At 43.2% G+C, this 72,089-nt stretch overlaps 2 protein-coding genes and 2 pseudogenes across 2 annotated transcripts; all 4 read left to right on the plus strand.

Annotated features, from left to right (window-relative positions):
* Positions 1-21,794: 21,794 nt before the first annotated feature.
* On the plus strand, positions 21,795-37,475 carry LOC123171480 (beta-glucuronosyltransferase GlcAT14A-like; annotated as a pseudogene).
* On the plus strand, positions 23,563-25,320 carry LOC123167420 (zinc finger BED domain-containing protein RICESLEEPER 1). Its single transcript, XM_044585258.1, has 5 exons — positions 23,563-24,038; positions 24,194-24,621; positions 24,708-24,802; positions 24,897-24,970; positions 25,051-25,320. Coding segments are annotated over exons 1-5 (714 nt in total). The 5' UTR covers positions 23,563-23,922; the 3' UTR covers positions 25,052-25,320.
* Positions 37,476-38,986: 1,511 nt separating the features above from the next.
* On the plus strand, positions 38,987-51,147 carry LOC123171481 (beta-glucuronosyltransferase GlcAT14A-like; annotated as a pseudogene).
* A 13,633-nt stretch (positions 51,148-64,780) lies between these two features.
* LOC123171482 (xyloglucan galactosyltransferase KATAMARI1 homolog) lies at positions 64,781-66,356 on the plus strand. The gene is made up of 2 exons (XM_044588966.1): positions 64,781-65,175; positions 65,294-66,356. The coding sequence occupies exons 1-2, from the start codon at positions 64,781-64,783 to the stop codon at positions 66,354-66,356; spliced, it is 1,458 nt and encodes a 485-aa protein (XP_044444901.1).
* Positions 66,357-72,089: the final 5,733 nt, after the last annotated feature.

The following is a 72,089-nucleotide window of genomic DNA, read 5'->3' on the forward strand; positions in this document are numbered from 1 at the left end:
TAGTAGATGCAGGCAGGAGTCGGTCTACTTGTCTCGAACGTGATGCATATATACATGACCATACCTAGATATTCTCATAACTATGCTCAATTTTGTCAATTGCTCAACAGTAATTTGTTCACCCACCGTAAACTACTTATGCTCTCGAGAGAAGCCACTAGTGAAACCTATGGCCCCTGGGTCTATCTTCATCATATTAATCTTCCAATACTTAGTTATTTCCTTTGCTTTTTATTTTTGCTTTTATTTTACTTTGCATCTTTATCACAAAAATACCAAAAATATTATCCTATCAGATCTCACTCTCGTAAGTGACCGTGAAGGGATTGACAACCCCTTATCGCGTTGGTTGCGAGGATTTATTTGTTTTGTGTAGGTGCGAGGGACTCGCGCGTAGCCTCCTACTGGATTGATACCTTGGTTCTCAAAAACTGAGGGAAATACTTACTTTACTTTGCTGCATCACCCTTTCCTCTTCGAGGGAAAACCAACACAGTGCTCAAGAGGTAGCAGTCCGCCACTGATGCCATGTTAGCAGTGGCAGGAGGTCAGTGGCGGGCGCCCATGAGAGTCTTGCCTGCCACTGCTATGCTTTTTTTGCACATGTCACTGCTAGGCATTCTGACCATAGTGTAACATTAGGCAAACAGTTAATATACGATCGAGTGTCAGATTGTACTAATTTTTTCCGTCACACTTGACAAGAGGTGTATTTGTTGAGTGGTCGGTAAAATATACATGGCATAAATTTTCACAAGACAAGATATCAATAAAATTCTACTCTATTTATTATCTAGTTTCCTTTATTTGGAGAGGTGTTTTGTCGGCATATTTGACATGATTTTTATATTGAGTGGAAATTGTTGTAAATTCACACTCCCTCCTTTGTGGTTAAAAAGGCCTACATTTTTTCAGAAAAGGAGGACTAATCCTGGCCTCTGCATTAAAATAATGCATGCAGTCATCTTATTAACCATAGAATCCAGCAACTAGGTTGGAAAAACTAAAAATATGTTAAAAATAGATGAATCAAAGTCACAACCCGCAAAAATAGGACGATACAACTGTACAACATGACCCGCGCTACTGCTAATCCAGCATTATCCTCCCTACAGCCCCGTTCGTCACTGTCCCTATGCTCACTCTCTCACCGTCGTGATCGTCCTCCTTCTGTCGTCGCCGCTATCCCTCGGCCTCGGTAAGCCTCCTCCTCCTCCCTTCTCCCTCCTCTAGCCGCCCCTCCTCCTCCCTCCCCCTCCCCCCTCCTCCATCCCGCTTCTCCATCCACATCTCATCCTCCCTCCTACATTTTGATAGTCTGTAGTTGATAGTTAGTAGTTCCTAGTTGATAGTTTTTAGTTCATAAATAACACTTTGATTTCGTATGGTTAACTGAATCAGTAAAAATTTAGACATAGTTCATAGATTTAGTTGATATATACCACTTTGATTTAGTATGCTTCTAGGGTTTAGTTGATAGCTTATAGAGTTTCACTAATTCCTAACATCAGCGTGATAATGTTTTTGTTTATATTTTGTTTCAGCAGAAATCAAGTATTTGCCCCTACATTGTCCCCACCGTCGTCCCCGTCACCGGCCGGACGAGCCAAATCCCCATGTCGTTGATGTCGATGATGATGTGTTGTGAATGTCAATGATGAACATGCATAGAGTCCTGCTATATGCAACTTCTCATAAATGTTTTTATAGACGTAGTATTAGTAGATGAGTAGTTGTGACAATGTGAAGCTAGTTTTTCTTTTTGAAATGATTATTGTATTGCATGGAAAATCTGAGTGGCCTATGTTTTGCCGGAGTATCGATTTATTTCCGTTCTGGCAAATTCTGGGCGCTCGACATGTCCTGTTTTGAGCAAAGGTCATGCCAAAAAATTTCTGTAAATTTTAGCATTACTTGTGCTAGAATATAGGAAATATCGAGTGCCCTTGATTTCTCGGAAAGAGAAATAAATGTCATTTTGGTTGACTTTCAGTCTGTCGGTGCTCCATACATGACGGTCAAAAAATCAGTGAGCGATAGTGTCCACCATATATGGGAGATGAAGAATGCCGACTGTTGTTGTGGGGGTTGCTCTTCCTCTACTTTCTCGTGATAGACCTTCTAGCAATGCACCGGAAGGAAGAGAAGAGCGACCCTCACCGATGATTGAAAAATTAGTGAGAGAGTGTCCACCATATACGGCCGATATATCAGAGGAAGCATCCCAACTATTGTCGTGGGGGTAGCTTCTTCTTCTTTCCCATGTGCTAGAAATTTTGGTGTAATGCACTTTGGAAAGAAAGGAGGAGCGACCATGACCGATGGTCGAAATATTTGTGAGGGAGTGTCCACCATATACTATCAAAATATCAGAGAGGAAGAATCCCGACTATTGTAATGGGGGTAATTTCCTCTCCTTATTCTCGAGATATACCTTGTTAATGCATGAGAGAAGGAGGGGAAGTGACCATCACCGATGGTCGAAATATCTGTGAGGGAGTGTCCACCATATACTATCAAAATATCAGAGAGGAAGAATCTCGACTATTGTAATGGGAGTCATTGCCTCTCCTTATTCTCGAGATATACCTTGTTAATGCACGAGAGAAGGAGGGGAAGTGACCATCACCGACGGTCGAAATATCTGTGAGGTAGTGTCCGCCATATACTGTCGAAATATCAGAGAGGAAGAATCCCGACTGTTGTTGTGGGGGTCGCTTCTCCTTAGTTCCTGTGTGCTAGACATTTTTGGTGTAATGCACTCGGGGACAAGGGAGGAGCTACCATCACCGACAGTGGAATATATCAGAGAGGGAGTTCCCATCATATACACCATGTGAGATGAGAGTTTTCAAGGAAGACTCGACAAACGAAAAGTCAACCCATGCTGAATAGTGATCTGTGTGTTGAGTTTCTGATAATTCCCGTCAATTTATAATCTTTCAATTATGAACATAGGAAATGTGTGACGATGATAGGATCCGTAAGTGTGATTACTGCGGCGACGACCGGGGTATGTGTGACAGGCCTCACCTATAAAGTGGCAGGTTCTTCAAGATCAATCTGGACGAGACCTTCAATATTTTTATGGTACACAATGATGACAAGTATTTTTTTTGTAATTAGTCATGATCATGACTTGTGCTTCTTTGCATGAACATGTAATTTCTATTTTCTACAACTCTACTAGTGCATCCCATACCATGCAAGACGGTATAGCTTGGAGAAGCTCGGTTTCCAAGATAATGATAATATGGAGACGAGGAAAGCTCAATTTAGGACTCAACATGGTTACAATTTTGGGGTTAAGCTCTACAATGCAGTTAATCACTCACATTTTGGTTGCTCAAATTGGAGAGCTCTATGCAATGTGTATGGATTTCTGGAGGATAAGAAAATAACCTTTGATATTCGTCCTGAAGATGATATTGAAGATAATGTCGACATTTGAGTGGATGTGCATATGCTTCCAGTTCTACCTGTTGGAAATATGCCCTAGAGGCAATAATAAAATGGTTATTATTATATTTCCTTGTTCATGATAATTGTCTATTGTTCATGCTTTAATTGTGTTATCCGGAAATCATAATACATGTGTGAATGCATAGACTATAACATGTCCCTAGTGAGCCTCTAGTTGACTAGCTCGTTGATCAATAGATGGTTACGGTTTCCTGACCATGGACATTGGATGTCACTGATAACGGGATCACATCATTAGGAGAATGATGTGATGGACAAGACCCAATCCTAAGCATAGCACTAGATCGTGTAGTTCGTTTGCTAAAGCTTTTCTAATGTCAAGTATCATTTCCTTAGACCATGAGATCGTGCAACTCCCGGATACCGTAGGAATGCTTTGGGTGTACCAAACGTCACAACGTAACTGGGTGGCCATAAAGGTGCACTACAGGTATCTCCGAAAGTGTCTGTTGGGTTGGCACAGATCGAGACTGGGATTTGTCACTCCGTATGACGGAGAGGTAACTCTGGGCCCACTCAGTAATGCATCATCATAATGAGCTCAATGTGACCAAGTGGTTTGTCACGGGATCATGCATTACGGTACGAGTAAAGTGACTTGTCGGTAACGAGATTGAACGAGGTATTGGGATACCGACGATCGAATCTCGGGCAAGTAACGTACCGATTGACAAAGGGAATTGTATACGGGATTGATTGAATCCTCGACATCGTGGTTCATCCGATGAGATCATCGTGGAACATGTGGGAGCCAACATGGGTATCCAGATCCCGCTGTTGGTTATTGACCGGAGAAGCGTCTCGGTCATGTCTGCATGTCTCCCGAACCCGTAGGGTCTACACACTTAAGGTTCGGTGACGCTAGGGTTGTAGAGATATTAGTATGCGGAAATCCGAAAGTTGTTCGGAGTCCCGGATGAGATCCCGGACGTCACGAGAAGTTCCGGAATGGTCCGGAGGTGAAGAATTATATATAGGAAGTCCAGTTTCGGCCACCGGGAAAGTTTCGGGGGTTATCGGTATTGTACCGGGACCACCGGAAGGGTCCCGGGGGTCCACCGGGTGGGGCCACCTATCCCGGAGGGCCCCATGGGCTGAAGTGGGAAGGGATCCAGCCCCTGGTAGGCTTGTCCGCTCCCCATGGGCCTCCCCCTGCGCTTAGGGTTGGAAACCCTGGGGGGTGGGGGGCGCCCCACCTGACTTGGGTGGCAAGTTTCCCACCTGGCCGCCCCCCCCCCCCCTTGAGATTGGATCTCTAGGGGCCGGCCCCCCCCCCCAGGGCCCCTTTATAAAGAGGGGGGAGGGAGGGCTGCGCACCCAAGCCCATGGCGCCTCCCTCTCCCCCCGTAACACCTCTCCCTCTCGCTGAGCTTGGCGAAGCCCTGCGAAGATCCCCGCTGCTTCCACCCCCACGCCGTCGTGCTGCTGGATCTCCATCAACCTCTCCTCCCCCCTTGCTGGATCAAGAAGGAGGAGACGTCTCTCCCAACCGTACGTGTGTTGAACGCGGAGGTGCCATCCGTTCGGCGCTAGGATCATCGGTGATTTGGATCACGACGAGTACGACTCCATCAACCCCGTTCTCTTGAACGCTTCCGCTCGCGATCTACAAGGGTATGTAGATGCACTCATCTCTCTCGTTGCTAGATTACTCCATAGATTGATCTTGGTGATGCGTAGAAAATTTTAAATTTCTGCTACGATCCCCAACAGTGGCATCATGAGCTAGGTCTATGTTTAGTTTCTATGCGCGAGTAGAACACAAGTTGTTGTGGGCGTCGACTTTGTCAATTTACTTGCCGTTACTAGTCTTATCTTGATTCGGCGACATCGTGGGATGAAGCGGCCCGGACCGACCTTACACGTACGCTTACGTGAGACAGGTTCCACCGACTGACATGCACTAGTTGCATAAGGTGGCTAGCGGGTGTCTGTCTCTCCCACTTTAGTCGGATCGGATTCGATGAAAAGGGTCCTTATGAAGGGTAAATAGAAATTGGCATATCATGTTGTGGTTTTGGCATAGGTAAGAATCGTTCTTGCTAGAAACCTATAGCAGCCATGTAAAAGTTTGCAACAACAATTAGAGGACGTCTAACTTGTTTTTGCAGCAAGTGTCATGTGATGTGATATGGCCAGAAGGATGTGATGAATGATATATGTGATGTATGAGATTGATCATGTTCTTGTAATAGGAATCACGACTTGCATGTCGATGAGTATGACAACCGGCAGGAGCCATAGGAGTTGTCTTAATTTATTTATGACATGCGTGTCAACTGGAACGTCATGTAATTACTTTACTTTATTGCTAACCGTTAGCCATAGTAGTAGAAGTAATAGTTGGCGAGACAACTTCATGAAGACACGATGATGGAGATCATGGTGTCATGCCGGTGACGATGATGAACATGGCGCCCCGAAGATGGAGATCAAAAGGAGCAAAATGATATTGGCCATATCATGTCACTATTTGATTGCATGTGATGTTTATCATGTTTTACATCTTATTTGCTTAGAACGACGGTAGCATAAATAAGATGATCCCTCGCTAAAATTTCAAGAAAGTGTTCCCCCTAACTGTGCACCGTTGCGAAAGTTCGTTGTTCCGAAGCACCACGTGATGATCGGGTGTGATAGGTTCTAACATTCGCATACAACGGGTGTAAGCCAGATTTACACACGCAATACACTTAGGTTTACTTGACGAGCCTAGCATGTACAGACATGGCCTCGGAACACAAGAGACCGAAAGGTCGAACATGAGTCGTATAGCAGATACGATCAACATGAAGATGTTCACCGAGGATGACTAGTCCATCTCACGTGATGATTGGACACGGCCTAGTTGACTCGGATCATGTATCACTTAGATGACTAGAGAGATGTCTGTCTGAGTTGGAGTTCATTAATAATTTGATTAAATGAACTTAATTATCATGAACTTAGTCTAAAATCTTTACAATATGTCTTGTAGATCAAATGGCCCACGCTAATGTCAACCTCAACTTCAACGCGTTCCTAGAGAAAACCAAGCTGAAAGACGATGCTAGCAACTATACGGACTGGGTCTGGAACTTGAGAATCAACGTGACAGGAAAATAAAGTTCCTACGATCAGATTGTGGAGGGGAATATTTGAGTCACGCAACTCACGCCGCCTGGAACACCTCAGCGTAATGGTGTGTCCGAACGTCGTAATCGCACTCTATTGGATATGGTGCGATCTATGATGTCTCTTACCGATCTACCGCTATCATTCTGGGGTTATGCTTTAGAGACTGCCGCATTCACTTTAAATAGGGCTCCGTCAAAATCCGTTGAGACGACACCGTATGAATTATGGTTTGGAAAGAAACCTAAGCTGTCGTTTCTTAAAGTTTGGGGATGCGATGCTTATGTCAAGAAACTTCAACCTGAAAAGCTCGAACCCAAGTCGGAAAAATGCGTCTTCATAGGATACCCTAAGGAAACCATTGGGTATACCTTCTACCTCAGATCCGAAGGCAAGATCTTCGTTGCCAAGAACGGGTCCTTTCTGGAGAAAGAGTTTCTCTCGAAAGAAGTAAGTGGGAGGAAAGTGGAACTTGATGAGATGACCCCTCTCGAACCAGAAAGTAGCGCGGCACACGAAAATGTTTCTATGGTGCCTGCACCGACTAGAGAGGAAGTTAATGATGACGATCATGATCAAGTTACCGCTGAACTTCGTAGGTCCACAAGGACACGTTCCGCACCAGAGTGGTACGGCAACCCTGTCCTGGAAATCATGTTGTTGGACAACGGTGAACCTTCGAACTATGAAGAAGCAATGGCGGGTCCAGATTCCAACAAATGGCTTGAAGCCATGCAGTCTGAGATAGGATCCATGTATGAAAATGAAGTATGGACTTTGACTAACTTGCCCGATGATCGGCGAGCGATAGAAAATAAATGGATCTTTAAGAAGAAGACGGACGCGGATGGAAATGTTACCATCTATAAAGCTCGACTTGTCGCTAAGGGTTATCGACATGTTCAAGGTGTTGACTACGAGGAGACCTTCTCACCCGTAGCGAAGCTGAAGTCCGTCCGAATCATGTTAGCAATTGCCGCATTCTACGATTATGAAATATGGCAAATGGACGTCATAACGGCTTCCTTAAGGAAGAATTGTATATGATGCAGCCGGAAGGTTTTGTCGATCCTAAGAATGCTGACAAAGTATGCAAGCTCCAGCGCTCAATCTATGGGCTGGTGCAAGCATCTCGGAGTTGGAACATTCGCTTTGATGAGATGATCAAAGCGTTTGGGTTTACGCAGACTTATGGAGAAGCCTGTGTTTACAAGAAAGTGAGTGGGAGCTCTGTAGCATTTCTCTTATTGTATGTGGATGACATACTATTGATGGGAAATGATATAGAATTCTTAGAAAGAATAAAGGCCTACTTGAATAAGTGTTTTTCAATGAAGGACCTTGGAGAAGCTGCTTACATATTAGGCATCAAGATCTATAGAGATAGATCGAGACGCCTCATAGGTCTTTCACAAAGCACATACCTTGACAAGATATTGAAGAAGTTCAATATGGATCAGTCCAAGAAGGGGTTCTTGCCTGTATTGCAAGGTGTGAGATTGAGCACGGCTCAATGCCCGACCACGGCAGAAGATAGAGAAAAGATGAGTGTCGTCCCCTATGCCTCGGCCATAGGGTCTATTATGTATGCCATGCTGTGTACCAGACCTGATGTAAACCTTGCCGTAAGTTTGGTAGGAAGGTACCAAAGTAATCCCGGCATGGAACACTGGACAGCGGTCAAGAATATCCTGAAGTACCTGAAAAGGACTAAGGATATGTTTCTTGTTTATGGAGGTGACGAAGAGCTCGTCGTAAAGGCTTACGTCGATGCTAGCTTCGACACAGATCTGGATGACTCTAAGTCACAAACCGGATACGTGTATATTTTGAATGGTGGGCAGTCAGCTGGTGCAGTTGCAAGCAAAGCGTCGTGGCGGGATCTACATGTGAAGCGGAGTACATGGAAGCCTCGGAGGCCGCACATGAAGAAATCTGGATGAAGGAGTTCATTGCCCACCTAGGAGTTATTCCCAATGCATCGGGGCCGATGACTCTCTTCTGTGACAACACTAGAGCTATTGCCCTTGCCAAGGAGCCCAGGTTTCACAAGAAGACCAGGCACATCAAGCGTCGCTTCAACTCCATTCGTGAAAATGTTCAAAATGGAGACATAGATATTTGTAAAGTGCATACGGCTTTGAATGTCGCAGATCCGTTGACTAATCCTCTTCCACGAGCGAAACATGATCAACACCAGAACTCTATGGGTGTACAATTCATCACAATGTAACTAGATTATTGACTCCAGTGCAAGTGGGAGACTGTTGGAAATATGCCCTAGAGGCAATAATAAAATGGTTATTATTATATTTCCTTGTTCATGATAATTGTCTATTGTTCATGCTTTAATTGTGTTATCCGGAAATCGTAATACATGTGTGAATGCATAGACTATAACATGTCCCTAGTGAGCCTCTAGTTGACTAGCTCGTTGATCAATAGATGGTTACGGTTTCCTGACCATGGACATTGGATGTCACTGATAACGGGATCACATCATTAGGAGAATGATGTGATGGACAAGACCCAATCCTAAGCATAGCACTAGATCGTGTAGTTCGTTTGCTAAAGCTTTTCTAATGTCAAGTATCATTTCCTTAGACCATGAGATCGTGCAACTCCCGAATACCGTAGGAATGCTTTGGGTGTACCAAACGTCACAACGTAACTGGGTGGCCATAAAGGTGCACTACAGGTATCTCCGAAAGTGTCTGTTGGGTTGGCACAGATCGAGACCGGGATTTGTCACTCCGTATGACGGAGAGGTATCTCTGGGCCCACTCGGTAATGCATCATCATAATGAGCTCAATGTGACCAAGTGGTTTGTCACGGGATCATGCATTATGGTACGAGTAAAGTGACTTGTCGGTAACGAGATTGAACGAGGTATTGGGATACCGACGATCGAATCTCGGGCAAGTAACGTACCGATTGACAAAGGGAATTGTATACAGGATTACTTGAATCCTCGACATCTTGGTTCATCCGATGAGATCATCGAGGAGCATGTGGGAGCCAACATGGGTATCTAGATCCCACTGTTGGTTATTGACAGGAGAGTCGTCTCGGTCATGTCTGCGTTGTTGGGGATCGTAGCAGAATTTTAAAATTTCCTACGCATCACCAAGATCCATCTATGGAGTATACTAGCAACGAGGGGAAAGGAGTGCATCTACATACCCTTGTAGATCGCGAGCGGAAGCGTTCAAGTGAACGGGGTTGATGGAGTCGTACTCGCCGTGATCCAAATCACCGATGACCGAGTGCCGAACGGACGGCACCTCCGCGTTCAACACACGTAGGGAGCAGCGACGTCTCCTCCTTCTTGATCCAGCAAGGGGGAAGGAGAGGTTAATGGAGATCCAGCAGCACGACGGCGTGGTGGTGGATGTAGCGGGATCCCGGCAGGGCTTCGCCAAGCACTAGCGGGAGGGAGAGGTGTTGCAGGGGGAGAGGGAGGCGCCAAGGGCTAGGGTACAGCAGCCCTCCCTCCCCCCCTTTATATAGGCCCCCTGGGGGGGCGCCGGCCCTGGGATCCCATCTATGGGGGGGCGGCGGCCAAGGGGGGGAAACTTCCCCCCCAAGCCAGGTGGGGCGCCCCCCACCCCCAGGGTTTCCAACCCTAGGCGCATGGGGGGCCCATGGGGGGCGCACCAGCCCACTAGGGGCTGGTTCCCCTCCCACTTCAGCCCATGGGGCCCTCCGGGATAGGTGGCCCCACTCGATGGACCCCCGGGACCCTTCCGGTGGTCCCGGTACAATACTGATAACCCCCGAAACTTTCCCGGTGGCCGAAACTGGACTTCCTATATATAATTCTTCACCTCCGGACCATTCCGGAACTTCTCGTGACGTCCGGGATCTCATCCGGGACTCCAAACAACTTTCGGATTTCCGCATACTAATATATCTACAACCCTAGCGTCACCGAACCTTAAGTGTGTAGACCCTACGGGTTCGGGAGACATGCAGACATGACCGAGACACTTCTCCGGTCAATAACCAACAGCGGGATCTGGATACCCATGTTGGCTCCCACATGTTCCACGATGATCTCATCGGATGAACCAAGATGTCGAGGATTCAATCAATCCCGTATACAATTCCCTTTGTCAATCGGTATGTTACTTGCCCGAGATTCGATCGTCGGTATCCCAATACCTTGTTCAATCTCGTTACCGGCAAGTCTATTTACTCGTACCGTAATGCATGATCCCATGGCTAACTCCTTAGTCACATTGAGCTCATTATGATGATGCATTACCGAGTGGGCCCAGAGATACTTCTCCGTCATACGGAGTGACAAATCCCAGTCTCGATCCGTGTCAACCCAACAGACACTTTCAGAGATACCCATAGTGCACCTTTATAGTCACCCAGTTACGTTGTGACATTTGGCACACCCAAAGCACTCCTACGGCATCCGGGAGTTACACGATCTCATGGTCTAAGGAAAAGATACTTGACATTGGAAAAGCTCTAGCAAACGAACTACACAATCTTTGAGCTATGCTTAGGATTGGGTCTTGTCCATCACCTCATTCTCCTAATGATGTGATCCTGTTATCAATGACATCCAATGTCCATAGTCAGGAAACCATGACTATCTGTTGATCAACGAGCTAGTCAACTAGAGGCTCACTAGGGACATGTTGTGGTCTATGTATTCACACATGTATTACGATTTCCGGATAACACAATTATAGCATGAACAATAGACAATTATCATGAACAAAGAAATATAATAATAACCATTTATTATTGCCTCTAGGGCATATTTCCAATAGTCTCCCACTTGCACTAGAGTCAATAATCTAGTTACATTGTGATGAATCGAACACCCATAGAGTTCTGGTGTTGATCATGTTTTGCTCTAGGGAGAGGTTTAGTCAACGGATCTGGTACATTCAGGTCTGTATGTACTTTACAAATATCTATGTCTCCATTTTGAACACTTTCACGAATGGAGTTGAAGCGACGCTTGATATGCCTGGTCTTCCTGTGAAACCTGGGCTCCTTGGCAAGGGCAATAGCTCCAGTGTTGTCACAGAAGAGAGTCATCGGGCCCGACGCATTGGGAATCACCCCTAGTTCGGTAATGAACTCCTTCATCCAGATTGCTTCTTGCGCTGCCTCTGAGGCTGCCATGTACTCCGCTTCACATGTAGATCCTGCCACGACACTTTGCTTGCAACTGCACCAGCTTACTGCCCCTCCATTCAAAATATATACGTATCCGGTTTGTGACTTCGAGTCATCCAGATCTGTGTCGAAGCTAGCGTCGACGTAACCCTTTAAGACGAGCTCTTCGTCACCTCCATAAACGAGAAACATATCCTTAGTCCTCTTAAGGTACTTCAGGATATTCTTGACCGCTGCCCAGTGTTCCATGCCGGGATTACTTTGGTACCTTCCTACCAAACTTACGGCAAGGTTTACATCAGGTCTGGTACACAGCATGGCATACATAATAGACCCTATGGCCGAGGCATAGAGGATGACACTCATCTTTTCTCTATCTTCTGCTGTGGTCGGGCATTGAGCCGTGCTCAATTGCACACCTTGCAATACAGGCAAGAACCCCTTCTTGCACTGATCCATATTGAACTTCTTCAATATCTTGTCAAGGTACGTACTCTGTTAAATACCAATGAGGCGTCTTGATCTATCTCTATAGATCTTGATGCCTGATATATAAGCAGCTTCTCCAAGGTCCTTCATTGAAAAACACTTATTCAAGTAGGCCTTTATACTTTCCAAGAATTCTATATCATTTCCCATCAATAGTATGTCATCCACATATAATAAGAGAAATGCTACAGAGCTCCCACTCACTTTCTTGTAAACAGAGGCTTCTCCATAAGTCTGTGTAAACCCAAACGCTTTGATCATCTCATCAAAACGAATGTTCCAACTCCGAGATGCTTGCACCAGCCCATAGATGGAGCGCTGGAGCTTGCATACCTTGTTAGCATTCTTAGGATCGACAAAACCTTCCGGCTGCATCATATACAATTCTTCCTTAAGAAAGCCGTTAAGGAATGCTGTTTTGACGTCCATTTGCCATATCTCATAATCATAGAATGCGGCAATTGCTAACATGATTCAGACGGACTTCAGCTTCGCTACGGGTGAGAAAGTCTCATCGTAGTCAACCCCTTGAACTTGTCGATAACCCTTAGCGACAAGTCGAGCCTTATAGATGGTCACATTACCATCCGCGTCTGTCATCTTCTTAAAGATCCATTTATTTTCTATGGCTCGCCGATCATCGGGCAAGTCAGTCAAAGTCCATACTTCGTTTTCATACATGGATCCTATCTCGGATTGCATGGTTTCAAGCCATTTGTTGGAATCCGGGCCCGCCATCGCTTCTTCATAGTTCGAAGGTTCACCATTGTCTAACAACATGATATCCAGGACAGGGTTGCCGTACCACTCTGGTGGGGAACGTGTCCTTGTGGACCTACGAAGTTCAGCAGTAACTTGATCCGAAGCTTCATGATCATCATCATTAACTTCCTCCCCAGTTGGTGTAGGCACCACAGGAACATCTTCCCGCGCTGCGCTACTTTCCGGTTCGGAAGGGGTGACTATCACCTCATCAAGTTCCACTTTCCTCCCACTTATTTCTTTCGAGAGAAACTCTTTCTCCAGAAAGGACCCGTTCTTGGCAACAAAGATCTTGCCTTCGGATCTGAGGTAGAAGGTATACCCAATGGTTTCCTTGGGGTATCCTATGAAGACGCATTTTTCTGACTTGGGTTCGAGCTTTTCAGGTTGAAGTTTCTTGACATAAGCATCGCATCCCCAAACTTTTAGAAAAGACAGCTTAGGTTTCTTCCCAAACCATAATTCATACGGGGTCGTTTCAACGGATTTCGACGGAGCCCTATTTAAAGTGAATGCGGCAGTCTCTAAAGCATAGCCCCAAAACGAGAGCGGTAGATCGGTAAGAGACATCATAGATCGCACCATATCCAATAGAGTGCGATTACGACGTTCGGACACACCATTTCGCTGAGGTGTTCCAGGCAGCGTGAGTTGTGAAACTATTCCACATTTCCTTAAGTGTGTACCAAATTCGTGACTTAAATATTCTCCTCCACGATCTGATCGTAGGAACTTTATTTTCCTGTCACGTTGATTCTCAACCTCACTCTGAAATTCCTTGAATTTTCAAAGGTTTCAGACTTGTGTTTCATCAGGTAGACATACCCATATCTACTTAAGTCATCAGTGAGAGTGAGAACATAACGATATCCTCCGCGAGCCTCAACACTCATTGGACCGCACACATCGGTATGTATGATTTCCAATAAATTGGTTGCTCGCTCCATTGTTCCGGAGAACGGAGTCTTGGTCATCTTACCCATGAGGCATGGTTCGCACGTGTCAAATGATTCGTAATCAAGAGACTCCAAAAGTCCATCTGCATGGAGCTTCTTCATGCGTTTGACACCAATGTGACCAAGGCGGCAGTGCCACAAGTATGTGGGACTATCATTATCAACTTTACATCTTTTGGTATTCACACTATGAATATGCGTAACATCACGTTCGAGATTCATCAAGAATAAACCATTGACCAGCGGGGCATGACCATAAAACATATCTCTCATATAAATAGAACAACCATTATTCTCGGATTTAAATGAGTAGCCATCTCGAATTAAACGAGATCCAGATACAATGTTCATGCTCAAAGCTGGCACTAAATTAATAACAATTATTGAGGTTTAAAACTAATCCCGTAGGTAAATGCAGAGGTAGCGTGCCGACGGCGATCACATCGACCTTGGAACCATTCCCGACGCGCATCGTCACCTCGTCCTTCGCCAGTCTCCGCTTATTCCGCAGCTCCTGTTTTGAGTTACAAATATGAGCAACCGCACCGGTATCAAATACCCAGGAGCTACTACGAGTACTGGTGAGGTACACATCAATTACATGTATATCACATATACCTTTGGTGTTGCCGGCCTTCTTGTCCGCTAAGTATTTGGGGCAGTTCCGCTTCCAGTGACCACTTCCCTTGCAATAAAAGCACTCAGTCTCAGGCTTGGGTCCATTCTTTGACTTCTTCCCGGCAACTGGCTTACCGGGCGCAGCAACTCCCTTGCCGTCCTTCTTGAAGTTCTTCTTGCCCTTGCCTTTCTTGAACTTAGTGGTTTTATTCACCAGCAACACTTGATGTTCCTTTTTGATCTCCACCTCCGCTGATTTCAGCATTGAATATACCTCAGGAATGGTCTTTTCCATCCCCTGCATATTGAAGTTCATCACAAAGCACTTGTAGCTTGGTGGAAGCGACTGAAGGATTCTGTCAATGACCGCGTCATCCGGGAGATTAACTCCCAGCTGAGACAAGCGGTTGTGTAACCCAGACATTCTGAGTATGTGCTCACTGACAGAACTATTTTCCTCCATTTTACAACTGAAGAACTTGTCGGAGACTTCATATCTCTCGACCCGGGCATGAGCTTGGAAAACCATTTTCAGCTCTTCGAACATCTCATATGCTCCATGTTTCTCAAAACGCTTTTGGAGCCCCGGTTCTAAGCTGTAAAGCATGCCGCACTGAACGAGGGAGTAATCATCAGCACGTGATTGCCAAGCGTTCATAACGTCTTGGTTCTCTGGGATGGGTGCTTCACCTAGCGGTGCTTCTAGGACATAATCTTTCTTGGCAGCTATGAGGATGATCCTCAGGTTCCGGACCCAGTCCGTATAGTTGCTGCCATCATCTTTCAGCTTGGTTTTCTCTAGGAACGCGTTGAAGTTGAGGACAACGTGGGCCATTTGATCTACAAGACACATTGTAAAGATTTTAGACTAAGTTCATGATAATTAAGTTCATCTAATCAAATTATTCAATGAACTCCCACTCAGATAGACATCCCTCTAGTCATCTAAGTGAAACATGATCCGAGTTTAACTAGGTCGTGTCCGATCATCACGTGAGACGGACTAGTCAAGATCGGTGAACATCTCCATGTTGATCGTATCTTCTATACGACTCATGCTCGACCTTTCGGTCTTCCGTGTTCCGAGGCCATGTCTGTACATGCTAGGCTCGTCAAGTCAACCTAAGTGTATTGCGTGTGTTCCAAGGCCATGTTTGTACATGCTAGGCTCGTCAACACCCGTTGTATTCAGACGTTAGAATCTATCACACCCGATCATCACGTGGTGCTTCGAAACAACGAACCTTCGCAACGGTGCACAGTTAGGGGGAACACTTTTCTTGAAATTATTATAAGGGATCATCTTACTTACTACCGTCGTTCTAAGCAAATAAGATGTAAAACATGATAAACATCACATGCAATCAAATAGTGACATGATATGGCCAATATCATTTTGCTCCTTTGATCTCCATCTTCGGGGCGCCATGATCATCTTCGTCACCGGCATGACACCATGATCTCCATCATCGTGCCTTCATGAAGTTGTCACGCCAACGATTACTTCTACTTCTATGGCTAACGTGTTTAGCAATAAAGTAAAGTAATTTACATGGCGTTATTCAATGACACGCAGGTCATACAAAAAAAAAAGACAACTCCTATGGCTCCTGCCGGTTGTCATACTCATCGACATGCAAGTCGTGATTCCTATTACAAGAATATGATCAATCTCATACATCACATATATCATTCATGACATCTTCTGGCCATATCACATCACAAGGCACATGCTGCAAAAACAAGTTAGACGTCCTCTAATTGTTGTTACAAGTTTTTTTATGTGGCTTCTATAGGTTTCTAGCAAGAACGTTTCTTACCTACGTAAAACCACAACGTGATATGCCAATTTCTATTTACCCTTCATAAGGACCCTTTTCATCGAATCCGTTCTGACTAAAGTGGGAGAGACAGACACCCGCTAGCCACCTTATGCAACTAGTGCATGTCAGTCGGTGGAACCTGTCTCACGTAAGTGTACGTGTAAGGTCGGTCCGGGCCGCTTCATCCCACATTACTGCCGAAACAAGATAAGACTAGTAGTGGCAAGAAAAATTGACAATATCTACGCCCACAACTGCTTTGTGTTCTACTCGTGCATAGTAACTACGCATAGGCCTGGCTCATGATGCCACTGTTGGGGATCGTAGCAGAATTTTAAAATTTCCTACGCATCACCAAGATCCATCTATGGAGTATACTAGCAACGAGGGGAAAGGAGTGCATCTACATACCCTTGTAGATCGCGAGCGGAAGCATTCAAGTGAACGGGGTTGATGGAGTCGTACTCGCCGTGATCCAAATCACCGATGACCGAGTGCCGAACGGACGGCACCTCCGCGTTCAACACACGTACGGAGCAGTGACGTCTCCTCCTTCTTGATCCAGCAAGGGGGAAGGAGAGGTTGATGGAGATCCAGCAGCACGACGGCGTGGTGGTGGATGTAGCGGGATCCGGCAGGACTTCGCCAAGCACTAGCGGGAGGGAGAGGTGTTGCAGGGGGAGACGGAGGCGCCAAGGGCTAGGGTACAGCAGCCCTCCCTCCCCCCCTTTATATAGGCCCCCTGGGGGGGCGCCGGCCCTGGGATCCCATCTATGGGGGGCGGCGTCCAAGGGGGGGAAACTTCCCCCCCCCCCAAGCCAGGTGGGGCGCCCCCACCCCCAGGGTTTCCAACCCTAGGCGCATGGGGGCCCATGGGGGGCGCACCAGCCCACTAGGGGCTGGTTCCCCTCCCACTTCAGCCCATGGGGCCCTCCGGGATAGGTGGCCCCACTCGGTGGACCCCCGGGAACCTTCTGGTGGTCCCGGTACAATACCGATAACCCCCAAAACTTTCCCGGTGGCCGAAACTGGACTTCCTATATATAATTCTTCACCTCCGGACCATTCCGGAACTTCTCGTGACGTCCGGGATCTCATCCGGGACTCCGAACAACTTTCGGATTTCCGCATACTAATATCTCTACAACCCTAGCGTCACCGAACCTTAAGTGTGTAGACCCTACGGGTTCGGGAGACATGCAGACATGACCGAGACACTTCTCCGGTCAATAACCAACAGCGGGATCTGGATACCCATGTTGGCTCCCACATGTTCCACGATGATCTCATCGGATGAACCACGATGTCGAGGATTCAATCAATCCCGTATACAATTCCCTTTGTCAATCGGTATGTTACTTGCCCGAGATTCGATCGTCGGTATCCCAATACCTTGTTCAATCTCGTTACCGGCAAGTCTCTTTACTTGTACCGTAATGCATGATCCCATGGCTAACTCCTTAGTCACATTGAGCTCATTATGATGATGCATTACCGAGTGGGCCCAGAGATACTTCTCCGTCATACCGAGTGACAAATCCCAGTCTCGATCCGTGTCAACCCAACAGACACTTTCAGAGATACCCATAGTGCACCTTTATAGTCACCCAGTTACGTTGTGACGTTTGGCACACCCAAAGCACTCCTACGGCATCCGGGAGTTACACGATCTCATGGTCTAAGGAAAAGATACTTGACATTGGAAAAGCTCTAGCAAACGAACTACACAATCTTTGAGCTATGCTTAGGATTGGGTCTTGTCCATCACCTCATTCTCCTAATGATGTGATCCCGTTATCAATGACATCCAATGTCCATAGTCAGGAAACCATGACTATCTGTTGATCAACGAGCTAGTCAACTAGAGGCTCACTAGGGACATGTTGTGGTCTATGTATTCACACATGTATTACGATTTCCGGATAACACAATTATAGCATGAACAATAGACAATTATCATGAACAAAGAAATATAATAATAACCATTTATTATTGCCTCTAGGGCATATTTCCAACATGCGTGTCTCCCGAACCCGTAGGGTCTACACACTTAAGGTTCGGTGACGCTAGGGTTGTAGAGATATTAGTATGCGGTAACCCGAAAGTTGTTCGGAGTCCCGGATGAGATCCCGGACATCACGAGGAGTTCCGGAATGGTCCGGAGGTAAAGATTTATATATAGGAAGTCCAGTTTCGGCCACCGGGAAAGTTTCGGGGGTCACCGGTATTGTACAGGGACCACCGGAAGGGTCCCGGGGGTCAACCGGGTGGGGCCACCTATCCCGGAGGGCCCCATGGGCTGAAGTGGGAAGGGAACCAGCCCCTGGTGGGCTGGTGCGCCCCCCATGGGCCTCCCCCTGCGCCTAGGGTTGGAAACCCTGGGGGTGGGGGCGCCCCACCTGACTTGGGGGGCAAGTTTCCCCCATGGCTGCCGCCCCCCTTGAGATTGGATCTCTAGGGGCCGCCCCCCCAGGGCCCCTATATAAAGAGGGGGGAGGGGGGCTGCGCACCCAAGCCCCTGGCGCCTCCCTCTCCCCCCGTAACACCTCTCCCTCTCGCTGAGCTTGGCGAAGCCCTGCCGAGATCCCCGCTGCTTCCACCACCACGCCGTCGTGTTGCTGGATCTCCATCAACCTCTCCTCCCCCCTTGCTGGATCAAGAAGGAGACGACGTCTCTCCCAACCGTACGTGTGTTGAACGCAGAGGTGCCGTCCGTTCGGCGCTAGGATCATCGGTGATTTGGATCACGACGAGTACGACTCCATCAACCCCGTTCTCTTGAATGCTTCCGCTCGCGATCTACAAGGGTATGTAGATGCACTCCTCTCTCTCGTTGCTAGATGACTCCATAGATTGATCTTGGTGATGCGTAGAAAATTTTAAATTTCTGCTACGATCCCCAACACTACCTCTATGTGAGTTGGTCAAATAAATGTACGGAAGGTAGTAGACAATACCTACTACAGTAATGGCTGTGAACTAATTAACTTGCAAGGAGAAAAACCATCTTGTCTCATTTATGAAGGATGTTGAGACTTTCAAGAATAATTATGAAATTCCTCCAAATTATGCTCAATGCGTGCCAGTAGTCACCTTGTCACTACAGTAACATCCATGGAAATAACATGGTAATTTTTTTAACTATTATGTCACCGGTGCATATTTTGCATACATTATTCTTAAGCTAAACTTCATTGCTAAGTATGTTATTATGATATTCTTCAACAGAAACTCTCGAAGGATTGTGTGCCTCACTGGTGCATATGAAAAGTGACATGGATATTATTAGCTTGGGGCCAAGTCTGCCTATGGTTCACCGCAGTGCATGCACGATTTCTCGAAAATATGAAGCCCTCACAATCAAAGGATGGAGAAAAGTTATGAATGATCGCAAGGAACTACTTGGAGGCAACATGGTGCGCAACCAACAAACTGGAGACATGTGGGTCTCTATTCTCCATAATGGAGATTCACGAGCTATCCTCTTTAATGCTATTTTACCTTAGAGAGAGTAGCATGTCGTAGCTAGCTCTTATCATGTGCTAAGAACAATTAGTTCGTGTGGGTTATGACTATGATGATGATGAATTGTTGTTATGATGATGATGAGTTATGTGCTAGAATTTCCTAGAATGATAGGTTGTTATATGACTATGAGGATGAGGATGATGACTTGTTATTACGATGATGATGATGACGATGACTAGTTGATGTTATGATGTTGATGAGGATTTCTTATGATCATGCTGAGTTATTATCTCATTAGGTGGAAAAAACATGGATTAGATTAAAGTGGATGGATCCAAAGTGACCAGGTTGGATTAGTATGAAAATCATCGACCTACTAATCCAAACTTGGTCACTTTGGATCGAGCCACTTGAATCTAATCCGTTTTTCTTCCACCCAATGATATAATAACTTATCATGATCATAATGATATAAAAATCTCTTAATTGCTATCGTATCAAAAAATTATAATGGTGTATAAATAAAATGTAAAACAAAAGAAATGAAATACGGACTAATAGTAGTAGCGCGGGGTAAGAGCCCACACTGCTAGTACTTAGCAGTATCGCAGGCCTGCACCTATGCTACTGATAACAGACTTAGTAGTAGCGCGGGCTCAGAACACACGCTACTGCCAAAAGTTAGCTGTAGCGCCATAGGAGTGGCTCCCTAGTAGTGAGACTTCAAATAGCAATGGCAAGAGGACCATGACTTGGGCGAGGAATCCGTGGTGGTCGTTCTCGTCCACCACGGCGGTTCTCCCCTTTGCTCGGCCATGGCGCAGTGCCCCTCCCTGTCTTCTGACCGCGCCGTCACACATGTCCAATGCCACATCACTGTCGCCCCTGCCAACCCCTCTAATATTGGAAAAATTGTGAGGGATGCAGCGGATCTTGTCGATCTTGTGTGGATTCAGCGACCAGGGAGCGAGGACGGCCGGGTACCCAAGAGCAGGGCGTGGGGACGCGGCGGCGGTGGAATCCTCGTTCTAGTGTGGGGCTGCAATTTTAATTACGGAGTCGGGTCTGCGTTCGAAACGTCTTTTTGACTACAGTGGACTGTTGGTTGATTACTACAAAATTGTGGGGCTTTTCTACAAAATTGATGATGACGTACTGCGAGAAGCAATCCGCCTTTATTATTAGGTAAATATAAAGATGTGTAGAAGTGAGTGCGGCGTTTCTGCACCCGAGCTTATCTGCACCCTTTCTGATGAAAAAAATGAAAACAAATACTACAAAAATTCAAAAAATCCCATTTTTTGTGTGGTAGATAAGTTTATGCGTGAGGTGCGCTCCAAATTTCACATCATTTGGACATCTGAGCAACTCTGAGAAGAAAAAGACAAATTCAGGGTTTGTAAAAATGTTTACTGTTCACACATCTGATCCAATTTTTTTTTCTGAGAGCTGCTCAGAGGTCCAAATAAGTTGAAATTTGAAGCGCTCCTCACGCATACAATTTTATATCACGCAAAAAGATTAGATTTTTTGAATTTTTTAATATTTGTTTTGATTTTTTTTCTGATCAGATGCAGATGACCCTGGGCACCAAATTGGATTTTCGTGTAGAAGTATAGATTATAGATAGAGATAAGGTAAAGAAAAAACAAAAATACCTGGGGTCTTGCAAGGAAGATTCGTTTGGTACGAACGGTTTTCTGTTCGTCTCTCCCACCTGCTTCCTCCCACCGAAGTCAATCATGGACAGACCACAAAGCTTAGTGCTTAAGGCAAAGTATCTGTGCTTCTTCGCTCGGGCTGTCACCTTCGTGCTCCTCTCCTCGCACATATATGTGACAAAAAATGAACTCTCACCGCCGTCGGCTTCCAACTTGTTTACTGCCTGTCTGCCGGCCATTGACGCTGGGGCTCTCTTTCAGTTCGTATCTCGTATGTGCTAATGAACACGAGTCTCCTGTATTCTTCTTCCACAGCCCTGCTTTGCCACCAAGGATATCGACACCCACTCCTCCCCACGCGGACGCTCCTTCACCCGCATGGACCTGCGGTGCGTGCTCTGCGTGGCCGCCGGGGCCCTCTTCGCCGTGTTCCTCCTCGGGGCCTCCTGGATCGCATTCCCCTCCGCCTCATTCTTCCTCCTCCAATATTCCCCTGCCAGCCAGCGCGCACCCCCGCGCTTCGCCTACCTCATCTCCGGCTCGGCCGGGGACGCTGGCAGGCTCCGCCGCTGCCTCCTCGCGCTCTACCACCCACGGAACCACTACATCCTCCACCTGGATGCGGAGGCGCCCGACTCGGACCGCACGGGGCTGGCGGCGTTCGTGGCCGCGTATCAGCCTGGACGACACGAGCAAGGTTTGCGGCCCGCTCGTGGCCCGTTCAGGACCGGACCGTACGGTCCAGGCCCGGTAGAAAAACATGACGGTCCGGGCCCAGAAATACAGACCGCGAAAAGTTCGGTCCGGTCCGGTCTATAACCGGGCCGACCGAGCGGACCGATGGTGCAAGGCCCATGAAAAGGCCATCTGGCTAGACAGAGCGAGCGACCCCCCTCCCCTCGTTCCATTCCCCCTCCTCCTGGGTCGATTCCCTTCTCGTTCTCCTCACAGCGCCTCCTCCTCTCCAATCCCTAACCCTAACCCTAAGGCGACGGCGCCGTCGCCCGCGGCCTCTCCCCTTCACCGACGGCGCCATCTCGTCCGAGTCCGAGCTGGAGGAGCAAGTGTACGTCGGGGACGCAGCAAGGCCAGCACGCCATCGGTCCCGCCTTCCCTGGTTCCTCGCCGAGCGCCACGAAGAGGAAGAGGTAATGTTTGAACAAGAAACTTTTGTCCCACTAAGAGTTTCTGAATTTTCTGAAGATGAATCTAAGTCTCCCTCGCCGAACTGAGATGATTCAGTGCTAGAGACTTAGATAGGAGATCTGGAGATGTAGTGTTTGAACAAGAAACTTTTGTCCCACTAAGAGTTTCTGAATTTTCTGAACTAATGTAAGAGTTTCAGGAGATGTAGTGTTTCAACAGCAAACTTTAGTCAGGAGATGTTGTGTTTCAACAAGGTTTTCTATGCTATAATAATTAAATAGTGTGCAGCATATTTCTGTGCATTATACATTGTGCATGACATATTAGAGACCAGCGGTAGATTTCACCAAAGAAGAACAACTAGGAAAGCTCCGCTGATACACTAGTAATTTGAGAGGCAACATCACTGTACAAACACATACAAACATGAATTTTCAGATGGCGTTTGCTACTATGGTGACTGACAGTGAATCGTATGGTTATGGTTGATGGCAATGGTATGCCTGAATGCATTTTAGCAAGATCAAGAGAATGCCAGTATATGCATATGTAGTGTTTCAACAGCAAACTTTAGGCAGGAGATTATACTGACAACTGACAATAGTTTCTGAAAAATGCTTGATTGCGCACTATTGCTAGATGACCATATGTTTGTTTGCACTAGTACAAGATGATTTAACATGTTTGGTCAGGAGATGTAGTTCTAGAGAGTAGACAGTATGTGCCGAACAAGGTTTTCTATGCTACAACAAGAAGAAGATGAATTATTTGCACTTGATGGTTGATGTACTGACTGTGGATATTATGTGCTGTTTTTTTGTAGAGAATGGTGAAGGAGAAGGGGAATGAGAAGGGAAAGGGTGCTGGTAAGGAGAATGGGAAGGCGAAGGGTGCTGGTAAGGAGAATGGGAAGGCGAAGGCAAAGGAAAAGAGCTTGAATTACCTAATTAGGCAAGATTCGCCGCTGCCTCTGCCAGTTCCGAGGAAGAAGAGCAAACCTAAGGTGCAGATTAGGAAGGAGAAAGACTTTCCCAATGCCCCAATGGGAGAGTTGATTTGTAGCTTAAAAAAACACCCTCCACCTCCTCCGCGTCTCCCTGACCGCACCGGTGCCGGCGTGCGTGCCGCGGAAGCCGCTGCCTCCGGCTCCGCAACCGGCTCCGAGCTGCCTCATGCATCTACTATTGTATGATTGCTTTACTTGATACATCTTCTACCCATACATTGTTGGCGTCAAGCTTGCAATCAAACATGCAATGACTAGTGATAGTGACCACTACAAGGAAATGGGTGAAGCAATGTTGGAGAAGTTTGACAAATATTGGGAAGAAAAGAACAATGCCATGGTGATCGCAACCATCTTTGATCCACGGTACAAATGCTTGCTGTTTTTACTCCAATGGTTGTTGTTTTTTACTCATATGGTTGCTGTTTTTACTCCAATGGTTGCTGTTTTTTACTCATATGCTTGTTGTTTTTACTCGTATGCTTTCTAATTCACTCCAATGCTATCATCTTTGATCCTAGGTACAAGATGGGTTACATAGAGTGGGCCTTTGGAGAACTATATGGAGAAGGAAGTACGAGGTTTAGGACTGAGATCAAAATCGTGGAGAAAGAGTTGGCGGCCTTGTATGACAAATGTGTTGCTCAAGATAAGCGAGCTGGAAATGGAGAAAGTTCATCTTCCTCTGCAAACATTCCTAGTATCCCGGTTCAAGATGGGTACGAGTCCTTCTTATCGTCCCGTTCAACAAGAATATCAAAGGGTGAGTTGAGGAACTACTTAGAGGATGAGGTTGCCCCTCGCAACAAGGCTCTTGATCTTCTTGGTTGGTGGAAAGACAATGCTCCTAGGTACCCAATTATGGCCAAGATAGCCAGGAGGTTCCTTACTATCCCGGCTACCTCCGTGTCTTCGGAATCTACCTTCAGCACGACCGGAAGGATTTTAGGTATGTCAACTCGTACTATTGAACTTTGGATATAAACTTGTCAACTTCTCATCCTCAAACTAGTTTGTCAACTTGTGTCGTATTAGATGACTATAGGAGTTCGTTAAAACCGGTTATGGTGGAGGCATTAGTTTGTGGTGCAAGTTATATCAAGGGTGCTCACGTTGACTTGAATCTGGTGGTATGTTTGCCATCTTTTCCTTACCTTTTTCTTTCTTTCTTTTTTGGTCTTGTTGTATGTGATGTGAGCATTTTTCTAACTTCCACACTTGTAGCCGAGGGATGAGAATGAAGAGGAAGATGTTGAGAACATCAAGTTACCCATTGTGGTGGAGGAGATCAACGATTGGTAACCATTCTTCCTACATGTTTCACTTGTCATATGATACCAAATATTATTTATGTGAATGTTGCTTATCTTACTTGTAGACGTTTATCATGTGGATGTTGATCGCTATTTTGGAGATGAATGTCAAAGTGATCTTTCTCATGTGAAGGCTACTTTTGCATTTCTGTTTTGTTGGAACCTTTCAAGTCATGAACTATGAATTGTCACTGCTAGCTTGGAGATGAACCTCTCATTTGTGTTATGTTCAACTTGTCAATTGACATGGACTTGGAATTGTCATTGCAAGTTTGTAATCGTGTCGTTCTATGATGATAAGACCTTATGCTTGTGGATGTGATATTTGTGCTTAACCTGATTTGTGCCATCTTTCCTGTCAAAATGAGTTTGTGGATGTCCAAAAAACAAAGAAAATGTTGTCCAAATTTAGTTATTCTTGCTGTCCAAATTTAGTCCAGTGCTTGCTGTCCAAATTAGTTGTTTGTGGCTGTGATATTTCTGCTGTTTCGGTCCAAGCTTATCTGAAAACTGTAGTGATCACTGATGACTTGTCATATTACATTCATTAGTAAGCTTATCACTATGTAATGCCTAAACAGTAGAACATAGCCTAGGTAGTAGCTAACAGTAGTGTTGTTGTTGTACTTTTGCTTAATTTACTCTCCAAAACCAGCAGATGCCTAAACATACACTGCCTGGCAACAAATAGGACCTAAAAGCAGCAAATATACACTGCGTGGCAACAAATAGGACCTAAAAGCTGGCCGGTCCATTCGGTCCTCTCGGGCCTGACCGAGCGGGCACCCCAACGGTCCAGTCCCAGAATACCAGCTCGTTGTACAGCTCGGTCCGGTCCGGACCGGACCGCCAGCGGCCGGTCCAAACGCCGGCTCGGACCGGAACCGGACCGGCCCGGACCGTGTCCAGGCTGAGCCGCGTACCCCGTCGTCGCCGCCGTGGGGAATGTGCGAGTGGTGGAGAAGGCCAACCTTGTTACCTACCGAGGCATCACCATGGTCACCACCACACTGCACGCCGCCGCCATCTTCCTGCGGGGGCCCGGTGCGGACTGGGACTGGTTCATCAACCTCTCCGCCTCCGACTACCCGCTCGTCACTCAGGACGGTCGGTTCCGATTCTCGACGGGCAAACATAGCTGCTTCCATCACTGGTAAATGACACCGCTGATGATTCCGGTGGGCTATTGACAAATCGCTGCAGATCTGATGGACGTCTTTTCGCGGCTGCCGCGTGACCTCAACTTCATCGAGCACACGGGCGACCTGGGTTGGAAAGCGTATGTGCCTGTGTTGTAATCATAAGACCAGAGAGTCGATGATGGATGCAGCATTGTCGGGATCGCGACTGAGTCCGCCCTGATTGTTCTTGCCAGGCCTGCGAGGGCGATGCCGGTCGTCGTTGACCGTGGCCTCTACATGAAGACGAAGCAAGATCTGCTGTGGATGAATGAGACCGAGAAGCGGGAGCTGCCCACTGCTTTCACACTCTTCACTGGTATGTATGCTGCGCAAATATGTCCATTGATCAAAGCTCTTAGTTTGTTCATGAAATTTAGTGCTTGTGCGGATATTCGAAATTCGATTAAGCTTTATTCTTAGCTAGTCAGCTAGTCATGCAATTCAGATCTATGTTAGAAACAAAATTTCCGAAACAGATCAGGTGCTGGTAGCTGCAGGGATATAAATCTAGGACGCCGATAAGTGCCACACGTGTGGGCGTTAGGAGGGCTGCCCACACATTTTGTGTGGTGTATAAGAGGAACAGCCCACACACCCATGTGTGGGCAAAAAAAGTAATGCCCACACACCTATTTTTTTCCCTACCGATCCCTTTCACACGCGTGCGTGTGGGCGAAATAGATAACGCCCACACGCCCCGTACGTCAGGCCTCGTACCTTGTGGTACCGCACGCCCGCGTGACAGTCACCGCGCGTCCCGCAGTTGCCATGGTCCAGACCCTCGTCCATGTTCGTTTAACTGCAGTTGCCATGTCGCTGAACTTCGGTTGCCATGTCGGACAACTACAGTTGCCATGGTCGCTCAACTGCAGTTGCCATGTATGGTCTGATCTATTGCAATTGCCATGATTTCAAAACTTTAGAAGTTGCCACCCACTAAACACTAGGCAGTTGCCATGTAGCACTACAAGAAGGCATGGCAAAACATGTTCGGGTAAAAGAGAGAGTTGCCATGTAAAAGAAAGAGTTGCCATCTGCTTACGTGCACGCTACGGCAGTTGCCATGTACCATGCAAAAACACATGGCAACTCGGGTAAAAAAGAGTTGCCATATGCTTACAAGCAAAGCTAGGGCAGTTGCCATATACCTGCAGAAACACATGGCAACTGCCAGCTTTGGGTGTGGGCTAGGAGACGGGCGTGTGGGCGAAGTGATAAACGCCCACACACACCAGCCCCCTCTGCATGCGTGAAACTAGTGTGTAGGCGAATTGCTAAACACCCGCACACCAGCCCCCTGTGTGGTGAAAAAAGGACGTGTGGGCGACCGGACGAATGCCCACACACCAGCTTAGTCCTACGTGACACACAAAAACAGTTAGAATGCGCCAAGATTCGTGCAGAATTGGTTGGACGAGGATCCATGCATGTGGGCGAGTTGCCAGACGCCCACACGTGTGGACGTTAGACTTTTCGTAAATCTAAGTGCCCTCATTCGACTCTAAAGCGAAGATGGGGGCGGCTTCTAATTCCCCTCCCGTTACCGATTCTGTACCTCAACTAAGAGAGGTGCAGGACACACACCGTACCCGTTGGATGCATCTTCGTTCAGCATCCCATAATATTTCATTCGTAGTGGGTGGAGCCGTGCAGGAAGCCACTTTTCTATCCAAAATAGCTATCATCGCTCCTACTCCTGTGGTGGAACCAGGATTCGAATCGAGCTAGTCCATGCAACCTTAAGTATTCTTTCTTTTGTTGCAAATAAACTAATTAAGCCGGCGGTGTGACCGATGAAACCCTAAACTGACAGGCTCATTTTAGTCCGTATATAACATTTGTCTGAAGTCAAACTTCGTAAAGTTGATCAAATCTCTACTACTTAAAAAGAATGTAAGGTTCTATGTTTCACTATTTTTCCCACCGTCCTTTCGTTCAACCATCCCCTATCATAATCAATCACCTTAATTTACTTGTCTTCTGAATCAATTCAATTTTAATTTACACAATCACTTTAATATGGGCGGGTAAATCACAAGCTAACGTGGTAGAATATTTAAATCCGGTTGAAACGCATGGGCATTGTCCTGGTTTATATTAAAAATATCAATATCTGCAATATTAAAGTTATGTAATATGAAAATTCATACCATGCTGTATCTATAACGATATTGATTTGGTATTGTGAATGTTGATATTTTTTATATAAACATGATCAAATTTTATGAGCTTTAACTTCAAACAAATCCTATACGTGGAGTAACAAGAAACAGATGGAGTTGTTGTAGCAATCCAGGTTCTGCCATAAAACATGAAAAGGGTGTCAATTGCATATTTATTTTTGCTTGAAATTAATAACAAATAATTTATCAGAACATGTGAAAACTACAAATAAGGTGAAACTTTGTGGCCTATTCTAGTTCATTTTGGGTCTTTCAAAATATATCATAATTCATTTTCCCTATGAGACTTTGTAAGTTTACAGTAGATGTCTTCAAGTGAAACAGAGTACAAACCCGACTAGAATAGAAAAGAGAAAAAAGTGTATACCTGCACACATACAAATGCAAATATTCCCACACACAAGTGTACACAATGGGTTGTCTCAACTAAGTCAACCTACTTTAGTTTGAAGAAATTTATCAAAATCAACACTAACATCCATATTGCTGAAACTTTATCACTAGATATTTTATAATTTCTGTTGGCCGCATCTTTTTTGTTGTAAACCTTACTGATGGTGGTACTAATTTTGATGCGCGAAATATGTAGCTTTCATTAGATACCAGGTCGATTACGGACGCTTTTTTTTCCTGAAACGGAAGCAAAATATTTGCATAACTATTAATTAAGAAGAAGAGAATTGCCTAGTTAATTAGTGGAAACCGGGTGAAAATCATCACAAACAGCTCAGAGGCACACATAGAATACCCCACAAACACCTTTCCAAAGAGGTTCTTGTCGAGACCGTTTTCGTTCTACCAACTCATAAGTGAGCTTTAAAAACCACACAAACATGGGACCCAAAATGACTTTTGATTGGTGAACTTCTCCATGTCATATATCCTATGTAACAAAGTTAAGGCCCCATTTGGATGTTTTCTTTTGATGTTTTGGGAATACTATGGTTTTAGGAACAATGAGGAATGTTGTGGTTTCGGGGAAAAACCGTCTGCACATGTGGGGTTTTTAGATTCAATAAATATCGTACATTTAATGAGCACAATACTAAATTCTACATTTCATTGGAGTATTAAAATATACTCTAGGCTTTTCTTTGTTAATTGAGTTTCTGTCGTTTTCTTTTGCTAGTTCAGGGTACTACCGTCTCGTCATTTTTTTTGTATGTTTATTTTTCTCGACAACGGGCATTTTGTATTGACTTGAAAGCTGCATCAAGTTAATACAAACATAATGAGTACACAGTCACCCTCTGCATAACTAATATGCACCCCCCCCCCCCACACACACACACAGAGAAAAATAATATTCTCATAGGACATCGGTACTATGCCTAAGGCACCTATGGGAGAGAGTGAATCTACATAATATGCTCCCTTCCTTGTGCGGTAAAACATACCCGCCACATGCTCCAATTGCGTGCATCCCGCTATAAACAATTGTTGTTGTCCCCGTGGTTGAAGAGTAGGCCACAAACAGAGCTAGTGCTTACACTGGTAAATAACCTACATCCAAGAGGAGTTTTTACCATTAAAATGAAATCATATCGGCATTTTCATGGAAATAAATTCAATGATGGTTCTCCCACCATTATTAGCGAACTAAAATTGTGTGGTATATAGTCAACTAAACATGTTCGCAACACCGTGAGGTGGACACATTTTGGATGCGACTTTGATGACACACCATGTTGAGCGAGCTAAATTTGATTGGAATAGAAGGCATTTGCAGCCTCCTCATTCTTGAAAAAAGCAATACTTTTTATTTCCATTCTAATAGAGACAAGCAAGATTGTTCTTTATCAGAATGAATCCTGAGTGAAGGTACCGCAAGAATTTTTTTTCAGGAGCGTTTTCCATTTCCATATTTTGTTCTTGTTGACAGCTGGGCCCTTATGTGAGTGAGCGCCCGGTACATAGGTTCGACCTAGAATCTCCATTCAGAGTGAGGTTTTAGTGCCTCATCATAGCCTTTAGTCAATTGTCGTAAAAGGGCATGCCAAGATACATGGCGAGACCACCAAAGCATGACTAAATGATATATTAGGTGGTCACGTACTCATCCCTTGTGCAATGTATTACTTCTATCGTGAGCATTATGGTACAAGGCTGGATATTGTTCTTATAGAGTGACATTAGCCAACCATGTCCTCCCAAAGTTGAATCTTTAAGCCTACTTAACTGAAAAATGTTAGAACACAAAGAAATGGTTTGTTGCCACCGTCAGACCTACCCAAAAATGTGTGTCTAAAATTTTGAAAAAACCGAGGACAGGCCTTTGAATCAAGATACTTATTGCACGAGCGAGTTTCCCTAACACTATGCTCAGTCAAGAAGCTAAAAATCTCATTTGCTAAGTAAGTATCATTTATCAATTGGAGGTATTGTATACGAAGACCACATGATCATTTGATCGGTCTACAACGTCCTATTTGGCTAGAGGATACTTTTTCTTTGGACAATCACTTCGCCAAAAAAATGTTGGCCTGAAATAGTCCTGGCTATGAAGTACACCTTTCGGGATTTGAAAAACATGATTTTATTACAGATCTCATGACATCATTGCAGACCTCATGCTATCATTAGAAACCTCATGCTATCATTTATCCTTAGTGGCAATTAAAAAATAAAAATATAGTTAATGTCTTCATGTTACCTTTCTTGCAAGGTTAAACCCAAGTAATACACACTGCTCCATCTACTCATTATCCATCTAAACTGGCCAAGAGAAGAAAAATATTGAGCAATACATATGAATAGACCTTACAAAATCACCAAACATAATCTGAGCATAAAGGTATAATTCATCACATGATCAACATAACCGCTGAAAATATATCAGACGAACCAAAATCACGATAGGCTGCTCATTTGTTTATTATATTGAAGAACAAAGAGGAGATATTACATCTTGGATACTACTATGAACCACAGTGTCTTGGACTAGGGGATGCATGCCATGTTGGCCACCATTCATGGGCGGGGCCGAGGAGCCACCAGTAACTAAGGAATGGGCCTCGAACACCCTGGCCCTCGGCGTGATTAAGATGGAGTTCTCCAGAGACATGGCGTGCACTTCAAGGCGTGTTTGAATGATCGGCATGCATGCTTATCCCTAGATTGCCACTACCCATGTGTAAACGCTATATACCCCAGGTGCTTATATAAATCAAGGGGTTTTAGTCGATAAGGACAACTTCAAGATTTTGGAGCTTAGAACTCATCCATACGATCTCGAGGTAGATCATATTGTACTTTGTACCCCATCAACAACCAATGTAAAGAAGAGTAGGATATAGGGTTTTACCTCCCTGAGAGGGTCCGAACCTGGGTAAAACATCGTGTCCCTATTCCCCCTGATTCCATCTTGCTCAGATCATCAGCTTGGGACCCTCTACCAGAGATCCGCCGGTTTTAGCACCGACACATAGTACATGGGATGGACTACTCACACAACATCTTAGAGTAGTAGATATTAATGTTGACGAAGACTATGAAGAGTTGCCCCTATGGTAGAGTACCTCGATATGGTTATAAAAGAGATCTCCTGATGTCGGTAAGCGGAGGCGGCAAAAAAATAGTCAATAAATCTAAAGTAGGGTTTAAGGGTAATATCTCTTAATGTATAAATTTCTAGAAAGTATTTTTTACCTTTTCAAGAAATAATAATTTAAAAAGTGTTTACAAAAATTGTTGAACGATTTTCTTCACTAAAAAATAGATTGAGGTTCATAGTTTCACCAATGGTAATTGTCCCCATAAGATAGAAGAGCGGCAAGTATAACAGACATGTGAAAGTAAAATATTAAAACTAAGTATTGCCTAAAGCAAGGTGATATATTGTTGATTAAAGTGATTTCATTGATGGCTTCATCCTAGCAATTATCTTTAGTGGCAGTAACACATAATACATACTTTTTTTTATTTGTGGTCACCACATTACATTTCTTGCAATGTTAAACCCAACTAATGCATAGTGCTCCCTCTACTAGTTACCCATCTAAACTGGTCGAGTTAAGAAAAATAATACTAAATAAATATGTATAACCAGAAGAAAGCACCAAAACAATCTTAATATAGAGGTATTATTCATTACATGATCAACATCATAGTAAAGAACACATCAGATGAACCACAATCATGGTAGGCAACTAATACGGGCAGTGTATGTTGTATTGAAGAACTAAGAGGATATATTGTATCTTGCCTACTGCTATGAACCCATATACTAGGGGATGGAACACTTACACATCATGTGGAGAAGCAAAGATCGATGTTTATGAAGACTCCGAGGAGTCCCCCATCCATTAAAGTATGGGAACATGGTTACAAAAGAGTTTACCTCATACTACAAAGATGATGTGGCCAAAAAATACTCATAATAGGAGCAAGGGTTTCAGGGTATATATAACACGGGCGCCAGAATGCAGCGAAAGGAAACCATGTGGGCCCACATGCATCCCTCGGGCGCGTGAAAATCCAGGCACCTCGTCCAAGCGCATAGCCCATGGGGCTCATGTGAACCTAGATTTTCACCTTCGTCTCTCATGACGTAAAAATAATCCTCATATTTTTTTGTATATTTCCTGTAAGTAAAAAAACAAGAACTGGCTCTTGGAACTTTACTAAAATACTAGGAAAAATTAACTTCAAAAGTTTGCATATTTGCTGAAAATAAGTCATAAACAATACAAAAACTATAAATACGTTTAGGACGTATTATACCTCGCTCTTTTTTTCCTTGCATCTCATGAATTGCATGAAAGTCACTCTAGACGATTGGAACACATGATTAGCTAGCTGCAATACCCCTATTTTCTGGCTGCGTTGGTGAAATTATGAATCTTGTGGTAAGGAGACATATCAACATGTACTGTTGGACCTGTTTTTCATCCTTAGTCTATGGCAGAAAACAACCTCACAAAAATTTCGAAGGTAGCTCTAGCTAATTTGAATGTAGCAAATTATTTTTTCATTTTATAAGTCTCACATGTTCAAATTTTGAGGTGCATTAAATCGCTACATGGAAGAAGTAAAAAATAGTCACCAATGCATGTAAAAGTTTTGGATTATTTATTGGTCAGGCATGAATGCATTGCAATTAATACATTAATTGAGTAATTTTACAAAATACAAAAATAATTCCACCACTCACCATCTACGTTGGTTGGTGAGATTTTTGAACTGGGCCCTTTAAACCGGAAGGGTGTAAGTACATACTAATAGTGTAATATGGATATAAAAGAGAGAGATATGCTAGATATACAGAATAACCTTAAGATTTGGTCTTGTGGATCATCTCTAACTAATTGGCAACGGTTAAGTCTTCACTATCATAACCAAATATATCACGACCGTTAGATATATATAATTAGATAATTATATTAGATCACAACCTTTAGATATACAAAAATGTAGTTGAAACTTAGAATGACATTTGTATCTACATAACCATACACGAAACTGGTAACCACCATTAGAGTTACATAATGTATATCACAACACTATATTTATGTAATCTTATCTAGATAAATCACAACTACTAGATCTTTATAAACATAAAAACAATCACAACCATATATCAATATAAATTGCTAATTAAAAATGGATAGTAATAGCTAGTGGATGTTATATTTTTAATGATAGGTACGAGTGACTCAAACAACACCCAGCGCTCCCTAATCCCACGCGTTCCTACCGCTCGCTAATACCGCAAGACTCGTTCTCTACCGGATCCCTATCGCTATCATCCCGCCGACACACATGTGTTTCTTTTACCTATTTCATTCCTTCTTTCTGAAAATCACACGTGCCAACACGAATCGTTGGTGGTTTTTCGTTGCATTCCTTTGTACCCACAAAAGAAAAATGAAAACAAGTAATGTATTGGGAAGGAGACTTGAACCTAGGTCTATAGAGTATCAAACAACCCCAATAACCATCTCGGTCACCTTGTTGTCTGCTATACATAAACATGGGCATTTGAACCTTGCCTTTCTGCCAGATCAACAAAAAAATTGCTTTTAGTCTTGCTAACATTTACATAAGTAGCATGCTAACTGTGCCAAGACCATCATGTTAACTTCAACATTAGCATCCTAGTAATAAATAATATGATAAAGATCGTAACTATATAGTTTGAAGGCTGGTAACTGGAGCGTGAGAAACATGGTAATTTTAGCATGTGCAACATGATAACTTTACAAAGAAATTATCAGGGGTATGTTTCAACAACTTATTTTCCCTCAGGTGAAAAGTTACGATGGTGTTTGAGCGGAAGTTATTCGTTCTCCAATGCGAAAAATACGATGCTTTTTGCATAGAATTTACCTGGGTGTGTTATCAACAAATCCCCCCCCCCCCGGGGGTATAAGTTACCACAATATTCATACATAAGTTATCTGGTACGGGGTGCGGATATTACGGTGCTCTTTACACATAAGTTACTAGGACTATATTTGCGACAAGATTATTTCCCACGATTAAAAGTTACCATGGTAACTAAACATAAGTTATTAGGTCAGTGTGGCATAAAATAAGATTTTATTCATGCAGAAGTTATCAAGGGTATATTTTCAATAAATCCCCCCTCTCCCCGCGGTTCAACAACTACCATGGTGTTTTTACATAAGTTGGCAGGTCTGTGGTGCATCTATTACCATGCTATTTACATAGAAGTTAGTAGCGGTATGTTTTTAACAATTTTTCTCCCGAGTCAAAGTTGCCATCGTGTATGTACGTATGTTATCATGTCTATGGTGCATAAATTACCGTGGTATTTACACATAAGTTATAGAGGGTATGATTGTTTAAACATTTTTCCTGGTCAAATTACCAACAATCTGAAATGTTTCAGTTAACAGGTCCATTGTGAGTGAATTACCATCAATCTAAAATGTTTCAGTTAAAAAGTCAGCATAGAACGTCACCATCCGTTCAACTACAAGCTTAAGGCCCTGTTGTTTGGGCTTTTGCTTCTGCTTTTGTAGCTTTTTTATTTTAGCAAAAAAGCCAAAAAAAATCCTAAATTGGTAGTTTTTTCTTCGGCTTTTGTTCCATACCATCCTATAATATTATTGATTTATAAGCCAAAAGCCGAAGCAAAAACCACCATTTTAGGAGCTTTTGTGGCTTTTTGGCTAAAGTGGAAAAGCTGCAAAAGTAGAAGCAGAAGCCCAAGCAAACATGGCCTAAGTCCGGAAGTAGGGCATGTAGCATTGAAACTTCTGGTGTTATGGATTCCCGAGCTATATTTCCTTTTTCCTTCAAGCGCCCCTGAAATAATTTAGCCTTGGTCCATCATAATGAAACAAAACAACAGTGGAGGAGGCAGGGGTGGCCAACAGCGGCCCAAGCCACCTGCAACATCCTAATGTTCATGCTACTATCTTAATCAACAGTGGCATTTTTAACGTTCCGTACAAACTAGGCCCCCCTTAACATCAGATTTGAAGCATTGCTGCCTCCGCCACTGCAAAACAAGTTTGGTTGAGGTGGTTAATGAGCAACCAGAATGTAGCGGTAGTGACTCTGGGTAGAATCCTTGTATTTACGATGCCCTTTTTTTACTAGGTTCAGCTGCGGTTCCCTGTGTAGAAATAGTGCCTCACTTAGTAAGCATGCAAATCAGAGTCATGGTTTAGTTGCTTAGATGATTGAGTCAGCAATCAGGAGGTAAGGAGTGGATGTCTCCATCTCTTCAATCCTTTCCTCCTAAAAGGCGAAGAATGAGCTACAAATGAGTCCCCATCTTTTTCTTGTAAAAAAAAGAATAGGCCGAACAGGCAATCATGACTAGTGATTAATCTAGAGAAAGACATGCGGGAGAAGCGGATCGAAATGACGAAATGAAGGGAAGGTGAAAACGTGTAGGCTGGCAGTTGGATCAGATAGTACGGTAACCAAATCGTTTGGATCTGTTGCAAAAAAAAAATAGTTCCCCCGTTAACTTTTCCAACTAGATATCACTCCTAGCTTTATTTGATAAAGCTTGGACGGTAAACTAAAAAAAATATAGCATGGTGGCTTTATAAATAGCATTATTTATTTGATATGTGACAAGGACATACAATTTTCCACCGAATACCCTTGAATTGCAAAAAAATACAAGCAGCCAAATCGTTCGTACATTTATTTGTGACTGAACAATGCACCATACCAGCTTACACTTCCCACGAAATAGCATATGCATATATGTTGCCTTCCATGCACACATGTTGTATGTGGGCCTACACCGTAGGAAGCGCTAATGGCAAAACAGAATTGGATGAAAATAATGTTACGAAAGCAGGACTTTTGCACTTCTAGATGGTAGACTCGATTCAGTATATGTACTAACCACATGTATGTAATCTCGATCCAAAATCCTAGGCAACTAGAGTGCTTTCCACCACGAAAAAGCTTTCATTTTACTTCAAATTCACGGAAATGCAAAATATTATTGTGTTCGTAGACTCTTGTATTTTTGCACTTACAACTTTTAATTATGTGTTTTGCCAAACAGTGATTTGCAAAGTACTTTGCATCGAAATAGAGCTTGTTTGACAAAACCAATTAGACGAAACTAAATAATATTTTTTGTTGTCTACAATCAGGTTCTGCGTGGATGGTGTTGTCTCGGCCGTTCGTGGAGTACCTGATCTGGGGTTGGGACAACTCCCGCGGACGGTCCTCCTCTATTATGCCAACTTCGTCTCCTCTCCGGAGGGCTACTTCCAAACTGTGGTCTGCAACGCCAATGAGTTTGGCAACACCACTGTAAACCACGACATGCACTACATCTCCTGGGACAACCCCCCAGGTCAGCACCCACAGCTCCTCAACGCCAGCCACTGGGACAAGATGGTTGGCAACAAGGCCCCCTTTGCGCGGAAGTTCGGCCAGGACGACATGGTGCTTGACAGGATAGATGCAGACCTCCTGTTACGGCCACCAGGCATGGTCACCCCTGGAGGCTGGTGCAGGGGGGATGTTAGCAGAAGTAGCGATGGTCCTTGTTGCTCCGTGGGGAGCCCGACGCGTCTGCTTCCCGGCCCTGGAGCTGCACGGCTACAACGGCTGGTTACGTCGCTCATGTTGGAGAAGAACTTCCGGTCGAAACAGTGCAAAATAGTTGAGCACATTTATTGACATTGATCGAAGGGAAAGAGGAGCTTCTGCGACTACTACCTGCTCTAGTATTTTTTGGAAATGATGATAAATCTCTTGTCGGTTTGTAGGTCGTGATCTCGAGAGTTTGGTATTTCCATTTGCAGACTCTCCTTACTGAATCCTTATCATTATCTCGCAAGGTAAAAGCTTCAGCTATTGCTGATGGCGAGCTATATGATTTGGCAATGCTATAATTCCTCCATAGCGGTCGTACATAGAATAACGGGAAATGGTGCCACATCTTAGATTGTAGGCTCCCAAAAAGTTATACTATCGCAATATCCTAACTAGAGCTAGCAATTTTAAAACTATTCGATATCTCGCAACCAGCCCCTGGAAACTAGACCCATATGTGTATATTTAGACGAACTTCTCTGAATAATGACATTAGTTTTCAAGAAGCAACTTTTGTTCTACATGAACCAACTTCATGTTACGTGAGAGTTTCCTACAACCTCTAATTAGTTGCCCATGAAATTTTAAAGTTGACTACTCTAGTTTCTAAGTTGCCTATCTGAAAGGACAACTATGTCACTAAACAAGACGAGCACAAGGATGATACTAGCAAGCACAGGTAAGTTATACAAACTTGGATGAGCAGTATCACAGGATATAGAAATGTATGAGACAATATAGAAATCCACACAAATGACAAGATATATCAATAGTGACAAGTATGAATAGCGGAATATAAAGTTTAGGCATAAATAATCTCTACAAAGGGACAACCAACACAATATAATGTGGAAAACAAGATATAGCGAATGCAAGCTGAAATGATAACATAAGATACGAAGACATGTATGTATCCTAATGTTCAATTCCTTGAAGGGAAGCTAGTTACCGTTGGAGGGATAACTGTTGCCACGAAGGCACACACCAAAACCACAAGGCTCGCCCTATTCTCCTTGAGATATCACCTTGAAGTAGACTCTCGAGCACTAGTGGCAGGCTTTGAGGTGGCCTCCGAACCTTCACAAACTTTCCAGTGGGGAAATCAGAAGTTGATTCCTCACACAAGAACTCCTACAACCTATGAGTCTCCAATCTCCAAGAGTAACAAGATCACGGGAGGAATTCTCAAGAGTTTCTCAAATCACAAAATGATTTTTTTCAAGCAATATATGAGTAGTGGATCTATACTTGAGTGAAATCTCATTCAAGAACACTCCAAAATCTTTGCGGGAAACAGATTTGGTATAGGACAAAGAAGGAGCCTTTTCTTAGTTCAAGGTCAGATATTTGTGTTTTCTCAACCCCTTCACGAAGTGGTTATATAGGATACAATAGAAATTAGGGGTTTGGGACATTTATTTGTAAGTTCCTGGATGTCTGGGAAGCAACCTGTACGTCCCACCACTATAACATTGCGTAGGAAAGGCTGGAAACAGGGAAATAAACGGTGCGAAGGCCAGACGTCAACGAAGGAACCCATACCATCCATAGCGCGGTCAGTCCGGGAGAATGCGCAACCTTCTATGGATTTTGTGCTTAACCTGATTTGTGCCATCTTTCCTGTCAAAATGAGTTTGTGGATGTCCAAAAAACAAAGAAAATGTTGTCCAAATTTAGTTATTCTTGCTGTCCAAATTTAGTCCAGTGCTTGCTGTCCAAATTAGTTGTTTGTGGCTGTGATATTTCTGCTGTTTCGGTCCAAGCTTATCTGAAAACTGTAGTGATCACTGATGACTTGTCATATTACATTCATTAGTAAGCTTATCACTATGTAATGCCTAAACAGTAGAACATAGCCTAGGTAGTAGCTAACAGTAGTGTTGTTGTTGTACTTTTGCTTAATTTACTCTCCAAAACCAGCAGATGCCTAAACATACACTGCCTGGCAACAAATAGGACCTAAAAGCAGCAAATATACACTGCGTGGCAACAAATAGGACCTAAAAGCTGGCCGGTCCATTCGGTCCTCTCGGGCCTGACCGAGCGGGCACCCCAACGGTCCAGTCCCAGAATACCAGCTCGTTGTACAGCTCGGTCCGGTCCGGACCGGACCGCCAGCGGCCGGTCCAAACGCCGGCTCGGACCGGAACCGGACCGGCCCGGACCGTGTCCAGGCTGAGCCGCGTACCCCGTCGTCGCCGCCGTGGGGAATGTGCGAGTGGTGGAGAAGGCCAACCTTGTTACCTACCGAGGCATCACCATGGTCACCACCACACTGCACGCCGCCGCCATCTTCCTGCGGGGGCCCGGTGCGGACTGGGACTGGTTCATCAACCTCTCCGCCTCCGACTACCCGCTCGTCACTCAGGACGGTCGGTTCCGATTCTCGACGGGCAAACATAGCTGCTTCCATCACTGGTAAATGACACCGCTGATGATTCCGGTGGGCTATTGACAAATCGCTGCAGATCTGATGGACGTCTTTTCGCGGCTGCCGCGTGACCTCAACTTCATCGAGCACACGGGCGACCTGGGTTGGAAAGCGTATGTGCCTGTGTTGTAATCATAAGACCAGAGAGTCGATGATGGATGCAGCATTGTCGGGATCGCGACTGAGTCCGCCCTGATTGTTCTTGCCAGGCCTGCGAGGGCGATGCCGGTCGTCGTTGACCGTGGCCTCTACATGAAGACGAAGCAAGATCTGCTGTGGATGAATGAGACCGAGAAGCGGGAGCTGCCCACTGCTTTCACACTCTTCACTGGTATGTATGCTGCGCAAATATGTCCATTGATCAAAGCTCTTAGTTTGTTCATGAAATTTAGTGCTTGTGCGGATATTCGAAATTCGATTAAGCTTTATTCTTAGCTAGTCAGCTAGTCATGCAATTCAGATCTATGTTAGAAACAAAATTTCCGAAACAGATCAGGTGCTGGTAGCTGCAGGGATATAAATCTAGGACGCCGATAAGTGCCACACGTGTGGGCGTTAGGAGGGCTGCCCACACATTTTGTGTGGTGTATAAGAGGAACAGCCCACACACCCATGTGTGGGCAAAAAAAGTAATGCCCACACACCTATTTTTTTCCCTACCGATCCCTTTCACACGCGTGCGTGTGGGCGAAATAGATAACGCCCACACGCCCCGTACGTCAGGCCTCGTACCTTGTGGTACCGCACGCCCGCGTGACAGTCACCGCGCGTCCCGCAGTTGCCATGGTCCAGACCCTCGTCCATGTTCGTTTAACTGCAGTTGCCATGTCGCTGAACTTCGGTTGCCATGTCGGACAACTACAGTTGCCATGGTCGCTCAACTGCAGTTGCCATGTATGGTCTGATCTATTGCAATTGCCATGATTTCAAAACTTTAGAAGTTGCCACCCACTAAACACTAGGCAGTTGCCATGTAGCACTACAAGAAGGCATGGCAAAACATGTTCGGGTAAAAGAGAGAGTTGCCATGTAAAAGAAAGAGTTGCCATCTGCTTACGTGCACGCTACGGCAGTTGCCATGTACCATGCAAAAACACATGGCAACTCGGGTAAAAAAGAGTTGCCATATGCTTACAAGCAAAGCTAGGGCAGTTGCCATATACCTGCAGAAACACATGGCAACTGCCAGCTTTGGGTGTGGGCTAGGAGACGGGCGTGTGGGCGAAGTGATAAACGCCCACACACACCAGCCCCCTCTGCATGCGTGAAACTAGTGTGTAGGCGAATTGCTAAACACCCGCACACCAGCCCCCTGTGTGGTGAAAAAAGGACGTGTGGGCGACCGGACGAATGCCCACACACCAGCTTAGTCCTACGTGACACACAAAAACAGTTAGAATGCGCCAAGATTCGTGCAGAATTGGTTGGACGAGGATCCATGCATGTGGGCGAGTTGCCAGACGCCCACACGTGTGGACGTTAGACTTTTCGTAAATCTAAGTGCCCTCATTCGACTCTAAAGCGAAGATGGGGGCGGCTTCTAATTCCCCTCCCGTTACCGATTCTGTACCTCAACTAAGAGAGGTGCAGGACACACACCGTACCCGTTGGATGCATCTTCGTTCAGCATCCCATAATATTTCATTCGTAGTGGGTGGAGCCGTGCAGGAAGCCACTTTTCTATCCAAAATAGCTATCATCGCTCCTACTCCTGTGGTGGAACCAGGATTCGAATCGAGCTAGTCCATGCAACCTTAAGTATTCTTTCTTTTGTTGCAAATAAACTAATTAAGCCGGCGGTGTGACCGATGAAACCCTAAACTGACAGGCTCATTTTAGTCCGTATATAACATTTGTCTGAAGTCAAACTTCGTAAAGTTGATCAAATCTCTACTACTTAAAAAGAATGTAAGGTTCTATGTTTCACTATTTTTCCCACCGTCCTTTCGTTCAACCATCCCCTATCATAATCAATCACCTTAATTTACTTGTCTTCTGAATCAATTCAATTTTAATTTACACAATCACTTTAATATGGGCGGGTAAATCACAAGCTAACGTGGTAGAATATTTAAATCCGGTTGAAACGCATGGGCATTGTCCTGGTTTATATTAAAAATATCAATATCTGCAATATTAAAGTTATGTAATATGAAAATTCATACCATGCTGTATCTATAACGATATTGATTTGGTATTGTGAATGTTGATATTTTTTATATAAACATGATCAAATTTTATGAGCTTTAACTTCAAACAAATCCTATACGTGGAGTAACAAGAAACAGATGGAGTTGTTGTAGCAATCCAGGTTCTGCCATAAAACATGAAAAGGGTGTCAATTGCATATTTATTTTTGCTTGAAATTAATAACAAATAATTTATCAGAACATGTGAAAACTACAAATAAGGTGAAACTTTGTGGCCTATTCTAGTTCATTTTGGGTCTTTCAAAATATATCATAATTCATTTTCCCTATGAGACTTTGTAAGTTTACAGTAGATGTCTTCAAGTGAAACAGAGTACAAACCCGACTAGAATAGAAAAGAGAAAAAAGTGTATACCTGCACACATACAAATGCAAATATTCCCACACACAAGTGTACACAATGGGTTGTCTCAACTAAGTCAACCTACTTTAGTTTGAAGAAATTTATCAAAATCAACACTAACATCCATATTGCTGAAACTTTATCACTAGATATTTTATAATTTCTGTTGGCCGCATCTTTTTTGTTGTAAACCTTACTGATGGTGGTACTAATTTTGATGCGCGAAATATGTAGCTTTCATTAGATACCAGGTCGATTACGGACGCTTTTTTTTCCTGAAACGGAAGCAAAATATTTGCATAACTATTAATTAAGAAGAAGAGAATTGCCTAGTTAATTAGTGGAAACCGGGTGAAAATCATCACAAACAGCTCAGAGGCACACATAGAATACCCCACAAACACCTTTCCAAAGAGGTTCTTGTCGAGACCGTTTTCGTTCTACCAACTCATAAGTGAGCTTTAAAAACCACACAAACATGGGACCCAAAATGACTTTTGATTGGTGAACTTCTCCATGTCATATATCCTATGTAACAAAGTTAAGGCCCCATTTGGATGTTTTCTTTTGATGTTTTGGGAATACTATGGTTTTAGGAACAATGAGGAATGTTGTGGTTTCGGGGAAAAACCGTCTGCACATGTGGGGTTTTTTAGATTCAATAAATATCGTACATTTAATGAGCACAATACTAAATTCTACATTTCATTGGAGTATTAAAATATACTCTAGGCTTTTCTTTGTTAATTGAGTTTCTGTCGTTTTCTTTTGCTAGTTCAGGGTACTACCGTCTCGTCATTTTTTTTGTATGTTTATTTTTCTCGACAACGGGCATTTTGTATTGACTTGAAAGCTGCATCAAGTTAATACAAACATAATGAGTACACAGTCACCCTCTGCATAACTAATATGCACCCCCCCCCCCCACACACACACACAGAGAAAAATAATATTCTCATAGGACATCGGTACTATGCCTAAGGCACCTATGGGAGAGAGTGAATCTACATAATATGCTCCCTTCCTTGTGCGGTAAAACATACCCGCCACATGCTCCAATTGCGTGCATCCCGCTATAAACAATTGTTGTTGTCCCCGTGGTTGAAGAGTAGGCCACAAACAGAGCTAGTGCTTACACTGGTAAATAACCTACATCCAAGAGGAGTTTTTACCATTAAAATGAAATCATATCGGCATTTTCATGGAAATAAATTCAATGATGGTTCTCCCACCATTATTAGCGAACTAAAATTGTGTGGTATATAGTCAACTAAACATGTTCGCAACACCGTGAGGTGGACACATTTTGGATGCGACTTTGATGACACACCATGTTGAGCGAGCTAAATTTGATTGGAATAGAAGGCATTTGCAGCCTCCTCATTCTTGAAAAAAGCAATACTTTTTATTTCCATTCTAATAGAGACAAGCAAGATTGTTCTTTATCAGAATGAATCCTGAGTGAAGGTACCGCAAGAATTTTTTTTCAGGAGCGTTTTCCATTTCCATATTTTGTTCTTGTTGACAGCTGGGCCCTTATGTGAGTGAGCGCCCGGTACATAGGTTCGACCTAGAATCTCCATTCAGAGTGAGGTTTTAGTGCCTCATCATAGCCTTTAGTCAATTGTCGTAAAAGGGCATGCCAAGATACATGGCGAGACCACCAAAGCATGACTAAATGATATATTAGGTGGTCACGTACTCATCCCTTGTGCAATGTATTACTTCTATCGTGAGCATTATGGTACAAGGCTGGATATTGTTCTTATAGAGTGACATTAGCCAACCATGTCCTCCCAAAGTTGAATCTTTAAGCCTACTTAACTGAAAAATGTTAGAACACAAAGAAATGGTTTGTTGCCACCGTCAGACCTACCCAAAAATGTGTGTCTAAAATTTTGAAAAAACCGAGGACAGGCCTTTGAATCAAGATACTTATTGCACGAGCGAGTTTCCCTAACACTATGCTCAGTCAAGAAGCTAAAAATCTCATTTGCTAAGTAAGTATCATTTATCAATTGGAGGTATTGTATACGAAGACCACATGATCATTTGATCGGTCTACAACGTCCTATTTGGCTAGAGGATACTTTTTCTTTGGACAATCACTTCGCCAAAAAAATGTTGGCCTGAAATAGTCCTGGCTATGAAGTACACCTTTCGGGATTTGAAAAACATGATTTTATTACAGATCTCATGACATCATTGCAGACCTCATGCTATCATTAGAAACCTCATGCTATCATTTATCCTTAGTGGCAATTAAAAAATAAAAATATAGTTAATGTCTTCATGTTACCTTTCTTGCAAGGTTAAACCCAAGTAATACACACTGCTCCATCTACTCATTATCCATCTAAACTGGCCAAGAGAAGAAAAATATTGAGCAATACATATGAATAGACCTTACAAAATCACCAAACATAATCTGAGCATAAAGGTATAATTCATCACATGATCAACATAACCGCTGAAAATATATCAGACGAACCAAAATCACGATAGGCTGCTCATTTGTTTATTATATTGAAGAACAAAGAGGAGATATTACATCTTGGATACTACTATGAACCACAGTGTCTTGGACTAGGGGATGCATGCCATGTTGGCCACCATTCATGGGCGGGGCCGAGGAGCCACCAGTAACTAAGGAATGGGCCTCGAACACCCTGGCCCTCGGCGTGATTAAGATGGAGTTCTCCAGAGACATGGCGTGCACTTCAAGGCGTGTTTGAATGATCGGCATGCATGCTTATCCCTAGATTGCCACTACCCATGTGTAAACGCTATATACCCCAGGTGCTTATATAAATCAAGGGGTTTTAGTCGATAAGGACAACTTCAAGATTTTGGAGCTTAGAACTCATCCATACGATCTCGAGGTAGATCATATTGTACTTTGTACCCCATCAACAACCAATGTAAAGAAGAGTAGGATATAGGGTTTTACCTCCCTGAGAGGGTCCGAACCTGGGTAAAACATCGTGTCCCTATTCCCCCTGATTCCATCTTGCTCAGATCATCAGCTTGGGACCCTCTACCAGAGATCCGCCGGTTTTAGCACCGACACATAGTACATGGGATGGACTACTCACACAACATCTTAGAGTAGTAGATATTAATGTTGACGAAGACTATGAAGAGTTGCCCCTATGGTAGAGTACCTCGATATGGTTATAAAAGAGATCTCCTGATGTCGGTAAGCGGAGGCGGCAAAAAAATAGTCAATAAATCTAAAGTAGGGTTTAAGGGTAATATCTCTTAATGTATAAATTTCTAGAAAGTATTTTTTACCTTTTCAAGAAATAATAATTTAAAAAGTGTTTACAAAAATTGTTGAACGATTTTCTTCACTAAAAATAGATTGAGGTTCATAGTTTCACCAATGGTAATTGTCCCCATAAGATAGAAGAGCGGCAAGTATAACAGACATGTGAAAGTAAAATATTAAAACTAAGTATTGCCTAAAGCAAGGTGATATATTGTTGATTAAAGTGATTTCATTGATGGCTTCATCCTAGCAATTATCTTTAGTGGCAGTAACACATAATACATACTTTTTTTTATTTGTGGTCACCACATTACATTTCTTGCAATGTTAAACCCAACTAATGCATAGTGCTCCCTCTACTAGTTACCCATCTAAACTGGTCGAGTTAAGAAAAATAATACTAAATAAATATGTATAACCAGAAGAAAGCACCAAAACAATCTTAATATAGAGGTATTATTCATTACATGATCAACATCATAGTAAAGAACACATCAGATGAACCACAATCATGGTAGGCAACTAATACGGGCAGTGTATGTTGTATTGAAGAACTAAGAGGATATATTGTATCTTGCCTACTGCTATGAACCCATATACTAGGGGATGGAACACTTACACATCATGTGGAGAAGCAAAGATCGATGTTTATGAAGACTCCGAGGAGTCCCCCATCCATTAAAGTATGGGAACATGGTTACAAAAGAGTTTACCTCATACTACAAAGATGATGTGGCCAAAAAATACTCATAATAGGAGCAAGGGTTTCAGGGTATATATAACACGGGCGCCAGAATGCAGCGAAAGGAAACCATGTGGGCCCACATGCATCCCTCGGGCGCGTGAAAATCCAGGCACCTCGTCCAAGCGCATAGCCCATGGGGCTCATGTGAACCTAGATTTTCACCTTCGTCTCTCATGACGTAAAAATAATCCTCATATTTTTTTGTATATTTCCTGTAAGTAAAAAAACAAGAACTGGCTCTTGGAACTTTACTAAAATACTAGGAAAAATTAACTTCAAAAGTTTGCATATTTGCTGAAAATAAGTCATAAACAATACAAAAACTATAAATACGTTTAGGACGTATTATACCTCGCTCTTTTTTTCCTTGCATCTCATGAATTGCATGAAAGTCACTCTAGACGATTGGAACACATGATTAGCTAGCTGCAATACCCCTATTTTCTGGCTGCGTTGGTGAAATTATGAATCTTGTGGTAAGGAGACATATCAACATGTACTGTTGGACCTGTTTTTCATCCTTAGTCTATGGCAGAAAACAACCTCACAAAAATTTCGAAGGTAGCTCTAGCTAATTTGAATGTAGCAAATTATTTTTTCATTTTATAAGTCTCACATGTTCAAATTTTGAGGTGCATTAAATCGCTACATGGAAGAAGTAAAAAATAGTCACCAATGCATGTAAAAGTTTTGGATTATTTATTGGTCAGGCATGAATGCATTGCAATTAATACATTAATTGAGTAATTTTACAAAATACAAAAATAATTCCACCACTCACCATCTACGTTGGTTGGTGAGATTTTTGAACTGGGCCCTTTAAACCGGAAGGGTGTAAGTACATACTAATAGTGTAATATGGATATAAAAGAGAGAGATATGCTAGATATACAGAATAACCTTAAGATTTGGTCTTGTGGATCATCTCTAACTAATTGGCAACGGTTAAGTCTTCACTATCATAACCAAATATATCACGACCGTTAGATATATATAATTAGATAATTATATTAGATCACAACCTTTAGATATACAAAAATGTAGTTGAAACTTAGAATGACATTTGTATCTACATAACCATACACGAAACTGGTAACCACCATTAGAGTTACATAATGTATATCACAACACTATATTTATGTAATCTTATCTAGATAAATCACAACTACTAGATCTTTATAAACATAAAAACAATCACAACCATATATCAATATAAATTGCTAATTAAAAATGGATAGTAATAGCTAGTGGATGTTATATTTTTAATGATAGGTACGAGTGACTCAAACAACACCCAGCGCTCCCTAATCCCACGCGTTCCTACCGCTCGCTAATACCGCAAGACTCGTTCTCTACCGGATCCCTATCGCTATCATCCCGCCGACACACATGTGTTTCTTTTACCTATTTCATTCCTTCTTTCTGAAAATCACACGTGCCAACACGAATCGTTGGTGGTTTTTCGTTGCATTCCTTTGTACCCACAAAAGAAAAATGAAAACAAGTAATGTATTGGGAAGGAGACTTGAACCTAGGTCTATAGAGTATCAAACAACCCCAATAACCATCTCGGTCACCTTGTTGTCTGCTATACATAAACATGGGCATTTGAACCTTGCCTTTCTGCCAGATCAACAAAAAAATTGCTTTTAGTCTTGCTAACATTTACATAAGTAGCATGCTAACTGTGCCAAGACCATCATGTTAACTTCAACATTAGCATCCTAGTAATAAATAATATGATAAAGATCGTAACTATATAGTTTGAAGGCTGGTAACTGGAGCGTGAGAAACATGGTAATTTTAGCATGTGCAACATGATAACTTTACAAAGAAATTATCAGGGGTATGTTTCAACAACTTATTTTCCCTCAGGTGAAAAGTTACGATGGTGTTTGAGCGGAAGTTATTCGTTCTCCAATGCGAAAAATACGATGCTTTTTGCATAGAATTTACCTGGGTGTGTTATCAACAAATCCCCCCCCCCCCCGGGGGTATAAGTTACCACAATATTCATACATAAGTTATCTGGTACGGGGTGCGGATATTACGGTGCTCTTTACACATAAGTTACTAGGACTATATTTGCGACAAGATTATTTCCCACGATTAAAAGTTACCATGGTAACTAAACATAAGTTATTAGGTCAGTGTGGCATAAAATAAGATTTTATTCATGCAGAAGTTATCAAGGGTATATTTTCAATAAATCCCCCCTCTCCCCGCGGTTCAACAACTACCATGGTGTTTTTACATAAGTTGGCAGGTCTGTGGTGCATCTATTACCATGCTATTTACATAGAAGTTAGTAGCGGTATGTTTTTAACAATTTTTCTCCCGAGTCAAAGTTGCCATCGTGTATGTACGTATGTTATCATGTCTATGGTGCATAAATTACCGTGGTATTTACACATAAGTTATAGAGGGTATGATTGTTTAAACATTTTTCCTGGTCAAATTACCAACAATCTGAAATGTTTCAGTTAACAGGTCCATTGTGAGTGAATTACCATCAATCTAAAATGTTTCAGTTAAAAAGTCAGCATAGAACGTCACCATCCGTTCAACTACAAGCTTAAGGCCCTGTTGTTTGGGCTTTTGCTTCTGCTTTTGTAGCTTTTTTATTTTAGCAAAAAAGCCAAAAAAAATCCTAAATTGGTAGTTTTTTCTTCGGCTTTTGTTCCATACCATCCTATAATATTATTGATTTATAAGCCAAAAGCCGAAGCAAAAACCACCATTTTAGGAGCTTTTGTGGCTTTTTGGCTAAAGTGGAAAAGCTGCAAAAGTAGAAGCAGAAGCCCAAGCAAACATGGCCTAAGTCCGGAAGTAGGGCATGTAGCATTGAAACTTCTGGTGTTATGGATTCCCGAGCTATATTTCCTTTTTCCTTCAAGCGCCCCTGAAATAATTTAGCCTTGGTCCATCATAATGAAACAAAACAACAGTGGAGGAGGCAGGGGTGGCCAACAGCGGCCCAAGCCACCTGCAACATCCTAATGTTCATGCTACTATCTTAATCAACAGTGGCATTTTTAACGTTCCGTACAAACTAGGCCCCCCTTAACATCAGATTTGAAGCATTGCTGCCTCCGCCACTGCAAAACAAGTTTGGTTGAGGTGGTTAATGAGCAACCAGAATGTAGCGGTAGTGACTCTGGGTAGAATCCTTGTATTTACGATGCCCTTTTTTTACTAGGTTCAGCTGCGGTTCCCTGTGTAGAAATAGTGCCTCACTTAGTAAGCATGCAAATCAGAGTCATGGTTTAGTTGCTTAGATGATTGAGTCAGCAATCAGGAGGTAAGGAGTGGATGTCTCCATCTCTTCAATCCTTTCCTCCTAAAAGGCGAAGAATGAGCTACAAATGAGTCCCCATCTTTTTCTTGTAAAAAAAAGAATAGGCCGAACAGGCAATCATGACTAGTGATTAATCTAGAGAAAGACATGCGGGAGAAGCGGATCGAAATGACGAAATGAAGGGAAGGTGAAAACGTGTAGGCTGGCAGTTGGATCAGATAGTACGGTAACCAAATCGTTTGGATCTGTTGCAAAAAAAAAATAGTTCCCCCGTTAACTTTTCCAACTAGATATCACTCCTAGCTTTATTTGATAAAGCTTGGACGGTAAACTAAAAAAAATATAGCATGGTGGCTTTATAAATAGCATTATTTATTTGATATGTGACAAGGACATACAATTTTCCACCGAATACCCTTGAATTGCAAAAAAATACAAGCAGCCAAATCGTTCGTACATTTATTTGTGACTGAACAATGCACCATACCAGCTTACACTTCCCACGAAATAGCATATGCATATATGTTGCCTTCCATGCACACATGTTGTATGTGGGCCTACACCGTAGGAAGCGCTAATGGCAAAACAGAATTGGATGAAAATAATGTTACGAAAGCAGGACTTTTGCACTTCTAGATGGTAGACTCGATTCAGTATATGTACTAACCACATGTATGTAATCTCGATCCAAAATCCTAGGCAACTAGAGTGCTTTCCACCACGAAAAAGCTTTCATTTTACTTCAAATTCACGGAAATGCAAAATATTATTGTGTTCGTAGACTCTTGTATTTTTGCACTTACAACTTTTAATTATGTGTTTTGCCAAACAGTGATTTGCAAAGTACTTTGCATCGAAATAGAGCTTGTTTGACAAAACCAATTAGACGAAACTAAATAATATTTTTTGTTGTCTACAATCAGGTTCTGCGTGGATGGTGTTGTCTCGGCCGTTCGTGGAGTACCTGATCTGGGGTTGGGACAACTCCCGCGGACGGTCCTCCTCTATTATGCCAACTTCGTCTCCTCTCCGGAGGGCTACTTCCAAACTGTGGTCTGCAACGCCAATGAGTTTGGCAACACCACTGTAAACCACGACATGCACTACATCTCCTGGGACAACCCCCCAGGTCAGCACCCACAGCTCCTCAACGCCAGCCACTGGGACAAGATGGTTGGCAACAAGGCCCCCTTTGCGCGGAAGTTCGGCCAGGACGACATGGTGCTTGACAGGATAGATGCAGACCTCCTGTTACGGCCACCAGGCATGGTCACCCCTGGAGGCTGGTGCAGGGGGGATGTTAGCAGAAGTAGCGATGGTCCTTGTTGCTCCGTGGGGAGCCCGACGCGTCTGCTTCCCGGCCCTGGAGCTGCACGGCTACAACGGCTGGTTACGTCGCTCATGTTGGAGAAGAACTTCCGGTCGAAACAGTGCAAAATAGTTGAGCACATTTATTGACATTGATCGAAGGGAAAGAGGAGCTTCTGCGACTACTACCTGCTCTAGTATTTTTTGGAAATGATGATAAATCTCTTGTCGGTTTGTAGGTCGTGATCTCGAGAGTTTGGTATTTCCATTTGCAGACTCTCCTTACTGAATCCTTATCATTATCTCGCAAGGTAAAAGCTTCAGCTATTGCTGATGGCGAGCTATATGATTTGGCAATGCTATAATTCCTCCATAGCGGTCGTACATAGAATAACGGGAAATGGTGCCACATCTTAGATTGTAGGCTCCCAAAAAGTTATACTATCGCAATATCCTAACTAGAGCTAGCAATTTTAAAACTATTCGATATCTCGCAACCAGCCCCTGGAAACTAGACCCATATGTGTATATTTAGACGAACTTCTCTGAATAATGACATTAGTTTTCAAGAAGCAACTTTTGTTCTACATGAACCAACTTCATGTTACGTGAGAGTTTCCTACAACCTCTAATTAGTTGCCCATGAAATTTTAAAGTTGACTACTCTAGTTTCTAAGTTGCCTATCTGAAAGGACAACTATGTCACTAAACAAGACGAGCACAAGGATGATACTAGCAAGCACAGGTAAGTTATACAAACTTGGATGAGCAGTATCACAGGATATAGAAATGTATGAGACAATATAGAAATCCACACAAATGACAAGATATATCAATAGTGACAAGTATGAATAGCGGAATATAAAGTTTAGGCATAAATAATCTCTACAAAGGGACAACCAACACAATATAATGTGGAAAACAAGATATAGCGAATGCAAGCTGAAATGATAACATAAGATACGAAGACATGTATGTATCCTAATGTTCAATTCCTTGAAGGGAAGCTAGTTACCGTTGGAGGGATAACTGTTGCCACGAAGGCACACACCAAAACCACAAGGCTCGCCCTATTCTCCTTGAGATATCACCTTGAAGTAGACTCTCGAGCACTAGTGGCAGGCTTTGAGGTGGCCTCCGAACCTTCACAAACTTTCCAGTGGGGAAATCAGAAGTTGATTCCTCACACAAGAACTCCTACAACCTATGAGTCTCCAATCTCCAAGAGTAACAAGATCACGGGAGGAATTCTCAAGAGTTTCTCAAATCACAAAATGATTTTTTTCAAGCAATATATGAGTAGTGGATCTATACTTGAGTGAAATCTCATTCAAGAACACTCCAAAATCTTTGCGGGAAACAGATTTGGTATAGGACAAAGAAGGAGCCTTTTCTTAGTTCAAGGTCAGATATTTGTGTTTTCTCAACCCCTTCACGAAGTGGTTATATAGGATACAATAGAAATTAGGGGTTTGGGACATTTATTTGTAAGTTCCTGGATGTCTGGGAAGCAACCTGTACGTCCCACCACTATAACATTGCGTAGGAAAGGCTGGAAACAGGGAAATAAACGGTGCGAAGGCCAGACGTCAACGAAGGAACCCATACCATCCATAGCGCGGTCAGTCCGGGAGAATGCGCAACCTTCTATGGATTTTGGGCGCTATATATGGACGTCCAGGCATTATTAAGGAAAAGCCTAGTAGCAGCGCGGGTTTTAGGCCTATCAGTAGCGCGGGACGATGCGCTACTGATAAGGCGCTACAGCTAACGTGTAGCAGTAGCGCCTGTCGTCCCACGCTACTGCTATATATGGATAGCAGTAGCGCGCTTTGGTGAAGAGCGCTGCTGATATTATCTGCAGCGCTTTTTACAGGGAAGCGCTACTGGTAAGGCGGCGCTACTGCTAACTTTGTTCCCCTGGCTACTACTAGTTTTATTAGTTTTTTTTCCTGCATATTTGTTTTGTATTTGAATAGGCTTTATACAATAATCTTTAGCATATCATACACATACAAATGTAATCATAGCATATACATACAACTAGTCTCATCAAATCATGTCATCATCATAATCATCATCCAACACAAAGTGGTCTCTCGTCATCATCTCAAAAATAACGATACAAGTCTCGATTACTAGATCGTCATCCATCTAAACAATGATATACGCGAGAAGAGCTATCACTTTTGAGTAAGAGTGGAACTATGCAGTACATGAGTTCGTATCCCTCTCTCGCATTAGCGTGAACCTAAAGTAACTACTGCCTGTCGCTCGGAAACCGGAAACCGGTACACCTGGGCCTGACACTCCGGCCACTCATCGTATATATACTCCTGGCGTAGCACTTTTTCGCCATCGATGATCTATGCACCTGCATCGTCACATGAGTCGATGATATGCAACATATATAGTTGAGCAAAAGAAAAAGACAGACTTGGCAAAAATAGAAGCAACATATCATAAGCATAAATAACAAACTTGATCGTACCCAAAATGCCCTAACTAGAGTGATCGTCGCTAGTCGAGAAGGACGGTTTAATTACATCACAAATAAAGTTTCGTCGTGCATAACTCAAAGTTTCGTCATACAGAAAGTATGGACTAAACGGACACATTGTCATATATCGACAATCACTCCAACATGTCGTGCCATCCATTCAAGTCAGGGAGATAGTCCCCGAGCCTAGTGAAAGGCTTCAGGTCGAGACGCTGAGAGGCTACCCGTGTTCAGACGTCTTCCCGCGACATTTTTCCTTCTTCGTAGAACATCCCTGTTTTTCCGACGACCTCCTTCATGATGATTAGGGCAAGTTCGCGTTGGATGTGATAGAACTCAGCTCGAAGTCGATGATCCTCGATATCTCCTACGTTCTTTGCCCATTGCAGAATATGGGCATCGCCGGATGTAGGTGACATGCGAAGGTTCTGGTGATCCCGTCTGTACTCCAGCATGTGGTGTAGGACATAGAATCCATCATTAAGAGAATCACTCGGTTGCTGGATGCAGCAGAAGTCGGTCTTATGGCCGAGGCGAGCCTGCCGCCCCTTCTCTTCTTGTCCTGGACCTCTCCACCCCATGCTTCGTAGTAAAACATAGCATTGTCGAGAACATCCTTGATGTGGGTGTAATCCTTTTTGTTAATGTTCTTCGACGAGTCCAAGTAAAGAGCGTGGGAGTATCGGGGGTAGAGGATGAGGAGGACGGCGCGCCCGCCGCTACACAAAATAAGTACACTTCAAATTAATTAGCCTCCATCGTGCAAATGAATGATTGAAATCGAAGGAAGGATATCCGCGCGGATGACTCACAGGGGATGATAAGGCACGAGAATCGCCTCCTTGTCCTTATCGGCGAGCATGAAATTGACGATGTATTCCCTCGCGTATTCACGGTGCTTTGCGCAGACTCCCAAGAAGCCCTCGTGCATGAAGTACGGGTCAGCGGCACAGATATGAGGTATCTGCTCAACGCCGATGATGTAGTTCATGTGCAAGGCATAAAGGCGGACAAATGTAAAATCCAGCTTCTTCACGTGAAACATGTCGAATATGTAATCGAATCGAAGGAAGAACTTATCCGCGGGGAAGAAGTCTACGTACGACAATTGCCGCGGAACGTTAACCACGTAGAGTGGGTATCCTAGATCTTTCGAGGCGATGAGGCCTTTCTCTATCCGCAGCACATCGTCATGAAGTCTCCTTAGATCGCCGAATCTGGCCCCTAGCGCCGCTGCAGGTAGGATTGGTTGACCGGGGATATGCAATTTATCCGCACCGGGGATATCTATACGGTCTTGAACCCGAGGCTGCTGAGGCGGCTGGATCATAGAATCAGCTTTCTTGCCTTTCCTCGGTCTCTTCCTAGGCTTCTTTGCCGGAAGGTCGTCTATAATATATTGAGCCTCCGGAGGCAGCAATTCAGGCGCCGACTCATGACGCTCAAACCCTGAATAGGCGCCAGTATAGACATACTGTTGAGTGCCATTGTCATCCTCATCCTCATCCATGGCGACGTCGTCAGCGACTAATGGAGCCTCTTCCTTACCCCGTCCGCTATCACCCAACCCGACACCCGATGCTAATTGGGTAGGTGGGGCATTGATGTTCATACCTTGCTGAGGCTGCGTGCTCGTGGGTGTGCAAAAGGCACAAGGATCGTTTACAAATATGCATGACTAACGTGTAGTCGAATTGATCAGAAACTAAAATTACCAGCAGTCTCATGAACTCCGTCGTGAGCACGTTCATCTCGAAAACCTTCTTCACTGGGTCCCAACGGTGCCGGGCCCTAAGGACGTCACACTCCTGCGGGGCGGTGAACTCCGCCAAGGGGTCTGGGATGCCCAGACTCGCGACTTCCGCATCCTACTTGGCCCATATGGACCTCTTCCCGCCGTAACCACGACTTCCGAGGTGGTGGCACCCAATGTTCCTCTATTGAAGCCCATTCATGTACTTCGACTTTTTTTAGGCATCTTCGGCCTCGCAAGCCGCCTTGAATATTTCAAATTGCTCTGCCGTGATTGTCGGATTATCCTTTACAATCTCGGAGTAGGGATCGTTTTTGTCGATCTTTGCTTTCACCCTTGTTTTCCAGGCGGCCAACGCGTCGCTAAACTTGGACATGGCATGTTTGTTTATCTTCTTCATTGCCGGGTCCTTATCTGGATCTTTATAATCCTTTTCATTCCGGCCCGGGAACAAGAATATCTGGTGCAGCTTCTTTAGGAGGGAGGGCCTCATATTATCTATCTTCTGTAGTTTCTCATCGTTGATGGTGGCGGTTGTCCGTACGATGCAGCCTATTTGATTGCCGTAGCATGCGCACGCTTCCTGGGGCGCGGTTGGCTCAAAATTGCCGTCGTCCACCGACGTGACCACCAGTCTAGTAGTCCTGAGTTTGTTAGGAAGTCGTTGCCTCTTTGCTTTCGGTTCTACACCGGCTCCGCTCCCCGAGGCAGCACCAGCCTCAGTCTCAGCGCCGGTCTCGATGCCGGTCTCAGTCTCAGTCTCAGCACCGGTCTGCGTGTCGGTCTCAGTCCCTGATGCTACCGGTGGGCCCAGCAACAACATCGGTTGATCATCGGCAAGGCTCAAAAATTCGTCTGCCGCCAGGTAGACGTCGCAATAACCAGAACCCTGTCCTTCATCGTTGCTAGCCATGTTTCCTACGATTAAATCTAGTCAATTAATTCTAGACCTAATAAAATGAACAATGACATAAAAAAGGCCTATGTTTTGCAGGAACGTTGACTCCTTCCTGGTGCGGCAAATTCCGGGAACTGGATATGTCCTAGTTTGTAGCACAAGTCATGCCGAAATTCACGGAAAATTTCGGCATGACATTTGTAAATAGTGGACAAATCGAGAACCTGAAATTTGCCGGAACGGAAATGAATCAACATTCCGGCAAAACATAGGCCACTCAGCTTCATTCCTTGGAAACAACAAAAGGCCACTTGGGCACAATCGAAACAAGGGCAAACACAATTGAGGAATTTGCATATATCCTGACCACTTCAAATTTGCATGTCCTAGCGTTTGACACTTCAAGAAAATCTACACAAATCTCATGCTCTCTCCAACTCAATTCAAAAACCAAATATAGATTATATTTAGTTAACTACTGAACTAAACTTTACTCTAAACTAAACCCTACTGCCCTAATTAACATCTAGTTAAACAAACTCAATTCAAAAACTAAACCCTACTGAACTAATTAACATCTACATTATCTACTACTTAACATCTATTATTGCCCTAACTAAAAAACATCAACATTATCTACTACTTAACATTAACATCTATTAACTAAAAAGGATGGGTGGGGGGGCTTACAGAGAGGGGACAGATGGTGGCGGGGAGGTGCTCGGCGACTGAGGTAGGGGCGGCGAGGGCGGCCTCAGGATCGGGACGCGGCGGTCCTGGCGGGCTCGGGGGCGGTGAGGTCGAGGGCGCGCGGCAGCAGTGAGGTCGAGGGAGGCGACAGTGAGGTCGAGGGCGGCCCGAGAGGCGGCGGCGGTGAGGCTGGCGGCCTCGGGCGGCGGCCGTGAGGATGAGCGTGGCGTCGACACCGGCAGGAGATGGCGGCGAAGTGGGGGAGACGGCGGCGAAGTGGGGCGAGGGATCGATTTGGGGGAGAAGTGGTGGCCGGGGGGGGGGGGGGGAACCGTTTTTGGTTAAGTCAAAAGTAACGGTAGCGCGTTACAGAAAACGCGCTATAGCTAAGTTAGCTATAGCGCGTTTCAGAGAACGCGCTACTGCTACGTCTTCATCATTTTTTCCCTTTTTCATTTATTTTTCTTTACATTTTATATTTTTCCTTCCTCCTTTTTCTATTTCATTCATTTTCATTTACTTTTCTATTCGTTTTTCATTTTATTTTATTTTCATTAGCAGTAGCGCGCGCGCTGCTATAAGTATATTAGCGGTAGCGCGGTTTTTGGAAGATCGCTACTACTATGTGTAGCCCATCGGCTAAGTGATTGGAATTTTAGTAGTAGCGAGTTTTCGGTGAGATGCACTACTGATATATGTCCATCTGCAGCGCGCTTATTTTGCACGCGCTACTGCTGTCTAGCAGTAGCGTGCTTTTTTAACAAGCGCTACTGCTAAAGTTCTGTGTATAACGTTTTCCATAGTAGTGAGGTAGCACTCCAGACATCTGGCTTAGCTCGGACATGACTGCTCTCTGGCTACTCATCCGACCACTGCGCCCGAGTAAGGTGCAAATCTACTTATGTTTTTAGACCTTAATCAGGACATCTGGGTAGCAACCAATACTTTTCGGACATCAGCCCGATGTTCCAATAACATCCCAGAAAATCCTGCCATTTAGTGAGTTTGACAAAAATAGAAGTAGGAACTAGGCAGCCTAATATGGCTTTAGACTTTGTGTGAATGATTTTAGTGGAATATTGTATAGAATATATTAACTAGAGGAAATCCATCACAAATGCATTTGATCCTGTCTTAAGAGTGCGAGATTACTATAGCTGAAGAACTTAAAAGAGATACGCTTGATAGCTTCTGAAAATCAATTCTTGAGAGTATATCTTTCTTTGCTGGTCGTCTATGCACACCACTAAAGCCAAGGGAACTAATACCTTTGACTAGAGCTTTTCCATTTGAGGTTGATGTTGACGTTTCTGCATGGATCAAGTTGGAAGTCAATCTGGATCACATTACTTGGTGAAGACCTCAAATGGCTCACCCATATACTAGGGGAAGCCTCTTCTTGTGAACTATCTTCACACATCTATCACGCGATAAATTGCAAGCTTGAAGTATGCATGCAATCTTTCGATATGCATGTCTTGAACTTGCCCTTGACAACCATGAGCAACATCACTTTTCGTCATCCTCTAATGGGCACTCCGAATCTTTCTCTTGGTGTAAGGCCATGAGAAACACCTTACCCACATAGACATATAAACCACATAATATGGGTTAGTACAGAAATCGGAATTAAAAAATACTTACCATATCATTAGATTTCTCATGTCATTAATCAGGACAAGGTCGGCAAAACGACATCAAATCAGCAAGTGTCCAACATGACTATTCTTTGGTTCGTCGATTCTACCAATTTTTCGATTTGATCCTTCTCAATCCATGGTCATATGCATATTCTGCAGCCCCAACAGTCCGACCTGATAATGAGTAGAAAAGTTTTGCCCAATACTGGACACCCATACACATATGTCTGACAGATGGTGATTCGGTCCCGAGATATCATCGAACGAAAGGGTGTTCAACAAGTAAAGTCTTTGCCTTATTGAGCTAAACCAATTTCCGTTCTTTAGTCATTTCAATATTAGATCATATGTGGATTGTTGATTGCAAATAGTAAACTCCATTGGTGGCATTCATTCTAGATTCTAAAGTGATGATGATGCTGTTTATTCCAAAACTGAGCCTTGATCAACACATTATCCTAAGCATGAAAACGTCTGAGATCCTTCAAGGAATTATCAAATTAGATTCTGAGCACATCTTTTTCATCACATGGAATACATCTTGATCATATTCAATTCAATCACTGAGCTTATAATCTTGATGCACAACCACATGTAGATGGAAGTCATTCCCAATCCGTCCAACATCCTTATTGCATCACCCATGGAACATATCTTCATACATAGAATGTTGTCATTGTTTTATATATTGGAATTGTCATTCATTAGCATGTCTTAAAAGTTGTATTAATGAATTTTGTCCTTCAATTCATCCTATATTCTTCATGCATGGCAAATGGAACACTCCTTTATAGACATCAGGATGTAAACATTATTTTATAAGCATTGCCATCTCAGCATGCAACATACGTGGAAAAAGGTCCACGTCAAGATGCAACTATGCATAGCAAAGACTACACCTCAACATGCTAACATGGATGATGATTTCCATTATGCTATGCTATTTCTAATTAATAGATATTTTAGAAATATATGATAATCAAACGTATTTTTAGATTTCCACTAACCTATTTGTCTTAACAAACAAGCATTTCACCTCAGCATGTAACATATAAGTCAAAAGACTCACCTCTTCATGCAAACATGCATGAAAATTTCCATTCTATTATGCTACTTGCACTACCAGGAAACTGGTTATAGGTGGGGTCACATTAATGGCGAGTAGGTTGAGGGCCTTGCTACTACTATTTTTGCCAGATACCAGTTGCGGGTAGGAAAATATACCTGCCACTGGTATGATAGCAGTGGTGGATACAACTGCCTGCCTGCCACTGGTTTTCGGGTCCAGGTTAGTCGACTGGCAACTATACCACAGGTAGGTGCACACATGCGCCCTCCATTGATAGTTTCATTAGCAGTGGCAATCCCGCTATCCACCCACCACTGGTAACATGCTTTTGCCCACCACTGAGCAAACAAGTATGCTTTTTTTTCATTTTCTATATTTTTTTTATCGATTTTAGGGTGTTAATTGTTTGTGACCATGACATTGAATGGAAAATGGTTTTGCAAAACTTAGACATTTTATGACTAAATTTGTATTTAACTATATATAATTCAAATTTGAACTACAAGTATTTAAAATTATTTTCAAAATATTTGAAGAAAGATCGTAAATAAGGTGTTTAGGTCTAATGAAACATCATATTTTTACTTTCAAGTATGTATATGTAAAATTTGGAACACACAACTTAATTACAACAATATAAATTTGTTCTTTGAATTTTGGAAAAAATATTACTGTGGCATGAAACCTATGAAATTTTGAACGCTGTCATCAAATGACATGTTGGATATGTGGTTAAAATTTTAAAAATATTTGAAAGGCTATGGTGTAGATTTTTACAAAGTAAACACGGCCTCGAGGGCCGCACTCGGTTACCCACTTAATGAAGTGTAGTTCTTACTTGCAGATATGGCCTAAATACATACGCGAGAACTTAAATGGTATGTGTTCATCAATATTTTGGCATTTGTTAATCTACATATAGTTCAAAATTGATTCATCTCCATCAATAATTGGATATTATTAGACGTGCATAAAGTCCCGATCACAGCTTGATCTCATACGAGCTTGCCATGAAGAGTAAAATCTGAAAAATGGAAATTATTTAAAAAAATACTAATTCTTCATGGTAAACATTGACGAATGTTTTGAGTGTTCGCAAAGTTTCATTTTGAAATGACATTCGGAGAAGTTGTCGAAAAAATACAATCAGCACTCCAAATGCTTTTGAAAATAATACTTTTGGAGCATCGTTTTTGTTTTTAGCCATGACTTCCATGAATGTCATTCCATAATGAAATTTTGCAAAAAAAAAGACATTTTCCAATGTTTGTTAAAAAATAATCATGTATTTGAATTTTTTCTATTATTTCTGCATTTTACTGTTCACCCAAGCTGGTATTTGCTCGAGCTGAGATACTCCGCTTCCTATATGCATTAAATATATCATATAAAGCCATAATAGTACAAAATTTGAACATGAAACTTGCAATGGTGTATGTTAAAGATAGAGAATGTTTCAAGCGGAAATGATGAAAAAAAGTTTCCCTTCAAAACCGACAAATTTATATTTGAATCCCCAATACTTCCCACTGGACTCCTCAATTTTTACACGAAGTGCGTCATGTTTTCTCCATAAAACATATAAATTCATAGCGCACCCTTTTTAGGGGTCATACAGTTACACTATCCAAAGTTTCATGTTATTCAGGCGCCAACTACATTTTTTAAATCACAAAGCATTTTTCTCCTTTTAATAGCTAAAAAATTCATTTAATGACCTAAAAGTAGCAAAACAATCAAAAAAAAGTTTCAAACCTTTCAAATGACTGTTTTTGTAAAGTAAATTCAGTACAAATGAAAATGGAATCGAAAATATACCTGTAAACACTAAAACCACAAGATTACCAAAAAATATCGGCGGCGAGCGGCGAAAAACACCCACCACTCGCAAGATATAGTACTGCTGGGCCTTGTATATTGTCGTCCACTTCTAACTTAGTTAGTTGTGATGACCTCTCTCTTGTGTCCGCCAGTGGCGGGAATGTACATACTCCTTTGACCCGATTCGATGCGCTAGTGGTATTTTCGTCAAATGAACCACCATCTAATTTGATCCTCTTCTTCCAAACCGCTTCAACGCGTATCCTCGTTTCGACGTCTCCACCATCTCTATAGCCGAAACCATCCAGGTTGGCACCCTGCTTCTCCATGCCACGGCCTTACCAAAGAAACCATTGACATATGTGCACCTTGTTGGTATGTGATGTCACCATCTTCTCGCACCTCCTCACCAGTCCGCAACACCGCCTACTAGAGCCGGGTGAGGTATGCCCCGTACCTGCTCTTCCCTCACCCCTCCGCACCTCAATCTCCGCACCCTACCTCCATGAGCAGGATCGGCTATCACCGCTACATTGCCTTACCTAGTGCATGATCCCCATGTGTTTGTGATAATGCATGCCTAGTGTAAATTTTAGAAAGCTAGCTGCTTGCAGGAATTTTCTTGTTGGTTTAAGTGATGATATATCTTTATAGGATGATGAAAAGGTTTAGGCAAATTTAAAATTTTGCATGATGCTATCTATTATTGTTAAGGAGCTGCTGCTAAGTGGTTGATTCATTTATGTACGCGTGCTATGTGGCAGTCAGTAATTTATCATGTTCATAAATATAGTAGAAGCAAAAAAGTTCACCAATGGAGGTGCTTCACTGCTACCTACACTACTTCATATAGCACATTTTTTTAGCAGTTGCTAGAATTTGTTTCATGAAATTCCATCTATCGAGCACTCCTTCTTTAATTTGCAGGGATCAAATTGAGTGCCAATGCTTTAGCTAACCATTGATTAATTTCTTTTTTGACAAATTATTGGTACTCAATATGGCCAAATTTTGGCAAAGGTCATACCATTTTTTTCCGGTGATATTTGCTACATGACTAATTATGATATATTTCTCGCACTCGATGACTGAGGGAATTCCCGTTAGTTCCCTCGGTAGGGTTCATGGCCAGACCGGAAGTACAAGAACAGAGTCTGCACACACTATTTACCCAGGATCGGATTTCCGGAGAGTAATACCCTACGTCCTGCATTGTTTTGGTATTGATGGTGAGGGGATACCTAGAGGATTACAATGGTGTTTGGGATGTCTATCGAGAGTTCAGTTCTAGATCGAATCCCTAATGAGGTTCTAGGCCTAGATTTATATAGATAGGAGAGGCCTAGGGTTTGCATACGGGGGGTAGGCCATATTCATACGGCTGCGGCCCTCCATTTTGGGGAACACACTCATTGCCTTCGTCTTCTTAGGGTTCCGAGATGCTCCATGGGCCTAGTGGGCCCTGGTTAATGCTGAGGCCGGGCTCCTTTACGTTAGGCACTCCGGGTCTGGGACCTCGTCACTCATTATTACAATTAACAGATTGGCAAAGGCAACACATGAGTGGAGATATGGCTCTTAACTCGTTTCTATAGGCAATATAATTAATTCTCCATATTTTTATGTCCTTTTCTTTGTTCTACAAGTAGGCCATAATGTTAAAATGAAAATATTATCCATAAACCAGTTAAATAGACTATGACTTAGATAACACACCTAAGAGACAATGCATTGGGTTCATTGTCTTTAATTTTCTTCTACTCCCTCCAGACTAGTATTTTAGTTGGGAGGATAAGTCGCTGCGACAAAACTAGCTATTAATTATCCGCGGTTGTCATCTTTCTCCCTTGATTTGGCCATTCGAAGTGCCTGTATTGTCGCTCCAAGCGGCAGCAAAACTCAAAGATCAGTTAATGCCTTGATATTTTGCGTGCTACACGCAACGTGAGCCCTTGCAGTAGTGCATATTGTGGTGGAGTCTCCTTATACAATGGCCACCATGCCAGGTGGAGATATTCTCATATAAAACACAAGCATAGAGGGTGATTAATTGCATGGACTTCGATTGATTAACTGCACAACCGACTAATAATTCGGGAATATCTAGGATTGTGAGGGCTCTCTCAATGTGCAGGTTTCTTAGCACAGTTTAATCGGCATTTTCCTCATGTGGCATGGTAGTTAATGGAGACAGAGAGAATGGAAGGTTGCAGCTTAACTAACATACAACCCTTGCATGTGACTGTAAGCAGAAAAATCTGCTAGCTCGCCCAGTCAAATGTATGTTGGCCTAGTACTGCGTACTCAATCAACCTAGTACTGCTGGCCTCGAGATGTAAGTTGAGCTAGGTGCAACGCCAATGCATCGTATCTCGAGATGTAAGTTGACCTCAGGGCACTCCCAATGCATCATATCTTGAGCTATACTATCTCCGTCCTGATTTAATAGTCCCTCTTATCTTTTGATTCCTATTTTGATCATAATTTTAACAAATATAATATGAGTTATACGTAGCAAAAATAACATTATTGGAAGCTAAATTCGAGTACAAATCAAATAATATGATTTTTTGGTAACACACATTCATGTTTTGCTAGCCAAATATGTGATCAAACTCTGACCCAAAATACGATGGGGACTAATAAACCGAGATGGAGGTAGTATCATATAGTATATAACAAATATGTGTTTAGATACAACTTACAATGCGTTGTACTTAGTGTTGTATATAAAAGTATATTCATATAATGTATTTTGTGAGAAAAATTGGTACTTGTGTTAATGCGCTTGCTAGGATCAGTATTTACATTGAGATACTACAATATAAAAATTGTTAAATAAGCCAGCACATAAAAGTTTTTACCTCGATGACAGCCTTTAGGGCAGTCCCAATGCACTGTATTATATTTTAAGCTACAAACACCGAGTTCTGAAAAATACAGAATGAAGCAGTGGGCCGGGAGTGCCCTCATCGAATGGATACCCGATAATTTAAACTTTCAAGCCATTTGCAGTAGGGAATATCATACATTACAGTTCTAGATATGATAGTACTGTATGATCCTATCTTTATAGTGGATGACACAGTATAATAATATGATACTTCATTCTCTCTTTCTTCATTTTATCATCTTCTGAAAATTGTTTGTTTGACATGCATGATAGTACTAAATATGATACTTCCGCCGTGGATAGTCTAATTGATCTGTGGAATGTAAACCCATCTCAACTAGAGCAAATCTTAAGAGCACCCACGTCTGTAGACCAAGCCCCAGCTTGGAGCAAATCGTAGGAGCAACCAAGTCAAACTGGATGACTAGTACCAGGTTGTTTAATTTTCTACTAGTACTTATCAATAGAAGTACTGCTAGATGCGCTTCTCTTGCTTCTGAAATCTCAACTAGCCCCGCCATGGAAGCTCGCAGCTGCCGCAACAAGTTCATACTCTACGGCCTCCTCTTCATCGGCTCATGGCTCCTATCCTGCCTCCTCCACTTCCAGTTCTTGCACATCCCCATCTTGAGTTACACATACAAGCCCTCCTCCTCTCACCATGGTGCGGCAGCCGGACCCACCACCAGTCTCCTGCTCTCTCCCCAGCCAGCCGTTGTCGAGCATCGGTCGTGCAACGAGCGGCGAGTGTTCATGCTGCATCTACCGTCACGGTTTAACCTTCTTCGCGGCTGCCTTGAGGGGTCGCCGGAGTTTGAGGATGCGTGCATCGTCATGTCCAATGCCGGCCTCGGCCCAGAGCTTGTTCCCCTCTCCAGCAACCACACCAACGGTGTCATCCCCAACGGCGGATGGTAAGCAACCGCGCACATAATCTACGTGTACGATGGCACTACCTTTCGAACCCATCGAGTTTCTTTTGCGTTCTCTGCCTCCTAAACACATCTTGATTTAATGTGTGGATCTACGTAGGTTCAATACCAACCACCACGCCCTGGAGGTGATGTTCCACACACGGATGTGGAGGTACGAGTGCCTCACCGACAACCCGGCGGCCGCGACGGCAGTGTACGTTCCGTACTACCCGGGCCTGGAGCTGAACCACTACACCTGTGACACCAGCGCTATGGTGCGCGATGGGCCTTCCGGGGAGTTCCTCCGGTGGCTGTCGTCGCAGCCACGGTGGGCGACGCTCGGCGGACGCGACCACTTCATGGTCGCGTCCAAGACCACGTGGATGTTCCGACGCAGCGGCGGCGATGACAGCCAAGGCTGCGGCAACGGCTTCCTCAACCGGCCCGAGTGCTTGAACATGACGGTGCTCACCATCGAGTCCAACATCTGGGAGCGGCGGGACATGGCCGTGCCTTACCCCACCTACTTCCACCCGTCGTCCTCCAGCGAAGTTGCAGCATGGCAGGCGCGCGCTCGCGGCGCGCACCGGCCGTGGCTGTTCGCGTTCGCCGGCGGGCGGCGTCCCAACGGCACGCTGGTCCTCCGCGACCGCGTCATCGACCAGTGCGAATCCTCGAGCCGATGCGGCATGCTAGACTGCAGCCACGGCCTGGAGGGCAGCATCACCTGCCAGTCCCCGGAGAAGCTCATGTACCTATTCGTTTCTTCCCAGTTCTGCCTCCAGCCGTATGGCGACTCCTTCATGCGCCGGTCGTCCATCGACGCGGTGGTCGCTGGCTGCATCCCCGTCTTTTTCCATGAGGCATCCACCTTCGAGAAGCAGTATCGATGGCACGAGCCGGACAGAGGCAGGGACGGCGTCCACCGCAGCTACTCGGTATTCATCGACAATGACCATGTCCTAGAAGGGAAGGTGGACATCGAGGAGGTGCTGAGCAGGTTTACCGATGAGGAGGTGGCCGCCATGAGAGAAGAGGTGATCAAGATGATCCCGAGGTTCGTGTACACAGACCCCAGGGTGAGGTTTGAGGGGGATATGAGGGATGGCTTCGATATCGCCATTGACGAGGTGATGGCGAGGATGATGAGGATAGAAAACGGGGAGGATTTGGGATGGTAGCGGAAGATGCTCAAAGGCACGGAGGATGGAAGGAGACTCGTGGCATGTGCATGTCCGATGGGGCGAGAGAGAGGCAGTCGATTATACTGCCAAATAAATACTCCTGGCTTGTACGGATGATTGCTAATCAGCTATCTGTTGGTCTCGCGTTCAACTCCTCCAGGGTACAATTTTTTGTACTGAATGTTATTTGTGGATGAATTTTGCAACAACCTAAAAACATTTAATCATGTTTCATGTAGGAATATTTCATATTTTTTCTATTTAGTGTTCATCTCGGTGTGGTACACTCGGGATTTTGTTTCATTCTATTTTTTAGATGAGGTAATAATAACATCGGTGGTGTTTAAACTCAACACGGATGTTCACTTTAATGCCTAAACTTAAAAAATAGGCCAAACTAGTTCTAAAACTTGACGCATACGTGCACATATGGGTATCCTATCTCATCTTGGAGTTCCCTTGCCTTCAACAAGCACCCTTGTCTATCGACCAGGTTTCAGACTACAAATCCACGCACTCAGATAGCACCCAAGTATAAGGCTCTGTCGACTGAGTACATCATCTAGGATCCACGAAAAGACCCGAAAATAACGAATAATGAGAAAATTCATTTATATACATTTCGTGTTCGTTTCTAAATTTCTGCTTAGTTATTCCCATCATCGTAACCACAGGATGATCCCACTCTCCTTTTAGTAATAGTTCTTTTTTATCCTCCCTATTAGAGAATAATATGTGTGTAGTGCTTAATTTGAGATGACTGCAGCAGTCATAAGACTAGGATCCCATGCCTTTTCTTAAGTCTTGTCTGTTCCATAAGCATCCTAACCTCATATCAACCATGGTTTGTTTTTGGCTCTTCGGCTTCACAGGCGCTATTTGCTTCGCTGTGGTGACCAGTGAGCAGTTGAGAAGTTGCTTCAGATCAAGCAAACCAAAATCAAGGCCGGATGGAGGTGGTGACCGGAGCTATGACCACCCTCCTGCCCACGCTCATGAGACTGCTCAAGGAGGAGTATGACCTGCACAAGAACACCAGGGGTGAGATCAGGTTCCTCAAAACCGAGCTGGAGAGCATGGAGACCGCCCTCCTCAAGGTCTCCGACTACGTTACTATTATGGTCTTCAACAGAAAATCCCGAAGGGATTGTGTGCCTCATCTGATGCATACGAAAGGTCACATGGATGTTGTTAATTTATGGCCAAGTCTGCCTACGGGTCACTGTTGTTCATACAAGATTTCTCAAACAGATGAAGACCTCACAATAAAAGAATGGAAAAAAGTTATGAATAATCGTAGGGAGCTACTTGGAAGCAACATTGTGCGAAGCCCACAATTTGGAGACAGGATAATCTCCCTTCTCCATATTGGAGAGTCGGGGGCTATGTTGTTTTATGCAATTTTACCTTAGAGAGGGTAGCAGGTCCTAGCTAATACTCATGATCATGTGCTAAGAACAATTAACTAGGGTTGGTTAGATGACTATGATGATGATGAGTATGACCTGTTATTATGATAACGAGTAGAAGTTGTTAGATGACTATGGTGATGATGAGTATGACTTGTTATTATGATAACGATGATGAGTTATTATTATGATGATGATGATGAGTTGTTATATTGTTATGAGCATGATAAGTTATATATATATATATATATATATATATATATATATATATATATATATATATATATATATATATATCAATGGCTGAAATAAACGTTGATTAGATTCAAGTGGAGGCAACATAGTGCAGATCGAAAGCACTACTAATCCAAACTAAAGTGATCAAGTTTGGATTAGTAGTACTTTGGATTTGCACCATGTTGCCCCACTTGGATCTAATCCACGTCTCTTTCACCCAATGATATATATAATAACTCATCATGATCATAAAATCATATGATAAGACTAATGTATAATACCTATACAAATATAGCACTGCAGAAAAAAAATATACTGGAAAATTTAGCAGTAGCGTGGGTATGCACGTAGTAGCAGCGTGCTTTTAGCAGCAGCGTGCTCCTGGAAAAGTCATTGCTGCTATTAGCAGTAGCGAGCGTTCCAGCAAGCTCGCTACTGCTCTGTATGTTAGCAGTAGCGCGGGTAAACCCACGCTACTGGTAAATTTTAGCTGAAGCGCATTATCAGTAGCGCGGGGGGCCATTGCTAGCCTTTTCCCTAATTAGGCAAAACCCCGCGCTACTGCTAGCCTTTTCCCTAATAGTGACAAACTAAAATACCGGAGTAACTATAAGGAAATAAGTATAATTTGAAGGAGATCTACTTTGTTCACAACCATATTATATGGAGAACCAGGGAACTGGATTAATGATTTTGGATGGCTAATATGAAAAATATCACATCCTAACTCATAATTTTTGTATTGGGCATGTATATAGATTACGCTTTCTTATAGGATCATTAAGATTCATGTAATTACAAATAGACGAGAAGTTTATAATCGGATGGCTATGAATGTAATTGACAGATAACTCTCACTCCCTAATAATTATTACACTCTTCTGTTCTTTAGAACATATAGTTTTAGTCATACAAATGAGTGAAGTTGAAAATATAATTGCATCATCTTTTTAGTATTTAATTAGATACTCAAGAAACCTATACCTAAATTTTGAAGTCCTAAATAGATGATTTTTTTGCAAGAAATACAGATATTTACAGATTAAGCTGATGGAACTTATTTTACTTTGAGCAATATGGAATGAGGGGCAGAGCCAGCTCATTAGCATTATTTTCAAGTGAAACCAATAGGACGTCATTTGGTTTATAGGATTTTGTAGAAATTCTATAGGATAGATGAGATTGAAAGCATGTCTACATCAATCATAAGTACATGCATGCACGTAATGCATTAAAACAATAATACTTAGTTAGATGTCGATATGAATTCAAGTTCGATCTACCAATAAGTACATACAAATGTTGTTGGAAATATGCCCTAGAGGCAATAATAAAATGGTTATTATTGTATTTCCTTGTTCATGATAATTGTCTGTTGTTCATGCTATAATTGTATTAACTGGAAACCGTAATACATGTGTGAATACATAGACCACAACATGTCCCTAGTAAGCCTCTAGTTGACTAGCTTGTTGATCAATAGATGGTTATGGTTTCCTGACCATGGACATTGGATGTCATTGATAACGGGATCACATCATTAGGAGAATGATGTGATGGACAAGACCCAATCCTAAGCATAGCACAAGATCGTGTAGTTCGTTTGCTAGAGCTTTTCTAATGTCAAGTATCATTTCCTTAGACCATGAGATTGTGCAACTCCCGGATACCGTAGGAATGCTTTGGGTGTACCAAACGTCACAACGTCACAACGAGATTGAACAAGATATTGGGATACCGACGATCGAATCTCGGGCAAGTAACGTACCGATTGACAAAGGGAATTGTATACGGGATTGATTGAATCCTCGACATCGTGGTTCATCCGATGAGATCATCGTGGAACATGTGGGAGCCAACATGGGTATCCAGATCCCGTTGTTGGTTATTGACTGGAGAGTCGTCTCGGTCATGTCTGCATGTCTCCCGAACCCGTAGGGTCTACACACTTAAGGTTCGGTGACACTAGAGTTGTAGAGATATTAGTATGCGGTTAACCGAAAGTTGTTCGGAGTCCCGGATGAGATTCCGGACGTCACGAGGAGTTTCGGAATGGTCCGGAGGTAAAGATTTATATATGGGAAGTCCTATTTTGGCCATCGGAAAATGTTCGGGATTTTTCGGTATTGTACCGGGAAGGTTCTAGAAGGTTCCAAAGTGGGGCCCACCTGCATTGGGGGACCCACATGAACGTGGGTAGTGGGGGCAAGGCCCCACACCCCTGGTCAAGGCGCACCAAGATCCCACCTTAGAAGGAATTATATCATATCCCGAAGGGATAAGATCAAGATCCCTAAAAAAGGGGGATAACAATCGGTGGGGAAGGGAAATGATGGGATTTCTTTCCCCCACCTTTGCCAACGCCCCAATGGACTTGGAGGGCAAGAAACCAGCCCCCTCCACCCCTATATATAGTGGGGAGGCGCATGGGAGCAGCACCCCAAGCCCTGGCGCCTCCCTCCCTCCCGTGACACCTCTTCCTCCCCGCTTGCGCTTGGCGAAGCCCTGCCGGGATCCCGCTACTTCCACCACCACGCCGTCGTGCTGCTGGATCTCCATCAACTTCTCCTCCCCCCTTGCTGGATCAAGAAGGAGGAGACGTCCCCGCTCCGTACGTGTGTTGAACGCGGAGGTGCCTTCCGTCCGACGCTAGGATCATCGGTGATTTGGATCACGACGAGTACGACTCCATCAACCCCGTTCTCTTGAACGCTTCCGCTCGCGATCTACAAGGGTATGTAGATGCACTCCTCCCCTCTCGTTGCTAGCATCTCCTAGATTGATCTTGGTGACACGTAGGAAAATTTTGAATTTCTGCTACGTACCCCAACAAATGTGACTGCACAATATTGGATTGAAGAATGGGGTAGAACAGGGAGATATTTACTAAATATGCATAAATGAATGAAACCACATGTGGCAATAAATAGACAATGTTCTACAAACTCTATATTCAAACTTTTCAAACTTTTACTATATATCAATGTGTAAATATACTACTGAAACCATTGAAAAGAAAATAATATTACAAAATTTGTGTTGAACCTACTTTCTTTATAAGGTTATCTTAAATTTCCAGAATAATATTATACTCCCTCCATTTTTATTTAGTCCGCGTATTAGCTTTGGTCAAATTCAAGCTTTGTAAACTTTGACAAAGTTTATAAACAAAATATGAACATACACAATAACAAATCAATACCATTATATTTATTACTGAATGTACTTTCACATTATATAGATTTGTTATGGTAAATGTTCATATTGTTTTCTATAAACTTGGTCAAACTTTACAAAGTTTGACTTCAGACAACTCTAATATACAGAGTAAACAAAAACAGAGGGAGTGCGAAATAATTGCGAGCTTCTGCATTGGGGAGACTATGTTCATGTATAAAAATTTATGTATATGAATTCAGCTAAGTAACTAAGAATAAAAAATTAAAAGGTAATTAAAACAAAATTATAACCATTATATTAATCCTATCTGTTAATGGAAATATTTTCCTATTCATTTTGCAAGGAAGTTCCTATTTATATCAATTCAATAGTCAACACCATTACTCTATTGGATCCTCATTATTATTTGGATCAGAACATATAGACTTTCGTCAATGCGGATGTATTACTGACAACCAACAATTGGATTTTAAAGCTGTGTAGTGATCTAACATCAAATATATAAGAAACTCATCGCAAAAAAAAACATCACATAAGAAACTATATATAGTAATAAAATTCATGTGATGAATTTTAAATTTATGTATTGATCTAATATCATGTAAGAACCATACATATGGCGACTATATGGTACTTTAGAAAGGGCACAATAATCATTCACCCACAAATTAAATGTCATTAAAGATGCACATGTATATATGTGATATTTTGTTTCTCATAATATTTGCGGTTGTTATAGGACCATACAATTTCGTATATCATATAATATGAATAACCATGAAACAATAAATTTATTTCTCAGATATAAGATTAATTCTCAGACATGTCCGAATAATTAAAGATGATGCCCTCGCATTTGTGAGGGCCACCTTGCTTGTTTATGAAAAAAAAAGGCACGTTTAGC

The sequence above is a fragment of the Triticum aestivum genome, chromosome 7D (genome assembly GCF_018294505.1).
Source record: "Triticum aestivum cultivar Chinese Spring chromosome 7D, IWGSC CS RefSeq v2.1, whole genome shotgun sequence".
In the NCBI taxonomy this organism is placed as follows: Eukaryota; Viridiplantae; Streptophyta; class Magnoliopsida; order Poales; family Poaceae; genus Triticum; species Triticum aestivum.

Bases quoted from the DNA above. Each gene is read 5' to 3' on its own strand.
- LOC123167420 (XM_044585258.1), top strand. From the start codon at position 23,923: ATGACTAGTGATAGTGACCACTACAAGGAAATGGGTGAAGCAATGTTG. The intron at 24,039-24,193 runs GTACAAATGCTT...CTTTGATCCTAG, and splicing joins GCAACCATCTTTGATCCACG to GTACAAGATGGGTTACATAG. The intron at 24,803-24,896 runs GTATGTTTGCCA...CCACACTTGTAG, and splicing joins ACGTTGACTTGAATCTGGTG to CCGAGGGATGAGAATGAAGA.
- LOC123171482 (XM_044588966.1), top strand. From the start codon at position 64,781: ATGGAAGCTCGCAGCTGCCGCAACAAGTTCATACTCTACGGCCTCCTC. The intron at 65,176-65,293 runs GTAAGCAACCGC...GGATCTACGTAG, and splicing joins GTCATCCCCAACGGCGGATG to GTTCAATACCAACCACCACG.